A 71091-nucleotide genomic window follows, 5' to 3' on the forward strand; every position below is an offset into this window, starting at 1 on the left:
CTGGGGAAAACCCTACCCCTCAGTTTGGGTGTCAGCTGATCCTAACTAAAACATATGGCTCTTGGAGGGGGGAGACGGCACAAAGGAAAACAACAGATATGGAAACAATTCACAAGAGAAAGAGGATGAAGGTCAAAGGTTAAAAGTGCAAGAATAGGGATCCAGTAGGGGACATGGAGCAGAATACCACCATTTCTGCCCACCTCCCCCTACAAGCATACAAAGTGCAGGGAGAGGAATAGCTTGTGGTTTAAAAAAACTGTGGTCTCCTCTCTTCATCCTCCTCTCCTGGGGCTGCAGGTGGTCAGTCTCACCAGGGCAAATAGGAGGCTGCCAAGGTCCTGTGGCACAGTGGGCCTGGAGGTGGAGAAGGTGCTGGCACAAAAGCAGTGAGAAAAACACACAGCCCTTGGGGAAGATGGGAGGGGCACTGGGGCATGCCAGCTGCACGTGTGCCAGGTTCTGTCTCATGCTGCAGAAGGGATTTGTGTCCAGGAACCCCATAAACCATGCTGTGACCGTGCCTGTGCCTGCTGCTTCTGCAGGGTGTGGAGTTGGCCCATGGAACTATCAGTCCCACTGGTGTCCTTCAACATCTTCTGAGGGTGTTGGAAAAAGGAAGCGAGTGGAGACTAAGCACTTGTAGCTCAGAAAAGTGCCAGTTTTGGTGACATCTGTCAGGACTGTTCTCTGGAGAGCCTGGGTCTCTCTGCCACTTGTGCAGATATGGAAGATATACAATGGGGACTGATCAAGGGGCATTTCCCCTCTGCCCTTGAAAATATCTGTCATTGCCCCTGAAAATATCACCCAGTACTGGTGCTATATCCCAGTACAGCAGGTGCCTCTGGCTGGCCTTGCCAGACTGGGATTTCTGAACTGCCAGGGACCACTGCCTCTGTGTGCAGTGAGGAGACCTGGCTGCTCTGAGCTGGAAAGAAATTGGTAGCAGAGACAGTTCTGGGCACCCTGGTGTGCTGGGATAGCACAGAGCATAGGCAAAGGGACACTCATGGCTGGTGTTCTGAGCTGCACTGATGTGGGCATGGAGGCTGCCGTGGAGGTCTCCGCATGGCCCAGGTCTGCTCTTCAGCACATGCTGGGAGCAGCAGCTCCCAGCCCCCCTCTCCTCGCTGCACACAGAGGCAGTGGTCCCTGGCAATTCAGAAATCCCAGTCTGGCAAGGCCAGCCAGAGGCACTTGCTGTACTGGGATATAGCACCAGTACTGGGTGATATTTTCAGGGGCAATGACAGCTGTGTTCCCAGGCATTCAGACACAAGGTCAGTCTGACCCTGATACTCCTTCCTATTGCCCAGCCCCAGGCAGTTCCCCACACAGGCTTTCTGAATTGTTTACCGACCTCCAAAGAATCTAAAAAATCCCTAACAAGTCCCTAAAAATCTCCACTGTCTGCACACAGGGTCTTGGGAAGGAGGCAGGCCACCTGAATGACAGGACAGTGGTGGACTGACCATGACCAGCTGCCCACTCAGCCACTCTCACTCCCCCCACCTCAATAGGTCAGGGGGAGGAAAAAATCCTCTTGTGCTCAAGATCATTACAGTTTCAAAAGAAAAGCAAAAGCTGCACATGGAAGCAAAGCAAAACAAGAAATTCATTCACCACTTCCCTTTGGGAGGCAGATGCACTACACAAGCTGCTGTGAGAAAGTTACCTTCCTAACTCCATTCCTGACAGACCCAGCACAGACAGTAGACATGTCTTGTGTACTTTGAGTACACACCTCCAAGTGCTCACCTTTTTATTTTTCACACTCCTGCTATCTCACTTGGACCTGGGTCTGTCTACCAAGTGATACCCAGTTCTTAAATGCCATCAGTGTCAGCTCCATCATCTATACAAGGAATGAACCATCCTCAGATATCCTCAACAACCTGGGGAGTGCTCCCACCCACAAATGCCCATTTCCCCTGTGCACGTTACCACAGACACCTGCAAATGGGCCATTACACAGTTCTGTGCTCTTACACACCCATTTGTTCCTACCACAAATACAGCTCGGACATGAAGCTGGACCTCTGTGCTGGCAAGCTACTTAGCAACATGAGCTCTTAACATAAATTAGGCTGACTGCACTAGTGAGCAGCTTTTACAATAAAAATCACGTTACCTTCCTTTCTGGCTTCCCATGCAGACAGTGTGGCAGCCTGGGAGTCATGTTAGGTCAAGAGATGTAGAAGTCTGAACTAGCTGCAGCTGCCTCAAACAGCTCTGGAAGGATCTTTTCCTCTTTGTTCATTTTGATCCTGTTTTAATAGGCAAGAGTAACTGGTTTAAAGCAGCACACAGAGTCCCTGGGAAACCCACGGCTAGAGCAGACACTTGGCTTTGTCCGGTGCCTGGGCACCTCATGCAGAATGGGGACTTTGTATTTGCTTTTAGAAGATAACCAATTCATATAGGAGGTTCATGAATATTCAGCTTGTGCTTAGGGTTGGGGAGAACAATCCTTAAAACAAAGAGGCAAATTCTTTTACCCTTCATTTGGGGGAATGTGTTTTTCAGCCCAAGGACTGCAAGATCGCTTTCTGTGCAGGATCCATTAATGACCGGTGTTTTTCCAAGCCTGAGCGTGCATCGCTGCTGAAAAATAGATGCAGTCAGCGAGGGCTTGGGGTTAATGTTTCTGGATGAAGGAGAATTTGGAGGTGAGTCCAAGAGCATAAGGAGCCAGGCTGAAGTCAGTCAATCTTGTTGTTGTAGTGTCTCTGGCTTTGTCCCCTTTCTGTGGCTGTACCTGCCCTGGGAATCTCCAGCAGAGCAGTCTCCCAGCAGTGGGAAGACACGTCTTTTGCTGCATAGCTACTGCAGTTATTCCTCCATGCAATGAAAAACAACCAGCGAAGATTCCGTCTTCCCCAAAGAGGTCTGTCAGTTGCATGCTATTCCCAAAGCTGCATTTAGCCTCCCCCCTCATTTTCCATGCACAGCACACATTTTAGGGCTTAGAGACACTGTCTAGGCGTGGTAACAAAGTACCAATAAATAACGATTGTAGCTTGTTTGTCCATCTGCAATGACCCCGCATGTGTTGTGAACTCAGATGTTCCACTCCAGGCACCATGCAGCTGATGAGCAGGAGTTTGCCATATACAGTGACCTGGGTGCATTTCTCGGCTCTTGTATTCATACTTCTCCACACAAAACACTTGTTGGTGTTGTTTACAGGAATTTCCAAGTGAAATAGGCTTTCCTTGAAAAAGTGAAATAACCTTTCCTATTAAAAGTACACCTTTGCACTATAACTGTATCCATACTTGGGTTGTTGCTGTTCTGACTAAGTGTTGTCTTCCCTCCCCTTCCCAACCCCCTTCCAAAATGATTACACTGGTAACACTTTTAAATACAGCCTTGTTTTCCTTGTCTTCATCCTCATGGGAACTGTCCTGTAATTGTTCCGTGTTGTCCAACCAAAGCAGCAGAACAAGTTGGGTGACCCCTGTATGACTGCCAGAGGGAAGACAAACAGTCAGGGCTGGAGCTGGGCAAAGTGGGCACTGTTTGCACCAAATGAAGGGGATGGTACTTCTGTGGATCTCTGGCCTGGTCCCAGAACCGTTCCAGCAGTGCCAGGTGAAGCTGGTTGCTACCTGAGTGCATCAGCGCTACCAGGCACCTGCCTGGAGCTGTGTGTGCAGGGAAAGAGCCTCTGTGTGACCTCTCATCTTTTCTCACTGGCCAGGAAATGTGGGCAACACCAGCTCCGACTGACAGGCCCTCCTCCGTGCTTCCATCTGCTGCCTTTCTTTTGCAACCATGTCTGTGTGCTCCCTTCTCCCCTTCCAGCTTTTACCTCAGTACCTCCTTTTTTTTCCTTCTGTTCAGCTCCAGATTTTCCATCCCACCCCCTGCTGGAACCTTCCATTCCCCCTGCCTCCCTCCAGCCTTGTCCTTCCCTCTATGACCATTCCTCTTCTGATTTTCACAGGTGAGAGGCTGCTCAAGCTGTCCACCTGCTGACCAAGGGGGAGGAACAGGGATTAAGGAGAGACACGGCCGTGGGCAGCAGGTCCTGGTGCAGCAGAGCTCCTTTAGCCCCCAGCAGTGATGGAGAGTGCTGTCAACATTATTGTTGTGTTGGCATGGCAAAGGTGGGAGGAAGGAGGCAGAGGATGGGGTGGGGTGGGGGGGGGGGATTTGAAATTTCAACTGCCCCTTTGTGTTTTCACCTCCTCCAGTTTATCTGGTGCCCTGTGGAATTTATGATCCTCCCCCCTGCAAGGAGCTGTTGTATTTCAAGTCACAGAGTGCCTTCCAGCCGGGTGATAGACCAGCTAGCCTGCTCTTTAACAACCTCAAAGAGTGTAATGAGCAAAGCCAAACTTTCTCCCAGCAACAGTTTTAGGAAGACTGATTATCTTTCTTTTATGAGTGGGAAAACAGTGTCAATCCATTCCAAATCCCCGTGGTGGAGCTGAGCAATGGATACAGCCCATGATTTATATGCTATTCCAAGGCAACTAACAATCTCTTTTCTTTTCTCCCTCTCCATGCTCAGCTGGACATTTGCCTGACTTGGGGAGAATAAGGAGACTGAGCCTTGTCATTTGAAGAGTCAGAGAACAGGTAAAGCAGAGGAGAACAGGAACAAACACAGAAGTCAGACAAAACTCCCATCTCAGCAGCAGGAGTTTCCATCTGGGTACTGCTTTTCAGACACCCCAGATGAGGGACTTCAGGAGTCTCAGCTTTATCTGTTTCTCACCTCATTGCTTTGGTGTGCTGTGAAGGGGACAGGAGGCACATTTTGAGAGGATGCAGCCCATGTGATGGGCAATTGGAGAACCACAGCTCCCAGAGCAGCTCTGCCAGTGATGGATTATACAAACAGAGCAGCCCCTCACTCCATCACCCTGTGTCAGGTCACTGTTCAGGGTCCATCCTTCCCTCTCATCTGGCAAGTTCACTGTGGGATGGGCCCAGGTCAGCCCTGGCAGCAGACTCCTTCTGAGCACCTGTGGCTTTTTATTATTAAGGGGCACAGAGCTAAGAGGCACTGGGAATTTGAGATGAACTCCAGCACTGGGAGCATTTCTGACAGCCCTGTAGCCCAGCTGGAGAGACAGAGCAGTGCAGAGATGTGGATTTCATTAGCCCTGTGCTTGAGGCACACCCAGCTCTGGAGGATGGAGTTGAGCCCTGAGCACTGGGGATGTGGCAGGCTGGCCAGAAGCCCTCTGAGGAAGGAGCTGATGCAGCCACCTGCACACTGAGTGAAGCACCAAGTGCCCCAGCTCCTGGAGCAGTGCACAGTTGCAAGGTATCACGTGTTCCTGGTGGCTCCATGCCCTTTGCCAGCTCAGCCAGGGGTAGAAGGACACAGAGCTCAGACAAGCAGGATGCCTTGCAGATATTACTTTCTCCAAACATCACCAGCCCAGTCTGCTTTGCCTGCACACCTGGGGTGGCTTTTACTGCTGTGGTACAAATTGCAGCTGCACCAGTGCTGCTGTGTGCAGCCTGAGAGCCCTTTGCTTCCACAGGTCTCCCCAGACACCCTGCAAGCCTCCCTTTCTGTATGCAGCCTGAGGGCTCATCAATCCACCCCTCCTCTCTGCCCTGTGCCTTCAGGCAGGTGTAGGAAGCTACAAGACTTCTACTCCCTCCTCCCTGTCCCAAGAGATAAAGGCACAGATGCATTGGAGCCAGGCAAAGCCTCCTGGCAGTTGAGATCCACATTGGATGCTTGACAGGAGTGGCCTCCTCTGTGTATTACCTGGCACTCAGATGTGTGAGTCTTCCTCCTGGCTGTGAAACTTCAGAGGTCAAGCTGCTACCTGTGAGATTCAGCTCTTGCTGTCACTTACACATGGTTCTCAGTTACTATGACAGGGACACATAATATGGAAATTTATTTCATTTGCATTTATTTTTGTATTTATAAATATAAATCATGAAAGGCCCATTCTTCCATAATCTCTGGCAGAGCAGGACTGACATCCTCTCAGTGGGATTTGCAACAGGATAGGCTGGTGGACTGCACGTTTATTGGATCAATTTCAGCTTGCCTTCTTCACGCTCCGCCACGGCTTCTCCGGTTACCACAGGTAGATGTGCTGAAACCCAGAGCAGTAATGCACACCATGCCTTCTGCTGTCCTTGCTGGTGGGACAGGGAGAAGGAATGCCACCTGGAAAGGCTCCTCCACCTCTGCTGTCATATAGAAGTCACGCAGGCCTTGGTGCTGAGACCTGCAACTCAATCTGTGGACATGACCTTTTGGTAAATCAAGCTGAGTGTCCCAAGTTTCTAATTCTTGTGCATTATTAATGTCTTGCTCAGGAATTAATGTGGGTCAGGCTCTGCTTATGGGCCCATGTGTGCATTTCAAGTGTAAGTTTACCCAGAGTTCAGAAATGGATAAAGGCAGGATTTTGGCTCAGTCTTTTATAGAAAAAGACTCTATGAAGTGATGACCCAGTGACAAGTATCCTCTTTGATTTGGTTTCTATTCTCTCACCAGGGAAATTGTTCACTTAGGGCCACAGCAAGTCTTATGTAGTGGCCAGGATTCAGACTTATGTTTGCACTGTATCAGGATAAAGGCTTGGAGAGGTGAGCAAGAATTTTAAAAGAAATGAGCAGGCTGGGCAGAGGGCTCAGAAAACATGACCTCTGAGGAAGATGTGGTAGACTCCGTCATGTTTTTCCTCTAGGCACAACTGTAAAAGTGATGCATTATTCTCCATGTCCATGGATGCAAGGCAGGCCTGACTTGATTTATAATAAAGGTGATTTATGGTAGGCATAGGGGCAATATTTTCAAGTTTTTAAGGATTGCTAGTCTTCCAGTAAGTACCCACAGACCGTGCTGCTGGGCTACCACCCATCGGTCTTTAAAACCTGTCTCCACAGTCAGGGGAGGGTGAGGTATCCTGGATCCTGTCTCAGAGCAGCGGGAGGCTTAGATCACCATGAGCTAATCGGTGAGGCAATTGGGCATGGCCCACGGCCTTTTTGGAAGAAGGCTTTTAGGAATGCATTCAATCAGCATCCCCTTCATTCAGCTGGGTGGGGCTGGGCGACAACAGCCAGAGATCTCAGGGCTAAACTGCAGGAGAAAATGTGGAGGGCACCTTGTATAGGACTGCATGGTGCACTGGGGAACTAGTTTTCCACTTAGGATATCCCTGGAGTTTCCCAGGCTCTGTGATGAATCCTCCTCAATTGGTACATGGTGTTTGAGACTTAAGTATGGCTAGAAGCAGGGCAATGCCTGTGAAGTGAAGTTTACAGCTTGATCTCCTTCACAGCTCAGGCCTAAGCCCTACCCTTTGAATCAAACTTTGTTTTCACTTTCAGATGTTGGGTAGAAATATTAGTCTTTCAATCCAGCTGGTGTAAAGGTCTAGTAAGAGTGAGTAACATTGCAGTTACACAGTGCTAAGCACAAAATTAGGTGCAGTACTTGGATTACCATTTTTTATTACACTACAGTATTCCTTCAAGGCATTCCTTTTTATAGAGGCAAACCCAGTCCATACTCATTAACTCAGATGGACTGATGGCAAGGAGCTTGGCTTTCCTGTCCCAACCACATCAGACAAACAAAAAATAATCCTGCATCAACAGAGACACAAGCACTGTGTGCCAACAGGAACCAGTTCTTGTGCATCCACTTCCACAGTTGTTTTCCATCCCAGCCTTCCCTGACCATTACATTTCCTAATGGCATTCCATCTGCAAGAGACATTTTGCAATTGACTGCCCTGTTTCTGAGCAGAGAAATGAGGCTCCACATGGCATAACAGGAGTGTGGAAATTTAAAGAGTTAACAGCACAAGATTGAATACTAGTCATGGCGAGGTCCCTCTGCAGTCCCGAGGACATTCAGGTGAAGAAAGGGAGCTGCCATCTTTTCACTGTATTCTAGCTTGCCACACCTGCCTCATGGCACCCTGCCTGGTGGCACCCTCCCCATATCAGATCACACACCCTTCCTTGTCCTGTGACCTTTTTTTCTTCCTTGCCATATTATAGGGTGATTTCAGGATTGCTGGATGTCAACAGAGCACAAAGGCACCTGTGTTTTGCTGTCAAGGACTCTGGAAATGCTGCTAGAATCTAGCTGACTCCCCCACTGCTGCCTGTGTTGGCAATATTAACAAAAAGTTATTTCCAAAACTGAAGGGAAGAGACAACTCCCTGATTGGAAGAGCAATAAAAAAATAAATCTCAGTCTTCTTTTACCCTCACAATTTTTTCTCTTCTGCCCCCCCACCCCCCTTCCACTTCTCAGGGGGTTATGCCCTTTTCTCACCATGTCTGTTCTCTGTCTCCTGGGAGAGGTAAAAAACCCAGCATGACAAATCTGTCTTTCTTAGGGTGGAAGCTCTCCCAAAAGCCTTAGCACACTGGTGAAATCCTATACCTCAGAGAACCACCCACCTCACTCATGCTAAAATCATTGCTTGAAAGATCACATAAAACAATCTGTTACGCAACTCTCAGAACACCAAATAACCCCCTTATTTATAGTATATACACTCGCAACAATAAACCTCCCTTTTGAACTGCATTGGTCAATATAGATTTAAAAGGCTTTTCCTTTTTCAGCCAACATCTCAATTTGTTGTTTAAGCATTCAGTGCCTTGGTTTGAGAGGAGCTGGTTGAGTGACTTCCTTTAGGAGTAGGTGATTAGGTTTGCAAAAACTTCTCTAGTGTGATTCTCTGGGAGGTGGTACTGCTCCAATTTTTTTAATGTCAGCTTCTTCCTCTATACATTCAGCCTACATCAGGAAGCCTATGTTTTGAGTTTGTTAGTATACCTGGAAAATGTCACCTCAAAAGTTAAGGAAGAGGATAAAGGCTATTTCTTCAAGCTGCTAAGCAAGATTTTAAAAGCATCTGTAACATTTGGAAGGCCCTTTCTGCAATAGGTCCAGCCATAAAGGCCAGCAGCAGAGCACCAACCCCTTGCAAGCAATCCCCTCCATGCCCATCGCAGCTCCTTCGGTCAGTCAGCAGAAATAATGTTTTCCTGCAGTGCCCAGGGCACTATGTCAGCTGCCAGAAGCCACAGATTTCTCTAAGCTCCCTCCCTGATGGCCAGGAGAGCTGGACAAGCTCAAGCTGAGCAACGGATGCTGGGCAGGTGCAGTGCCCGAGCCATCCCAGTCCTGCCAGTCAGGAGCAGCCTGAGCTCCTCCAGGGGCCACCAAGAGCTCCTCCAAGGGAGGAGCCACCACAGCTGCTCAGCTCGGGGTGCACTCGGCCACGAGGGGAAGGAACCCTCTGCCCCATTGCCCAGTCCTGCTGGCCAGTGTGGAGGTTTTGGCTTCTCCATCACCCAGCTTCATGGAATCACATGATATGCTGAGTGGGAAGGGACCCACAAGGATCATGGAGCCCTGGTCCTGCACAGGACCATCCCCAAAAGTCACACCAAATGCCCAAGGGCATTATCCAAACAAACGCTTCTTGAACTCCATCACGTTTGGTGCTATAACCACTTCCCTGGGGAGCCTGTTCCAGTGCTCAGTCACCTGCAGGGTGAAGAACATTTTCCAAATATCCAGTCTAAACCTCCCCTGACTCAGTTTCAGGCCATTCCTTTGGGCCCTGTCTCTCCCACCACAGAGAAGAGATCAGTGTTCCTTTACTGAAGCGACCAAAAGTGCACACAATATTCCAGGCCAGAACCCTCTTATTTCAGCTAGAGAAGAGCTGGCCCCCTCTAGATCTTCCCCAGTCTCTTCCATCTCTTCATTGCTGTTGACTTCCTCGGGGCAAGGAAATACTTTCTTTTATGCTTCAGTTACAACACTCAGAGAATGATTTGCATATTTTTATGAGCCCTTGCCTGGAGATGCAGGAAAAGAGGATTGCATGGGTGTGACATGCATTAGCTGTTAAGAACATACCTCAGGGAGGCTGTCTGGTGAGTTAGGCAATACCCTTGGAGAGGTTTGTGTGCACACTGTAAGGAAATAAGCTTCAAAGAACGAAGGCAAGGCTGGCAGTGTTTGTTACTGTTGTCTTCCGACTCATTGGGGCATAAATAAGAGACAGGAAGCTCCCTCTGTTTATGTAGGAACTGGAAGCTTTCTCATCTGTCCATTGGGATAGATTACTGGAGATTACTCAGGCGATTTTCTTTACCACCTCTTTGCAATATATATATATATATATATATATATATATATATATATATATTTCTATGTGTTTACTTCAGTGATGTTAGTTTTAAATTTCCAGGTGTAGGTATTCTGGAAGAGCAATCCAAGCAAACATTTCTTGTGGGAGTATTGCTTTTGCTGTCACAAAAGTTCTCTTGGTTTAGCTGATTTCAATAAGTGAAACAAAAATGATTGCATATTGGCAAAAAGACTTTTAAGTGGATTCAACTGCATTGCACTAAGGTTCTTGTCATTATGGAAATTTCAACTTCTCTGCCAAGGGAAAAAAAAAAAGATGAAGTAAAAAAAGAGCTGTTCCTTAACGATATTGTTATTCTGGCACAAAAAAGCCTGTCACAGACATGGCTTAAAATTAATTTTCCCAGATATTCACTGAACTCATGATTATCCTCTCCCACTAAACATTTCCTATTTAAGTGGAGACCAAGCTTGAAACAAGATAATGCATCCAGCAGTCCATCTGATCATTCAGATATATATGAGGACAAGATCTGAACTCTGACACAGCCCTCAAACCAAAATAAATTCCTCAGGCTTTTTAGAAGTGAGAAAATTCAGCTTTGAAAATGATGGGTTTGGTTGGGGTTTTGGGTTGTTTGGATTTTTTTGTTTGTTTTTTTTTTTTTTCCCTTTTATCTGCAAGAGAGGAATCTGCTGGATTTGAGCACTAGATCAGAAGATCTTGAATCTTAAGGGTGAATCTCAATTATCCAGCCCAGGTCTATCACTAACCATAATGGGCTTTTTGCATCGTTTCTTGAGGACATGCCCATGCAGACAATAGCTATGTGCTGGCAAGCCAAGGTCTAAGTGTATCTAAATACCACATAATCATTAAAACAACCACACCGGGAGATGGGGAGCTGGGCTGCTGTACTGCATGTACTTGGCAGATACCTGTGCGCTGTGTGGTGTCATGGGGAGAGCAAAGCACGTCCTCCTGGGACATGCTCTTCCTCAGAGCTGCTCCCCCGCTCTGCCGTCTCCACTGTAATTGCCTCTTGGAGTGCTAGATGTTAACGCTGTGGCCCCAGGGAATGCTGCTTTTTCAGCAGCCTGTGGGAAAGAACAAAGCGGACAACAAGAGAGCGCCTGGAGCAAAGCACAGGGGTAGACATCTCGCACTTCATCAGGGGAAAACCCAAGCTCCAAGTCAGCAGATTTACCACAATTTCAGGTGCTCTTAACATAACAGTTAAGGTCCTGGTACACGTATGTGTATCATGAAAGGAAATCTGCACTTGCCCGAAAGCAGCCAGTGCCAGAAGGACATCGAAAAGAAGCATCAGCATTCTGGTGAAGAGCTGGTGATATCCAGCTAAACAGAGGCTGGGCTTTCAGGATTGCCTGGAACTCTGTGATCCCAATCAGAACATGGGCAGATCTTCCAAAGAGCTGAGCCAAGACAGGTTTTTGTGCAATTCACTGCCCATAACTTTAGCTTATTGAAAAGTTTAAGTCTTTGAACAGGGCCCAAGTTAGTGGGGAAACATGGGGTCTTCCAGAGTGACACCTCACTCTGGGATCAGTGGTGGATATCAATAGAATGAGTTGCTCTTGGAGAGGTGCTCTCGAGTGAGTTTGGAAATAGCACACACTCACCTCTGGCTCCTTTATGCTGTGTTTCTCTCTCCCTCCTGTACTATGTAGACAATGACATGATGGGGCTTTTAGCATGGGACTACACCTGGAGAGTCAGTTTGCCCGCTGGGTAAACCCACGAGTGGCTAATGCAGTGCATCAGAGCAGCCAGGAGAGCACAAGCAAGCTCTCAGACAGGTGTACCATGTGCACTTCTTCTTACTCACGGCAAATGGGCAGCACCCTGTCCTCAGCCTTGGGCAGCCACAGGAATGGATGCTTTATAACCCACAAGCTCTTCCCTGGCAATAACTTGTTCCCATGTGTGTGGTATGTGCCTCTATCAGCTGCCAGTTTGTATTTTGCTAATTTGACCAAACACAGGACCAATTTCTCCTAATCTGGGTGTAATTCCTCAGACAGAGCTATCACTGCCTCTAGTCTATGTGCAACTCTTATCTAGGGCAGACAGAGGAGTGTGACAGCTGCATGATAGTCTGCCTGGCACAATGGGTGGCCCCACAAGAAAGGACTTGCCTCCCCGTTCCCCTCAGATGTACAGAGGGAGCACTGAGGTGCCTTGATGGTGCAGGGGAGTGCCTGGAGCAGACTGAAAGTTATAACTCACCAGCATATCAGGATATGTCACTTGGAGTAGCCTTGTAGCCATCTCAGCACAGGGCTGTAAGTCCCCTTGGCCTGCAAAGACCCCCAAGGCTAGAGAGGGTGGAGGAAGCAATGGAGCAGCATCCTCCCCAGAGCTTGCCCTTGGCACTGGCTCTGCCCTGCCAACGTGGACTATGTCACCTGCATGCCCAGAGGAGATAATGCAGGTCCTTCTCTGGTTTTAGCCTGAGCCATCACTGCTCTGCAGGAACTTTTGGAAAGGCAATGAGCTCTGCTCTGCAGTCAGGCCATGGCTGTGCTCACCCTGGCCACAAAGGGGTGCTGGGCTGGCAATGTCCAGCCGTGCTCCTGGGAGTGTGTCATACACCAGTGCCCAGGGTCCACTGAAACCCTCTCTTTGCAACACATGCTGAAGCTGATTCAAGTGTGAGAGCCTCTGTGTCCTCTGGTCTTTATGCAAAGTAAGCAGCAATAGAGACAACACTTACTAGGACTTTGCTCTAATTTTTACAGATATAATGAACTTCATCCACAGCACAGGGGAAACTGCAGGTTTGTGCAGGTTCTTTCTCAATTACTGCTAGCTGAGGCTACTTTTTAAGGTCTCTTGTTTGGATTCTGAACATGTAGACAAAAAAATTTTTTAAATGACACCATTGTAAAAGCCAGTGACCTTGTAAACTATGCCTGTCATCTGAGTTCTCTCACTCAGCAATTCTCTTCTTCTAATTAATTTTCTTACTTTTTTCCATGGGGTAATATTACATTGTGTTGATAAGCAGCTCTTTTCTTTTGCCCCAGAACAGTGATGAGTGCAAAAGGGGAGATTTAAAAATCCTCGAGGAGAAAGATTTTCTGCAAACAGGACTTATTACAGAATTAAATTGTTACAGAATTAAAATTCTAAGGAGGACTTGAAGCAAAAAAATCTATAGCTGGTCAGTGTTTTGCTTGCTCATGCCTATTTGAGTTGCTCTGAGCCATAAGTACTGGGAATATAACACATCCTTGGGCTACAGCCCATCTTGACAGAACAATTTTGCTGCTGAATGTGCACTTCTTAATAAGGGTAACTGCTCATGTCAAGACTATAATGATACCAATGCACTCATGCCATGGACTGCAACCTAGTGTTCTGGCAGTTCTCTTGTTTTATTTTCCCACCGCAAGAGCTGGAATTAAATGTATTTGTTGGTGAGGTTTATTTTTGCTGGCTTTCCATCTCATGCGGTGGAAGATTTTATGGAGCTATCTTGTCCATTTCAAAGCCTTTTTTAAATCATCCTTTTCCCCAAGTTACATTGTCCTGAAGTAGCCCTGTATATTTAAATATCAATCATGCAAATGGGCTTCGTGTTTCCCAGGGTACAAAACTGCCTCTGCAAGCACAGTGTAGGAGAACTACTGTGAGCCTGCACCTACTAACCACCAAGCTGGCTGGCTCTGGCTGGTGTAGGTGACATTCTTGCTCTTTCCTGGATTCTTGTGCATCTCAGCGAAGATGACAACCAATTTATCTGCACATAAATACCAGGAGTAAGGAGTACTTCTGAGTGTCAGGGATTAGGACCATACTCAGAATGTCCCAAACCCACTGTGGGGTGAGACTTGTGTGACTTCCCCAACTCTGTCAGTTCTGCAGGACCCCAGGGGGATCCTACTTGGGGCCCTGCCTCTGTTCCTCAGGAAGACAAGAGCATTTCCTTAGTAATTCCAGGTGGGCAAGATGCTTTTCCTAACAGTGAAAGACTTGGCCATTATAAGCTATAGGAACTACAGCTGATTATCAGCAAATCTGGGGGCTCCTGTCTCCCACACTGTGGTGGCAATACCAGTCTATGACAACACTGCCTTGTGCTGGCAGTGCTGTTTGTGTGGGTCTGGTGTAAGAGCAGATCTCCAAATAAAAGACTCCATGGAAAAAAAAAAAAAAAAGGGGGTGATGCTTTCTGCATGTTTGTTTCAAGTGGGACCGGTTCTCCAACCTGTTTCAGTGTTTGTCCATAGCACTTGAGCCCAGGTAGCTGCTGGGAGAGATGGGAAGTGCCAGGGCAGCAACAGGAAAAGCCAGGAGATTGTGGTAGTGAGACAAAGCTTTTGCCCTGAGAATGTTGACGGATGTTTTGGGGACATCCATGCAGTCTAAGACTCCTGAATTATGAGATCACCTTCCCTCTTTCTTATTGAGACATGTACCTGGGGGATACACCTTTTAGCACTTTGGTTTCTTCTTACCACATGGTGCTTTGTAGACAATTACACTTCAGGCACTACTAAAATATCTGCTCTGCAGTATTTGCTTTATCACAATACTTGACTTTATTATTTCTGCAAAAATCTTAATGGGGGCTGGATTCTTATACAAGTGAACCTGCATAACAAGTGACTCCATTTCAGAGCCCAATACTATCAAACTTTTCTCTCTTATCCTGAGGCTGTACAGAAGAATTTCTCTGGTTAAGGGGAAGAAAACCTGCAACAAACCAGTGTTCAACAACCAGTGCCTTCCCAAACCTCAAGCACTGCCACGACAGTTTGATAACCAGCTGAAGAATGTGTCTGGTGGAAGATCCAGAGTGGGAGTCTGGACCTTAAAAACAGGATCCTAATCCATAACAAATTACTGTGTGCAACACTTGTCCAGAGAGCCCACACAGTGAGGTAAGGTTGCACCAGGCTCTCTCTCCTTCCTTGAATAAAAGTGCCTGCTCTAATGAGAGGCAGGTCCCTGATTCAGCAAAGCACTTAAGTGTTTTGATGAACTGGGGCCAAACTGAACATCTTGTGCAGAATTCAGTTGTCTAGTGAACAATATCAAATATTTTATTCATGGATACAGACTTAAATGAAAATTAAAGACATGGCTATTTAAGGCCTTAGGTGCCCAAACTCATATTGTTCATTTTTTATTATCTTAAAGTAATCATTTGTACGGGAAAAGAAGCAGCCACCTCCAGAAAATCCGTCCCTGTCATGCTGGGAAGAATATTCTTAGTTCTCCCCCAGCACCCTGTCAATTTGATGGCTTATGTAGCTTGATTAGAAACTTGTCACATTCAGGCTATTTCAGATCAACAAGTTCCAGCCAGTATCCTCTTTCCCTACCAGGAACACCAAGCTTTAGTACCCTTATTGGCTACAAAAAGTGTGGGCAAGAAAGGCACAGCCTCCAGTAGGCCAGATCAGGTATTAGAAGGGTTTTAATATTGTGCCATCACCCTTACTTGGCCCTCAGTCCCCAGAGAAGGCAGTGAGCTCCGGGCTGACCTCAGCCTCTGAGGCTGCAGCCAGCAAGGGTCCCAGTCAGGCTGCTCTCCTCACTCCAACACCTTGGGCTGTCCTGTCTCTCCAACCCAGAGAACACCAGCCTTGGAAAATGAAGCATTATGGCAGGTGAACACAAACCTCAGTCTATGAAAAGCTTTTGCTGAGCAGTGTTTCACCTGAAATGATGGATGCAGCAGCATGCCGTGGCTGAAGGCTGTACCACAGGCAGGTGGAGAGAGCAGAGCTTGGACTTGGGCACATCCTGACTTCAGGGTGTTTCTCCTTAGAAACATCATCTTTTTCTAATGAAAATTTTCAGTTGGACATTATCTACGCCTTTTGTATATTTGAAAATATTTCCATAGATAGTAAAATGCCAAAGAGAGCTGTTTCTAGTATGGCAACACATACTTTATTTTCTTCTCCTTGTCCACCCCACAGCAAGAATCTTCAACTCCCTTTTACTTATCAACACACCCACTTGTCCTCACAGTTAGGCAGAAAACAGTCAAAGTATGGATTGAAAAGAAAATCTGGCATTTTTCACCAGCTTGTCTATACTTAGATGCAACCACCTCCCTGTCATGGAATACAGGCAGATGCAAATGGGAAGAAAATGTTAAAAATTTTTAAAAAAAGAGTACATGCAGACATTTTTGGCTAAACCTTATGATCTCTTTGATTTATTCCCATACAGCTACTAGTGCTTAAATGATTTCCAGAGCAGGCATAAGTTACATGGCACTCAGTTTATCTGCTCTGGAATGGCAAAGTGCACACGCAGATATACACTGCGGTTCCAGGGAGTCTAGGGATTTCAAAGGTGCTTTATCTCCCAGATAACTCACTGGCAAAGAAGGGTGAATTAATAACAGTGTTGGTGACTAAAACCGGAATGATAGATTATGAGCATGGGCTTTAAAAAAAGAAGTGTCAGTTAAATGCATGTTACAGATTTGTTCAGAGCAAGATATTAATCCTTTGTTTTCTTTTTTTGATTTGTGGATTCCTAAGCATTTTTCTTGGAGAAGCACAAATCCTTGAATTGTGTATTTCAATCTACTGGCAATGGCTTTTTTCCCTGTGCTCTCACAGCATCCTCCCCCTCCAAGTAGTCTTTGGGGATCTGTGAACCAGAAGTAAAACCCCATCTCCTAGCAGTCAGACAGGAACCACGTTCCCCCAAATCCCACACATTGATCTGATTCACTGCATGACTCCTGTAAGCCTCCATCCACCTCCTCTCTGGGAAAACACAAAAGATCCACAGTTTTTATGTTCTCGGGCTGAGGGACTTTGAGCTTAGTACAGAGAAAGGCTGAGCAGCCAGAGTTCCCACTTACGGAAGTGCCAAGTGCACAGGAATTCTGTTCAGGCACAGCACTGAGGCACTTGAAATGACGGGAATGCTGTGTATTTGTGCCCTTTGCCTCTGCAGTCCTGACACCCTCGCTCTAAAGGAAGGTGAATCTATTTTTATGCAGTGGTAGAGGCTGGAGCCCTCGTTTTCAGTGGGCCTTTGAGGAGCCTTTCTCATGTTTTTGTGACACAACAATACTTGAATGACTTGGAAGGCTTCAGAAAAATAGTAAACACTGTCAAAAATGCAAAATGTTTGTATCCCTCAGCCAGGGGGAGGGAAAAAACATGCCAGAAGCTTTTCCAAGCCTGACAGGGTATAGTGGATCTTGATCTTTGCTCACCCAATAGTTAGATATTGTTCCCCCTGCCCTCCCCTTTTTAATGGAGTCACTGCCTTATCTCTTAAAATTATCTCATTAAAAGCAGGGGACAAGATAGCTGAGGGTAGGAGGCCTGTAATTACAGATGGAAGGTCGATAGAAATACTGCTTCATACACCTTGTCATCTCTGTTTCTGCTCTAAAGGGGAGTGGTCTTCAAAAAAGCATGAACCCCTTTTGACCACCTCTCTGAACCACACTGACAGAGAACTCGTGGTGCAGATGTCACACAAAGAAAAAACAGATGAGAGATGGTATTTTTTCCTATTCTGGAACTATACACTTCTGGGATCCTAGCTTTGCCAGCAAATGCAGCCCTAGGCTGCAGCAGGTGTGAAGGGGTAAAAAAGATTTCCCTCTCTGTGTCATGCTACACAGAGTCTATTACTGGAAGAAGGAATATGTTTGAGAGCAAGCTGTCATATCTAGCACCAGGAGCAAAGGGCTTTCAAACCCTTGGACTCTTAACTGGAACCTGCAAAAGCTTTTCTGCATGCCGGCCTTCCCTCACTGGGACTGTTCTCCTGTTCTGAAAATGGTCATAAAAAAACTCCCTGCTGTAAAACAATCCCTGCTTCTCAAAGTAAAAAATGTGGCAGGAGGGCCTTGTGATGTCCACAGCAGCAGACAATGCCCTGCACTGCTTAGCTAAGGCTCATCCTTCTCCTTTCAATGCATCCCATGCTACCTACCCTTGGAATTCGACTGCTGTGCAGCAGCCCACAGCCACACCACAGCTGCAGTCTGAGGGGAAAATGATGTATGGTTGCAGATCTGCAAAGTAATGATTCAAGATTACTCCTGGGATGACCTGGAGTGGGACACACAAGCCAAAGAGCAGGAATTTTCAGGTATCAAAGCCTGCCCAGGAGTGAAGTTCTCTGTATGTTATCTCTTCTTCTCTCCGTCACCCTGCCAAGGTCTCAAAGAGTTTGTAATTGCTTGTAGATACTGAAAACAGAGCTCTCCTGATTTTTCTTAAGCTAATCTCACTGATACCTATTACGGAAAGAGAACACAGGCATTTCCAATACAGAACATTACAATCCCTGCCTGGTTTATGTAATAAAATTTCATTTGATCCATATGGATTTGTTCTCCCTTTAAAACACTGACAGTGGCACTGGGATATTAATCCAGGTTTACAGCACCACAGCTGTATGCTACAGTTTCATATGATGCAGAAATGACAATGCATCAACTATCCCAAGGAAAACATGGGTCAAACCGATAGTGTGCCAAATCAACCACACTGGTTAGGTAGCACTTCAAGAGGCAATATAGTGCAGAAGTGGTCTGGAGGTCTTCTTCTAGTGTCCTATTGATGATGCTTCTTCACTGCCACACAGAAAGAAAGCCAAGTTTGGTACGGTGCATTGCTGTTCAGGAGTAAAATGCTGTTAAGGAGTGAAAATGAAACTAATAGGTGATTTCAGGCACTGGAATTTTGACCCAGTTCCTAAGGCTTATCCCCTTCCCCCCACCCACAGGCCTTTCATGGGAAATTCCAGAAGAAAATCTCAAGGGTGAGTAAGGAAAGCAATCTGAATGTCGCCTTAGGGTCGAGTAGGTGCAGCTTGGTAGGGAGACAGTTATCCAGGTATTTTCTAGGTAAACCAAAAGATTCAGCCTTCCAGCTGAGGAGGCTATCAACAGAGTGCCAGATCTAATAAGGACCATGACAGGCTCCAATGCTTACGCAGACAACTAAAAAGTGTCTCTGAAATGTTGGCCTGCTGTCTAAAATTGCATCTGATCTCGCTGCTGGTTTTTGCTTTCATGTTCAGTTTGCTCTGTTGCAGAAGCATCTCAGAACTGAGCGATCAAGATGCTTCTAAGTCCACCTCTAGACACAACGATGGAGCATCTCCCACATCTGCAAACAGCAGATCCATCAGAAACTCTAAAAGCTGGTCTGGGGAGCAGTGACAGGGCCAAGCCCCATCATCAGTGTGGTGCCTCTACACACGATTGTTTAAATAAACATGATGATTGCAGCAGCAGATACTCCCATTACAGACCGTGGTTCCGTGGGCAGTTTGAGGAGCAAGCTCTTTGTGCAGGATGTTTAAGGCTTGAATTCAGTTCTCTTCTTCTATGGAAGGGTTTCAAGGCATGCTAAGCAGGGAAGTGCTTTATGTTCCTCCTTCCCAAGAAAGTTCACAGCTATTTTTGGGACCCTCAGCAGGGGAAGCCTCCTGAAACACTTTCTCATTTCCATGTTTATACAGGGCTCCAGGGCTTCTACTAAGCCCTGGAGAATAAAAAAAAGCATCAGCTCATTTTCTTTGCCAGAAAATCTAGACAGAAGTAAAAAAAAAGTCGACAAACTTCTGCAAGAAAACCCCAAAACCAAACAAAGTGAACAAACACAAAGTCGTAATTTCTGCATCTGTCTCTCCCAGAATTTGAAGCATAAGGGAAGGATGACCATAACAAAACTTGGTCCCCTAGCCAGGCTCCCTGAGCAGCAGAGGGCACAGAAAGCTGCCCCCAAACTCTTCACCGAGTCCTGAATCACCAGAAGTAGTTTTCGGCAACAGCATCTCCCAGGGAACGGGAACGGAGCGCGCTGCGCCTCCGGCAGGTTGGCAGCACGGCAGGGACCATGCCCAGCAGGAAGCGCGGGGCTGGAAGGGGAGCACCGGGGCTCCTGAGCCTCTCAGCGAGAGGCGACAAAACCCGCGGGGAACCGGCACCTGGGGGCTCCGGGCGGCCACAGGGCCGAGCCCCCGCAGGGCCGGCGGGCAAGGCGCCCGGGGAGCCTCGGCCTGGCGGCGGCGCCGCGGAAGGAGCGCTCGCTCCAGCAAGGCGCGGCTGGGGCATCCCGGGCGAGCTCCTACGACGCACCCGGGACAGCAAAAGGGACAGCCAGCGCAGAGAAAGTGACCGCCGGCGCTGCCCCCTCCCCCAGCACCGCCCTGTTCACGCCCCCCTCAGCGCACGGGGGGTGGTGCCACAACGGGCTGGGCGTGGCGGCGGAGCGAGGCTTTTTATGCGGCGGGAACCCGGCGGCGGCCGGAGCTGCGCGCCGTTGCGGCGTCGGAGAGGAACGAGCCGGGCGGGGGCAGAGGGGGGCGAGGCGAAGGCGAGAAGCCGAGGAGGAGGAGAAAGAAGAGGAAGGAGCGCGCCGGCCGGGGTGCTCCTATTGTTCCGCACCTGCGCCGGCCGGGACACGTGGCGCCGCTGATCCCCGCTCCTCGCCCCCCGTCACTTGACCCGCACGCAGTCGCCCGGCACCATGGGCAAGGGGGTGAGCGGTGGGGCCGGGCCAGGGCGGGAAGTGGGAAATTCAAGGAACCGGACGGTGGCCGGTGCCTCTTTCCCTTCGGCGAGGCTGCGCTTTGTGTGTGCCGGGCCGGGGCGGCCGCGTCGGGCCGGGTGCGAGGGCGGCCGCGGCCGTTGGCGAGCGGCGCCGGTGCCGCCAGCCCAGCAACGTGCGAGGGCGGCCGCCGCCGCCCGCGGGAAGGAAGAGCCGGGCCGAGGGCGTGGCGGAGCCCGAGGCGAGGAGCCGGCGTCCCAAAGCCCCCGGCTCCTCCTGGAGGCCGTGTCTCCCCGACGAGGGGCCTCTCGTCCGCCCGCAGCCCCCGAGGCTGGTGTTATCTGGTGGCCTTGCGGAGCTGCGGAGAGAGCGCGGTTGCTCCCCGGGCTCCTGAGAGTACTTTAGACTTTCCTTGAGACACGAGGGCCCGGCGTGGGGGAGGGCGGGAGAAGGGGAGCCCTCAGCGTTCTTCGGGCTGATTTGCCTGTTGGTAGCAGTGAGGGTGTGATGGGAGATGGTGGCAGAAGGGAGGCGGACACGGCGGAGGTCTCCTGTTCTCTGGGGCGATAACTTGGCGCTGAAGGCTGTGCGGTTTCTGCCCTGGATCAGCACTGTTCGTACTTACAGCCCAACACAGAGCTTTAGGGAGGAGAAGTCCTTAATTCGGATCGTATCTTTTAACTAAAGGAAAGTGTACGTGAAGGCTGTTGGGCGATGTTGTGCTCAAGCACCCGTGTGTGGAGCGGAAACACCTCTTGGCTTGCTCTGATTTCATTTTATGTCAAAAAACTAGAGACCGGTTTCTGGGGTTTGTTGCTTGGATGTTTGTTTTTTTCCCTTCGAATGCTTCCCGGTATGTCTTGTGTAGTTGGAGGTGTGTAGATTGGTGTTTACTTTGGGTTTAGACACATTCCTGTAAAATTCCCTGATTTCTCTGCTTCCTAAGGAGAGGGTGACCGTGCAGGGCCATGGCAGCGGTGGTAGCACGTTCCCTGCCAACAGGTGTTCCGTGCTTCCCAAGCACTGTTCAAACATTGACTTGACTTTGTATTGTCCTCATCCGTGCAGTACAGCAGCAGCAATGTTGACATAACTGCATGAGTAGTAGGGAGCGCTGCAAGAGCATGGCTGAATGGAGAGTTGCTTGGAAAACGGCTTTTGTGGGGTGGGCTTTCGGCATTTGTTCTGTGTATGGGGTTTCTTTTCCTAAGAAAGTCCTGTTGCTTGGTAGCCCAGCCTGTTGTATTTAAGTCCTGTAGGCAACAGGCGGTGTGGACAGCAAAAGATCATCTAGGAGCTAAAACACTGAGGAGAGATCTGGCAGTGTGGACGGTATTCTGAATCTTGTTTAAATCATCAGAGCAGCCTTTGAGTTGTGTGTGTATGTAGGACTGCAGCACAAAAGGCTTCAGGGGCTTCGCCTGCATTAGTGGGACTAGTGAAAGGTACAAACGCCTTCCAGTGTAGAAAGCTGTCTTGCTCCACTTCAGATTCCGGAGGTTGCATGGATAATAAAGCAATTAGTCTGAAACTGAAGTGCTGCCACAAGGGATAATTCAGCAGGGATAATACGGCTGCCTCATGCTTTCTGGTAGCAAGTCACAAGATTTGCTTGTTCTGCGCTGAGAATGTGTGCGTATGACTGGGGACCCCCTGGAAAAGGGACATGTGAGACAGCGAGGCAGTGAAAAAGGCGGAGTGTGGGTGCAACACTGAGCAGCGTGTGCCTGCCCTGAGTTAGGGTGCCCAAAAAGGAAACTTCTTTCCCATGGGTGCATGGGATGGAAGAGAAAAAAAGAGCCTAAGTGTGAGAAAACAAAGTTTCTTCTCTCTGTGGCTGTGAGGAGAAGCTGAGTCTGTTTTACTTTAAATGGTAATGGGGAAAGGGGAGGGCCATCTGCTGCTACACAGCCCAAAAAGCAGATTATCCAACAAGGGGGGGTGTGTAGCAGAGGAAAGCACTCTGGATTTCATTCCTGTTCACAGCTGACTGGAAGCTGTTGGTAGGCAGCAGCATGTTTTACTCCATCTCCCTCATTGCATAGGCATTGCATGGAGTTGGTGGTGTGTGCTTTGGGTCACTTCTGGAGGTCAGCTTTGCCTTAAAGGCCATGAGGAGGAGATGTCCTTAATTCAGATCGTATATTCTAATTAAAGAAAAGTGTGTGTGAAGACTGTTGGAAACAGTAGTGAAGACTTTTTGAAGCTGAATGCTGTGATCAAGCACCCATGTGTGGAGCAGAAACACCTCTTAGCTTGCTTGGATTTCCTTCAACCCCAGTTAAGGGTTTTTTGCCCCTGTCAGAACCTAGGAAGGTTTATTGCATAATGGAACCAACTGAGAGAAAATAATGCAAATCAAAACAATCCTTATCTGGTGCAATTAAAAAGTCTTAATGTATTACCTTCCCCCATCTTCTTCATTCCTTTATTACTATGGCTATTTTATGACAGTTCACTTTATTATTATGGCTAGAGGATAGTGCTTTTTCCAAAGAAAACCCTGGGCCTAGTCAGTGTGTGTTTCTGGAAAAACAGGGGAAAAGGGGCCTCTGGCAAGTGAGGTGAGCTGTACAACCCATTCCAATCCTGACCTGCTGAAAACTGCAGCTCATCCTTCACCCAGGCCTTTCCAAGGGGTAGCCTTCACCAGCTTTTGTCTAGGGGAAAACTGGGTCCAGTCCACTCATCTTGATGTGTTTGTCAACTACTAGAGATGTGTGGAGTTATGGTGACTATTTATTACAGGCGAAAAAGTGAGGAAGGTGACTCTTTGTAGCTGGCACAGCACCAAAAAATCCAGGATGGGCTGCTCAGCTGTGCAGTGGTGACATTGGAAAGCCCTTTCTGCTCTTGGGTCTTCACACAACTCCAGAGCAGTAGAGTTGTTTGTCCTAATACCCAGACAGGGCTTAAGGTGTGTGGGTGGTCCTTGTTTTATCCTGTTGATTAAAAACCTGATGAGGTTTACATCTCTTCTTATGGGAGAAGAGCTTGTCCTTTCATAATTTGGGAAGCAGTAGACAATACACAATTAGCAATTACTAGCTGTTGAGTAAAAACTGCCTTGTACTGTCCTAGATGGTGAGAGTCTGATCAATTGATGCAGTGTATATTTGAGTCAAGATAAGAAATTGAAGACAGCTCATGGGAGGGAGCAAGAAGGATCCAAAGAAGCCGTTCCATCTCTTGCTAGGATTACATAGGGTCATGGAACAGAGTTTCCAGTCTAATAGGCGGAGTTACTTTTATGACTCATCTGGTTAATATATTTACTGTCTCATAAGGCAGCAGGACAGTAACTTTTCTGTTTTCGCTGCACAATTGATTATAATGACATAAGCAGTAAAACAGACCAGGCCTCCAGAGACTGCATAATTTGTTTTGGCTCTTACTTGACATTTCTTGTTGGATTAGGTGATCTTAGAACAGGGTACTTCTGAGCTTGTCTGCTGATTTGTACCCCTCCTGTTTCCTGGTCAATCATGGCTTGTATTGAGAACATCAGCCATGAATGGCTCAATTAGTCCAGAGCGGAAAATCATCAGCTGTAGCTGAAAGACAATAGGATTTTCTGGGGGATGTATAAAACTTCTTACGCTGGTGTGTACAAATGTTGTGCTTAAGCCAGTGGAAAAAAAATAAATCTTGCATGGAAAAAAAGAAGCTGCATTGTTTTTTTTTTTTTCCTCAGGCAGTTTTGATGAGTCAGTTCTTGGGCTAAGTCAAGGAACAGGGGTGACATTTTTGATGAGACAGACCTTCCTTTGTGTTCAGGCCATGTGATTAAATCGTTATAAGACGTGGATGTGGAGTACCACAGGCCTTCTTCTCTTTGTATAACAGGAAAAGAAGGGGAGAGCAGGGAAATCCTACAGCGCTGAGGTGGAATGAAAACCTCTTCCCCTGGCAGCCCAGCCAGCACAAGCCTTTGTTCAACTGATTGGGCTCATCTTGCAGGAAGGGAGGCAATGGCCCCAGAGGCACAGAACAGGGGCAGGACTTGGACTCTGATGTATGTGTCAAGTTCAGATTTGAATGATGGAGCAGGAAGTTCAGATTCTGCATGAAATGATCCTGTAACAAGAGCTGAAGCTGATTCTCCTGACTTTACCTACTTACCTTTTCAGTAAGGGTGGGATGTAGTAATAAAGCAAGAGGGAAAGTATTAAAATTATTGTGCTTTTTTTTTTTAAGCTGGGGAATTGCTGAGCTCCTCTGTAAGATAGACTCCATTAAGACCCAAATACTTGGGTGCTTAAAGAAACAAGTAACTCTATCCACTCTTTGTTCTGACTGGAGCTGATCACTGGGGTTTTTGGGTATGTTTTTTTTGGTTGCTGTTGTTTTTTTTTTAAAGCAAATCATGCTTGAACAAGGGCAGTGAGCCTTTTCATGTTTGCCCACTTGTAGATTGATTCAGCTGCAGCTGAAAAAGCCTAAGCACTCCTATATTTCTGGGTTATTCACTGCCCCCAATAAGTAACTGTATTTCTCACAGTAATTCCAAAAAACTGGGAGGTTTTTAGATCACCTGCAAGCAGTTGCCAAGCTTTTCTTGGGGAGAAGGGGTGAAGCTGGAAGGATGGAGTGGTAGTCAGACAAGGCACTAGCTCCTTCACCTTCTTTAGGAATCATTTCTCATCTCAAGCAGTAATCAAGAGGCATGTGTTTTGTGCAGGGCTGTGTTTGGACTTGTCTGCCATAGCTCCCACAGAAGTCAAAGTTATTTCCTTCTGAGACTGAAGGAGAGAGATGTTTCATGATGGCTTTTTGTGAATTGCCCTGTGGCAAATTCCTGTGATGCTGGTATGTGAGGACCTTGCTGGTTTAAGTACTGTGGCTTTCACTTTTTTAAGAAGGGAAATGGGAGTTTAGGTGCAGGGAAGAGAATGTCAGGAATGCTGACAGTCTGGAGTTCTGTGTCCTTTTCCTGGATCAGTGGAGGCAAATAGCTTTGCTCTGCCGTACTTGTTAAAAACTGTTTCCATTGCACAGCTCCACAGGGGCATGCAAAGCTTGCCTTTCCTGAGCAGGGCAAGGGGATACTTCTGTCCATGTGACTATGGCTGCAGAGTGTTGCCCACAGAGCTTTCTCAGCACAGTAAAAAAAAAAGCCCTTGTCTAGATGTGACTGACAGGTTCTTTTAGAAAAGTAATGGTCATCCTTCTTTTTCGTGCAGTTTCACTTTTGGTTTTGGTTTCTACTTTTCTCAAAATGCATAATTATTTCCTGTGCTAGCTGCTCATCAGGACAGGTCTTGAATGCAAGTGATAGCTCCTGTGTCCAGGTCACTAAGGAATCCAGCTCTCAGGAGTCCAGTTCATGGTTTGAGGTGTTCATGCAAAGAACGAGCAAAGCAATGCCTTTGAAACCTTTTCTTAATCTTGTTAAAGATTTGACTCTGGTGCCACTAAGTGCTGTTTCATCTTAAAGTTCTTCTCAGGAATCTTATTAGGTGAAAATCTCATCACAAAAGACTTTGCAGAGTGTGGGGGTGTAATTGGTCCCACACAGAAGGGAACAGAAGATTAAGTGATGTTTATGTGCACTAAGTCATCATTTGTTTGTCCTTAGATGCTTGTTTACCCTATTATGACTAGATCTAAATCTTTGCATGATTTCATGCAGAATTAACCATAATAAAAGTGAATAAAAATCCTACTGAATAAAGAGGCTTTAAGCAAATCATCTGCTCTGTGAAGTGTAAGCAGGACTAAGCACAGATTGAATTTGCAAAAGTGTACTGCTGTTTGTATACCATTCTTGCTGCTCAAACTGCCATAAATTGAAAGCAGATTTCTGTTGTGTAAACTGGCCAGCTACTTTGCCAAACTGCGAATGAAAGTGTTGGAACTTAGCCCCCAGAATAGACCAGCAGAGGTACCACCTCTTATTTATCTACAGTTGTTAGGCTGCTCCTCCTCACCAGAGGATGTGGAAGGCTGGGAAGGGGGAGGAGGAGTTAATGTCTTGAAGGAAACATACGTTTGCTCTCAGGAATTGGTTTCTTCTGCTCTTCATCACTTTTTCAGCTTGAGCCAGGGCTCACACGTCAAGACTGCCTGAATAGTGTGTAGCTTGCTTACCTCCTTGCTAGGCTTGCGCAGTGTCTGGGTCTAATCTGTGTATTGGGTATGATACCAAGCAGCCTTCTCTGTTCACTAGCTCATTTGTGTTATTTATTGCAGTGGCATAACTGTCATACAATCATGTAGGTTGGAAAAGACTATTAGAATAATTGAGTCCAACCACTAACCCAGCATTGCCAAGTCTACCACTACACCATCTCTCCAAGTGCCACATCTACACATCTTTTAAATACTGCTGGGGATGGTGACTCAACCAGTTTCCTGGGTATCCTGTTCCAGGGCTTTGACAGCCTTTTCCATGAAGAAATTTTTCCTAATAGCCAATCTAAACCTCTCCTGGCACAACTGGAGGTAATTTCCTCTTGGCCTGTCACTTCTTAGGAGAATAAACCAGCACCCACCTGGCTACAGCCTCTTTTCAGGGAGTTGCAGAGAGCTTCCTTTTCTTCAGGCTCAACAATCCCAGCTCCCTTAGGTCCTCATCAGACTTGTGCTCCAGACCCTTCCCCAGCTCTGTTGCCCTTCTCTGGGACCTCCCCAGCACCTCAGTGTCCTACTTGCAGTGAGGGGCCCAGAATTGGGCACAGCACTCAAGGTGCAGCTTCACGAGTGCCAAGCACAGGGGGACCATCACTGCCGTGGTCCTGCTGGGCACACTGTTGCTGATTCAGGTCAGGATGCCTTTGGCCTTCTGGATCACTTGGGCACATGTTGGCTCATGTATAGCAACTGTTGACCAGCACCTCCAGGTCCTTTTCCACTGGGCTGCTTTCCAGCCACTCTTCTCCCCACCTGTAGCTCTGCCTGGGGTTGTTGTGATGCAAGGGCAGGACTCAGCACTTTGCCTTATTAAACCTTGTATTGTTGGTCTCAGCCCATCAATCCAGCCTGTCCAGATCCCCATGCAGAGCCTTCCTGCCCTCCAGCAGATCAACCCTTCTGCCCAACTTAGTATTTTCTGCAGACTGACTAAGGATGCACTTGAACTGCTTGTCTAAATTACTGATAAAGATATTAAACAGGACTGGCCTCAATACTGAGGCCTGGAGAACCCCACTGGTGGCCAGATGCCAGCTGGATGTAACTCTGTTCACCACCACTTCCTTGGTCCAACACTCTAGCTGTTTTTTACCCAGCACACAGTGCACCTATCCAAGCCACAAGCTTGTCCAAACAGCCTGTTTGTCCAAGAGAATGCTGTAGGAAACAGTGTCAAAGGCTTTACTGAAGTTTAGGTAGACAGCTTTAATAAACTGTAATAATTTTGTCTGCCTGGCAGTGTGTGTGTATAGTTCATGTCTGCTGCTGTGGAATTTGACTGTGAGATGTTTCTAATAATGCTGTATCTTCCCTTGCAGGCTGGAAGAGACAAGTATGAGCCCACTGCTACATCAGAGCATGGCGGGAAGAAGAAGGGGAAGAAGGAGAGGAAGGAGAGGGACATGGATGAACTTAAAAAGGAAGTTGTGATGGTAAGACTGTAGGGCACAGAAAGAGCAGCTTTAAGGATGTTTGCTATGGCCAAAGTCTGTCCCTAATCTGACTAAAAGAGAAACAAGCTGGTGTGCTGACAGTGTGGTGTGACTGAAGATGCTGATCTCCCTTCTCCTCCCCTCTGTCTGCAAGTCAGATGTGCTGTAAGTGTTTCGGCATCAAGATGAGCACACAATAGATCCTGGCAACATCACTTCTCAAAAGGCACTTGACACAGAACCTAAGTCTGTGCTTGCCTGCATTACCCATAGCACAGTATGGATGTATTTCCTCTGCCAGGCGAGCGCTCTCTGTGTAGCAGCATTACAGGCTTTATTGTGCTGTCATCTGAGTGGGACTGCTGTTTTCATTCCAGCTGAGGAGTTGAGGCTGTACAGCTCCATTTACTGCTGGCCTCTGCTCAGACTGACCTCAGTGTTATTCCTTCTAATCATGTTTGAGGCTGTGGGGAGTGTCTCCCATCTCCATCTGTGAAAACTGGATGATGCTGTATCTGTCTGTGAGCATCATCTGGCTTAGATCTGCTGTCCTTAAAGGTGATGCAGATTTTGGTTCTGTTTGTGGATTTGAGACTGCGCTTTAAGGTTTTTGACCCCTCTGTTAGGAAGAGGGGGTTCTAAATATTGCTCAAAGATTACATTCTGTGTTCAGTAGAGATGTGTACTTAAAGCATCTGCTCCTCCTGTACAAGTTTTTAAGTGAGGCACTGCTCTGAACCAACTCAATCGAACTGAAAAATAAGCCAGGCTGTGAAAAGAAGCCTCTTTAGGGAAAGAAACACTTCCTCCAAAGTAGTGCGTAATATGGCAACACTACTTAAAAATGTGTGAAATTACAGGTTTAATCTTCTGCTGTGCATTCCTACCTTCCCAACTCCTTTTCTTCCATTCCTCTCTCAACCTCCCAAAAAAACCCACCCACTGAGGTTTAACAGAATCTGCTGGGGGTGTAAGGACTGCGCTGAAAGTCAGACTTTTCAAAAAAGCTTTCAGGTACCCAGATAATCACAAGAATGCTAAAGATTAGACTGTGCTGAATTCCAGAATGAGTTTGAGATTTCTCTTCTCAGAAAGGATGAACTAGAGTCTTGCTATCACACCATTAGAGATAGGAAACCTGGGGTTGGAGGTGGAATTCCTGAGCTCTTTTCTCAGATTCTTTCTCTTCCAACTATTTGTCTTTCAGGATGACCACAAGCTGAGCCTTGATGAACTTCATCGTAAATATGGAACAGACTTGAATCGGGTAGGTAAACATTGTATTCCTTCCTTCTTTGCCCAGATCTGAAAAGAAACAGCCACAGCTCAGAGCATTTCACAAAGGGAGATCTGGGTGGTCTGATTTTGGTTGTTTTTTTTTTTTTTTTCTTTTTGTGTTAAATCTCTCCTCCTCCAGTTATGTTTCTCAGGCTTTGGGAGAACTGTTGAATTCACAAATACTTCTCTTTACCCTCCCACTGTACAACTTGACTGCAATACTTTAGTGACTTTGCTTCTAACAAAGTCACTGTTATCTTCCTCTGAGTCGTTCAAGGTCAAGTTGATTCTTGGTGTTATTTCTTTCCGGAGGAGCACGTAATGACGACAAGTGTTTGTTATGTTGCAAATGTAGTCTAGAGACCTAGCACATGCCCAGATACTTCATGATGGCTAGTACCAGTTAAAATTCTGACTTTCTGCAGTAAGGGGTGTGCAACTAGGCTATCTTAGAGTCCAGTGCAGAAGCACTGCAGTGGTTTTACACTTCTGCTGTTGTTTGCTTTGCTTAATGCATTTCTTGCATGATCACATATAGCATCAAGCCTGATCTTTAAAACAGTACAGTGATTTGCATTTTTGTGTCCAAAATCTTGGCTTCTGAGAGCTGAACTTCCTGGAAAGTTGTTCCAACGTGTCATCACTTTTATGGCTTCCAGCTTTCACTTGTTCCATAATTTGATGGGGGTGGATGGCACTGTGCTGTTCCAAAGTCTGTGGCTGTAACCTTCTTGTCCTGCCCTTCTTCTGTGTTCATAGGCCCATGGCCTGCAGGCTCCTCAAGTAGCATTCAGCATCGTGTATCTCCTGTTTGGCATTCAGGTCTCACATCCTGCACTTGTGTTGTGGAACCCTGGCAGCTTTGGACATCTCTGTTTTCTGTTGGCAGCTCCTCGTTGCTGCGGTAGAACTTGAGCAAATTCAGACTTACTTGTGCAGTTAGTCTTGCCACAACGCCTAAAAAGGAACCTCTCTTGCAGGGTTTGACTCCTGCACGTGCAGCTGAAATCCTGGCTCGAGATGGCCCAAATGCCCTCACCCCACCACCCACCACTCCTGAATGGGTAAAGTTCTGTCGGCAGCTCTTCGGAGGATTCTCACTCCTGCTGTGGATCGGTGCTATTCTGTGTTTTCTGGCTTATGGCATACAGAGCTTGATGGAGGAGGAGCCCAACAATGATAACGTAAGTAAAAATGTCTGGCTTACCTCAAAGGCAGGCTGAGCAGCCTTTTGGGCTCAAGGCAGATTAACTTCCTTTAAGCATTCAGTCCAGAAGCTTTTCCCATAAGCACGGGAAATTCAGTGTGTGAGCTTAACATGTTTTGGAGTGCTTCCACATAATGAAATTAACAGGCAACTTCCTTTGTGTTGTGTTAAGAACACTAGCTTGTGGACAGCCTTTGTGTTCAAAATGTTCAGAGACTGCAAGTACCTTCATGTTTGTGATGGGGCACTTAAATGTCAGGCAATTAATTTGGACAAACTGGCAACCTTTCAGGCAGATTGTCCTCTGACTCAGTTTCTCTGCTCTTTGTAGCTGTACCTGGGTATTGTGTTGGCAGCTGTGGTTATCATTACTGGCTGTTTCTCTTATTACCAAGAAGCAAAAAGTTCCAAGATCATGGAGTCCTTCAAGAACTTGGTGCCTCAGGTATGGAATAAATAATTTCCTTGATGTCTGGCATGCCACAGCTTGTTCAAAGGTATTAATTGTTCTAAACATCATCTGCAATTGCAAGGGCCTGGCTGTTAATGTGGATTACTAGGTCTTAATTTTGAGGGATTTGTGAGACTGCTCCAAGTAGCTATGCTAATGGGCCAAGGTGGTTCCTGAAAACCTGTGGGTTCCACCAGCTTGTTAACAATCTCAGGACACTTTCTCTGTAGCCTGGGGAGTTCAATAACTGGTGTGATAAGCGCTAAAATTTGAATTCCTTCATGGACAGTCTGGATCATAACTATGACACTGTCATGTTGGTAATAAGGAGCTTTAATATCAAGAAAAAAAACCAACTTATTTTTCTTAAATAACATGTAAATATATATGTTGTTTTTTCTTAAATAACATATATATCAGATATAAGCATCTTAGTAGATGCTTATATCTGATATATACTTGTGGAAGTACAGCAAAACTATTTTAAGATTCTCGGATCTTTCGAGCCTTTTCTCAAGAGTTGCTTTTGACACGGATTGTTTTTTCACTGTCTTTCAGCAAGCACTTGTAGTCAGAAACGGTGAGAAGATGAGCATAAATGCTGAAGGTGTTGTAGTTGGAGATCTAGTGGAGGTAAAAGGAGGAGACAGAATTCCAGCTGACCTTCGGATCATATCTGCACATGGTTGCAAGGTACAGTAGTCACAGGCTGTTGGGAAACTTCATTCTGAAGGAGGATGAATTAGTCTTCTATGCTGTGAATGGGGGCTGGAGTGGAGGAGAAGGATGGGGAGAGTACTTAGCAGGCATCTGTCTGCTTAAGTATGACAAAGTACTCTCTTTCATGCAGGTGGATAACTCCTCACTTACTGGTGAATCAGAGCCTCAAACCAGGTCTCCAGACTTCTCCCATGAGAATCCACTGGAGACCAGGAACATTGCCTTCTTTTCCACCAACTGTGTGGAAGGTATGTGTGTCTCCTACTTCCCTCAAGTATGAGCAATGATACTGAGTTGTATAGATAAGCAGTGTGAATGTAAAAGCAGGGTGGAAGTTCCCATCAAAGTCCTTGCCCATTCCAACTGCACTACTCTAGAATGGGTAAAGACTCCACAGCACTACTGGGTGTTTTCTTCTTGCTTCTTTCAGAGGAACAGCTATGTGGTGTGTCTTCTAGCCTGTTCTATTGCAAGTAAAAAGTTGAAGTGCAGATAACATAGTGTGAACCATGAGATAGATCTGTATGAAGTGCTGTAGCTGCTGCAGAAAGCAGGAATGTCAGGCATGTCTGGCAGGACTTCTGCTGCAGCTCTGAATATGGGGTCTTTGTGCTGAAGCCCACCCAGGACATCTCTTCCACACCTACAGGATAATTAAGCTGTGGTTGTTTTTGTTTTCTTAAACCCATCTCTCTTCCAGGCACTGCCCGTGGCATTGTCATTAGCACTGGGGATCGCACTGTGATGGGCCGTATTGCCAGTTTGGCTTCTGGACTGGAAGGGGGGAAAACTCCAATTGCCATGGAGATCGAGCACTTTATCCATCTCATCACTGGAGTGGCTGTGTTCCTGGGTGTCTCCTTCTTCATCCTGTCTCTCATCCTTGAGTACACCTGGCTGGAGGCTGTTATCTTCCTCATCGGGATCATTGTTGCCAATGTCCCTGAAGGGCTGCTTGCAACGGTTACGGTGAGTGAAGTTGGAAAAAAGATGGAATTTGGTCCTTAAGGAAGTGGAGTGCTTTATCTCAGTGTGCATTCAGAGAGGTGAACACTGAAGTAGTGGAAGGTGAGCTTGTAGGATTGGGCTTTATAAGTTCAGTGTATTTTAATTGCCTGAATCAACATCAAGTTCTGCAGCAATTTATCTTGTAAGGATGGGTCCCTAAGTTAGACCTGCACAGAGGCTTGGCATCATACAGCTGAAATGAGCAAGACTAGGAGTTGTAAGTCCTGCCTTTTTCAAGGCAATATGGGGTTTTCCTGATATAGCCATCAGGGTTTCTACACCCACATGCACACCAACCCTTCCAGTCCTTAAGAGCTGGCAGAGGATCCAGCAGGTTTCACTCCAGCTCCAGATTTTGGTCTGGGATCTGTCAGAGGTTTTTGTAAGTTTGGTTTCCTTAAGAGGTTGTGAGAATATCTGGATGTTCTTAGGTGTATGGAGAGTGGTGGTAGGCAGGAGAAAATGCTTCCATGCTGCCTTAGGAAGCAGAGTAGCCACCAAGCCAGGAAATGAACGGTTGGGAACTGGAACCAGTTAACAGCTTTTAGCAAGAAAGTGAGCTGGAGCTGCTTGCTTTTTAACTCCAGCAACTTGCAAGCCTTATCACCAGAGCTAATTTGGGCCTTCTCATATGTGGCTTGCCTTCACCTATTTTGAGAACTCTTATCGTTAGAAGGTGGCAACTTTGAGTGAAATGTTAGTCTGAGGCATGTTATTTCCTTCCTAATACTGAGAAGGAGGAGGCTGAAGTCTGTTCTGGAGGTTTTGTAATGAGGAAAATGTCATTTAAACCTAGCACCTGAGCTGAAGTGTTGCTGTTTATTTTGCACTGTCAGGGTGAGCAAGGAGTTAGGGAATCATTGCAGGGCATGGAAGCTGGTTGTCATTCCATGTGCACATTGAGTTGGATAGCAGTGTTATTACTGCTCAAGGGCACCTAACCTGCCATCTTCTTTCTTGTCCCCAGGTATGCCTGACACTAACAGCCAAGCGTATGGCTCGGAAGAACTGCTTGGTGAAGAACCTCGAGGCCGTGGAGACCCTGGGTTCCACATCCACCATCTGTTCTGACAAAACAGGCACTCTGACACAGAATCGGATGACAGTTGCCCACATGTGGTTTGACAATCAGATCCACGAGGCTGACACTACAGAGAACCAGAGTGGTAAGACAGCCTCTCAGTGCTTGAGGCATTTCATTAAAAAATGGCTTTTTCTGAGCCTGCCTGGACACTGGTACTTCTAAGAACCTGTATTTGTACCTCTTCAGTCCAAGTGATGTTCACAATGCAGGGATTTCTAATGTACAGTCTAGAATGAGCATAAAAAAATTGAAATGACACATAGAAGGCTTTGCACTGTACCGTGATCTCTTTAATCCTTAAACTGTTTAGCCTGCCTTTTGTGCAGAATTACTCCATTGGAATTTGAGCCTCTTGAGTGTTCAGCACCATGTGTTTGTCCTGTACATAGAAATATTCACAAAGTACCTGATTATCTTTGCTAAAATGTATCTTTATGAAATTGCTCAATCTCAAGTCTGTTGAAAGTATGGACAGCAGAAGTGTTGGCCCTGGTAATAATGACTTGAGGCTGGACATAGATGGCAAGTTCCCACGTGGAACTACATGGTTGCCTTTGGACAGGGGTTTTCCCAGAACATCCAGGTTGTGTTTACATAGTGCCAGCAATGAATGTAAGACTTTAGCAGGAAGTTTCTCCTAGTTGATAAGAATCTGAAGTCTGTGTGCTGTACAACTGAGAGAAATGCTTATCTCTCCAGAACTGTTCAGTACAACCAAACTCAAGAGTTTCCTAGCTGTTGTCTACCTTGTGAAATGCTGTACTTACAACACATTATTAGCATAAATATTTTCCAGTGGTGCTGCTGCACTCTGCCCTGAACCAGTCCAAAACATTGTGCTTGTCTGCACTGCTTAAAAATGCTACATTATTTAACAGTAATGCAAAGTAATGAGCTATAAATAGATCTTTTGGAAGCCCTAGGCCTGGCAATGATTGGCTTGGCTGCAGTGGAAGTAAACCTAGAGGATTTCACTTCATGGAAAGTATGTTAGGTTATCGGTTAACTGTCTCTTCAATTCACCTCCTTTAAAGCCAGCTTAAGAGCCATAATGAGAGAGTATCTTTATTTAAGCATTGTTCCTTTGGGAGCTATTTCGTCCATTTCTTGAGTTGATGGATAAAGTGAGACAACCTGGAGGTAGAACCCAGCATCCCTTACTCAAGCCCTCTGAATGAGTGTTATCTGTCCAGAATTCCTTGGCTTTGTCAGTGTGTCCCTCTGTTGCTGCTGGATATAGCCATTACTGGAATCTTGAAAGCAAAGGTGTTCTCTTGCACTGCTGCTGTCTTAAAATAATCAGCTCCTCATCAAGTATCTGGGAAGGGAGGAGGAATGAAAGACATGCAGTGATGCTCTGTTTCCTGTTTGAGATAAAGGTTTCTTGGTCTTAAACCTCTGGGATTTTGAGCTTATGTGACTTTCTTGAGGGGTGGGTTTTTGACACTCTTCCTCTGCTTTCAGGTGCTTCCTTTGACAAGAGCTCAGCCACTTGGACTGCTTTGTCCAGAATTGCAGGTCTCTGTAACCGTGCTGTGTTTCAGGCTGGCCAGGAAAATGTACCAATTCTCAAGGTGAGTTCCCAAAAAAGTGTTGGTCTTGTTCCTCACCACCATCCTCTCATAATGGTAGCAAGATTACATCCTGTGGGTCACATGAACCTGCAGAGCAGAGGTAGCTGCCACTCTTAATCTTTTCTGTGTGCTGTGGGCAGGCGAGATGGGATTGAAAAGGCATTTTTCCCACAGCAGAATCCCTGCCATCCACTGCCATATACACTCAGTTTGGGAGGCCAGATATTTCAGACAGGGCTAGAAATGACCAGATAGTTTTCTTAGGCATTTCCCAGTATTTGGCTGTTCCAGAAATTGCTCTCTCTGGCATTTGTACACTTCAAAGCTACAAACACCTGGTGGTGGGAGAAGTAAACATCAGAGCAGGGCTAGAGACAGTCTGCTCTCACTGGCAAATCTCCTTAAACTTTCACTAGTTCAGTGCTGGTGCAAATGCTGGCATAGCACCAGTTCACATTCCTCCTTCTGAACTGTGACCCAGCCAGGGCTGAAATTAACTGTACAGTGCTTATAATCTGTCAAGTATTAGTCATGTTGCTTAGTAAACTTATTCCCAAGGGGGTTCTGATGCAGTGGTAGTAGAGATGATGGAACAAACTATTTTTCCCCAGCTCTCCTCTGACTGTATCTTAAGTCTACAAAATGTGACCTGAAGTTAAATATCTGGAGTTCTTCCTTTTTAAGGGAGGGTTGGGAGAGGGAAGTTTTGAGAAATCTTTAGATACCAAAAAGTAGTACAGAAATAAAAAAAAAAAAACCCAAAACAATTGCTCACAAAGACAGAGACCAGAAGGGCAGGAAGTACTTGGTTTTAATTGCAGCAAAGGAAGCTCCACCAGGACATTGAGCACATACAGATCTCCTGGGCTGAGAGCCCCCATCTCTACCAGCGCCAACCTTTATGGGGAAGGGACAGATCAAATTTCTCCCAGTGGCTTGATAAGCTGGTGTTATCTTGGAGTGGTGGGGGTGAGGGGCACATGGAAGTGTTTCTGTGTGCATGTAGTCAGTCTTCATCTCACATTAGCTGTTCTTCATGGCAAGCAGCTTACAGCAGTTCTTTTCAAAGTTTACCCTCCAGCCTCACTTGGTCTGACTGTACCTGGTTATGTGATTTTCCCTAACCCTTTTAAAGGCCTTCTTGACTTTGTCACAAGGAGACTGCTGCTCTCTTAAGATGGGAGGCCTGGCTTTCTGAAATGCAGTACTTGTTGGTACTAGATAATAGAATTATTTATTCTTTGCTTTCATATAATCTTATGTAGAAGCTGGGACTGGGCTGTGATGAATTCACTCTTAAAATCTATTTTAAATATCCAGTCTTCTGTGGTTGTATGTTTTGATAGTTGTCTTTTTTCCTCAGCGAGCTGTGGCAGGAGATGCCTCTGAGTCTGCACTTCTGAAATGCATTGAATTGTGCTGTGGTTCTGTCAAGCAGATGAGAGAAAGGTATCCCAAAGTGGTGGAAATACCATTTAACTCTACTAACAAGTACCAGGTAAGCAGGTGTGCTCTTGAAAGGAGAGCTGCTGTGTGAAATACTTGTGTGAATTTGCACATAGTGTGCCCCAAAACATGTTCTGGCACCCAAATTTTGTCTAGCCATTACTTGCTTGAAGACTGTTCTATAAATCTAAGAGACCATAGTTACAGGAGCTGCACTGACACTAAGGTGTTAGCTGCTAACAAAGGATCAGACATGTTCTCAACCTGTGTAGCAGTAGTGCACAGAGCATGGAGTAACTCAAATCTGGGAACAGGAGTGAACTGCTGGGAAGTGACCTTAGCTGGTGGCACTTGAGTACAGAAATGGTCATTACAACACCTGCAGTTACACAATAATGCTAAAGAATGCACAGATTCCTTAGTTCGTAAACCTCTTTAAAGTGTGGGTGAATGAGAGCTAGAGCAGAATATCACAAATGGCCCTGAGCTGCCAGAGTTGCAGAACACTGATGTTGATTACTCGTGTCCTTCACAGTCCATGTTTATAGAGCAGATTCATTTTTTCCACCCCTAGCTGTCTATCCACAAAAACGCTAATCCATCAGAATCCCGTTACTTGCTGGTGATGAAGGGAGCTCCAGAGAGGATCCTGGATCGCTGCAGCACTATTCTTATCCATGGCAAAGAGCAACCACTGGATGAGGAAATGAAAGATGCTTTTCAGAATGCCTACCTTGAGTTGGGAGGCCTCGGGGAGAGAGTGTTAGGTAAGGAAAAACAGCCTGATTACATTGGAAAAGATTTGTCCTTCATGTTCCTGTTCAGTCCTCACAGATTAAGTGAAGGGTCACTCTGTTCTTGCAGTGTAACCATAGTATTAAGGTCACTTCAGCAATCCATGTAGGGACAGTCCTGGCTTTAATCTAAAAGGCAGCCTGCCTGCAGGGTCTGGTCTCTCTCAGCAGCGAAGTCACGTAGATTAAAAAGGCAGCAAAGCATTTGGGACCTTCCGTGGGACCACACGGTGTTGTTGGGTTTATTCCACTGCACAAGAACCAGGCTGTGTCTGGGCACCTAGCCACAGCTGGTAGTTATCAGAACAGGAGCATGACTCCTGTCTCAACAGCCTTGGCTAAACCTCTGACTAAGCTGCGCTGTTATTCTTGTGTGGCTGTTTGCAGAAGCAGTAAGTGTTCACTCTCTCTGCCTCCTGATGTGTAGGAGCAGAGTAAATGTGGGTTTGATGTGTTACAGGATTCTGCCACTTGGCTCTGCCTGATGATCAGTTCCCTGATGGCTTCCAGTTTGATACGGACGACCTGAACTTCCCTGTAGAGAAACTCTGCTTTGTAGGACTGATGTCTATGATTGACCCACCTCGTGCTGCTGTGCCAGATGCTGTTGGCAAATGCAGAAGTGCTGGGATCAAGGTAATTTATTCCTGGGTTGAAAATCACCTCACTTCATACCTGTGGAAATAAAGGGCTTCCTTGACCTCCTGTATGACTGTAATGTGAGTGGATGAAATAATTGATCAGGTTTTAACTACTGATACTTGAGGCTTTATTTCTAAGTTAAATACAAATGGTTGTGTGTTCATGAACTGAAAAATCAGTGAAACTCCAAGCTGCTAGGGCCCTGGCAGGTGCTCTGAGCATGGTGTCCCGAAGCACATGATTTGGCTCAGGGTGCCACAGTACTGACTAAAATGAGAGGGAAGCACAGGCTGGAGACAAAACTGGCTCCATTAACTCAACATGAACAATTTCTTGTCTTCCACCCACCTCAATCCATCACATACTGGTAGCAGGTTACTGCCTGTACCTCAGACTTGCTCTGTGATAGCACTCGCAAGGAGACGTGTGGCCTTTTCAGTGCAAGGGACCTGCCTTTTGGGCAGTGCTGCTCTGCAGTGCAGGCAAGGCTTCCATGGCAGTCTGTTTGCATTTCAGGTTATCATGGTTACTGGAGACCACCCCATCACAGCCAAAGCAATTGCCAAGGGTGTCGGCATCATCTCCGAGGGCAACGAAACAGTAGAAGATATTGCTGCTCGTCTCAACATTCCTGTCAGCCAGGTCAACCCTAGGTAATGTCTGCTGGGAAAGGCCAGAGCTGTTCAAAGAATTCTGCATTTGCCTCTCTCCTTGCCTTGGGTAATCCCTCAGCATCTCCCCTCTGGACACGGAAAGATTAGCATTTGCTTAGCTCAGCATATTGTGGCTTTCCAATGTGTATCACGAGTTATGTGAAGAATGCACAAGATTGTATTAAATGTGCATGTCCTGTGTCTGGGAAGTACTTAAGAGTAAGACTGTAGGAGGGCAAAGGGAGCAGAACTTGTGCCAGGTAGAGGAGTTGACACTAGTGCATAGCTACAAGCAGAATAAATGTAAGAAGGGAACTCCTTCCTCTTAAGGGTTAATGCTTGCCTTCATAACCTAGCTGGGACTGAGGCATCCTCAGAAAATGTGCTTTGGCATAAGCAGGCTGTTTGCAGAATGGCTGGGCCGTCTGCATTGCTTAGCTTGACCCAGCCTGTGTTTGGGCTGGAGGACAGCCATGCAGCTTATGAACTGTGAATAGAGACACCCTGTGAAATGAAATTGCTTGGGTTTTTTTTTTTTTTGGTTGGTGTTTTTTTTTTTTTATATATTTTGAGGGCAACTTCAAAACTCAGCAGTGCAGGCTGGGGTTGGCTGGGCTCTATGACTGAGCAGGTCAGCAGCTGGCTCTAAGGGTGGGGAAGGAATTTCCCTGTCTAAACTGGGTGATGTCAAGAGCTGAGTGGACAGTCTCCTAGACCTATAAGGGATGGTATGCTGGGCTGGAGAGATGGTATTTTGCTGCAGCATGTAGGGTACCAAACCAGTCTAAATATAACATTGCATACTTTTGTGGCTGAAGGGTGTAAATTAGTTGGAAGTTGCATGGTGTGAACACTCTCTGTGAAGAACCATATATCACCAGTCACATGGTCATCAGTCCAGTGCAAAAAAGATTGCCCGCAGAAGACAGCAGCATCTCTTGAAACCTTGGAAGCTAACTACCTGAGCCAGGAGTTCCTTTTTTTCAGAGAGGCTAAGATTTGTGGGAACAGCTAGTATTTCCTTGATGCCTTTTAGAAAGCTATGGAAAGAATTAATTTGCTTATAAGGTTTTTTTGTCTGTTGCTTGGTTCTGCTTTGTTGTCTTTTTCTTGGTGTTTCCCATCTGCCTCTCAAAATTTTGAGCATCAAACCTCTGTGCAGAGGCTGCCTGGATTAGTATTTAGTCATAGCAGAAGTTGGTCTTTCCTCCAAGCACTGAAGAACCTTATTTTTATGGGGCAAGTACAGCTAATGAGAAACTTACTGCAAAGTGAAGCGTAACTTTCCTTGTTTTTCAGGGATGCCAAAGCTTGTGTGGTTCATGGCTCAGATTTGAAGGACATGACTAGCGAGCAACTGGATGACATCCTGCTTCACCACACAGAAATTGTCTTTGCCAGGACATCTCCTCAGCAGAAGCTTATCATTGTGGAAGGCTGCCAGCGACAGGTAAAGAGAGGGAGAGTAAGGATGCCATATTAGAGAAATGCCTAGACTATATGTAAACTAACAGGCAGTTCTGCTGTTGAAGTGCTAGGGCTCATTAGTGCCCTCATGTAAAGAGCCAGATTAAATCTGTCTGTCAGCAGCCTTCAGCTACTGATGTCAGGCTGCTCTACAATACATAAATATAAGGGTCTGACAGGAAGACATCTTCAGTTTGTACTGAGGCTTTCTTCTGATCCTAGAATGTGATTAGTAAACTCAATTTCTAAATTCTCTGCATGTGCTTGGGAGAGGAGGATCCAACATGCCCATGTGTTGTCCAGTATCTCCTTTTCGAGAGAGCAGCGTGGTTCCCTTGATGAGCCTGATCAGAACAGGGAAGGGGTGAGGGGAGGGCAAGGAGCAACTGAGGTCTTTTTACAGCAAGGTGAAATAGTTTTTTGTGCTTTATCTGTAAGGTAGGAGAAAGCTTTTCTGCCAAAAACGTCTCTTACATGATGATTTCAGTCTTGCTGTTCCTCTTTGTGACTAGGGTGCCATTGTAGCAGTCACAGGTGATGGTGTGAATGATTCCCCAGCTCTGAAGAAGGCTGACATTGGTGTTGCTATGGGTATTGCTGGCTCAGATGTCTCCAAGCAGGCAGCTGACATGATTCTGCTGGATGACAACTTTGCCTCCATTGTCACTGGGGTTGAAGAAGGTGAGTCTATAACTTGTGTGCAGTGGTGGTAAAGTAACATGGTTCAGCATCTCCTCTGAAATAGAGGCACCTAGGTGGCTCTTCTTTGAGCTTGCCTCCATGACAATAGTTTTTGAGGAGAGCAGCACTTTTCTTCCTCCCTTCAAAGTTTTATTTCTTTCCATGGGTGTTCTGCATGACCCTTTGGGGATGGGTAAGAGTAGGAAGCAGCTGAGTAACAAAAGCTGCTTTGTGCCGTTGCCTAACACGTGACCTTACAGTCATCTTTGCCAGCTGAGTGTGACGTTTTCCTCCCTGATGGACAAGTAGCTCTCAAACAGGAGCAGAACAGAGGGTCCCTCCAGGGGCTCTTGATGATGTCCAGAAACCAAGGCTTAGTGTCCTACTGCTGTATGCAGTGAGCCCTGATTGCTGTGACCAGAAGTGTCACTCTTCACAGGTGTTGCTGTGTGTGGAGCAGTCTCACCCTTACAAAGGAGAGAACCCTTTCATTTGCTGCACTAGCGTTTTGCCATTTGGTGCTAGCACTGAGGCTGCCTGTGAGCTGCTTGGCTGCCTTCTGCTGACAAGTGAGAGTTACCCTGCTCTCTCTTCTTGCCCCAGGTCGTCTGATCTTTGATAACCTGAAGAAGTCTATTGCCTACACCCTGACCAGTAACATTCCTGAAATCACACCGTTCCTGATCTTCATCATTGCAAACATACCCCTTCCTCTGGGAACAGTCACCATCCTCTGCATTGACTTGGGCACTGACATGGTGAATGTGGTTTTTTTGTCTCAAGAAAAAGTGTGGATGTTCTTAGGTACCCTAAAGAAAGGACAGGTGGAAGGAAAATGCTTAAATAGTTTTCTCTAGTGTTCTGATTTAAAGTAAGGGACTCTCTGATACTCCTTTTATTCACATTCATCTCATGCCTCTTGAGTGAGGATCTTTCAGCTCCCGTAAGGACAGACTGGGGAAAGGGAGGGGGTAAGGTCCTTTTGGAGTATCCCTTTTGGGGAGTGCTGTTTCTGGCACTGAATACATGGGGCAGGGAAGACTCTATACAGTGGAGAATTGAAACTCTCCTAAGAGCAGTCCTGCCACCCTCAGGTCCCTGCTATCTCCCTGGCATATGAGCAAGCAGAGAGTGACATCATGAAGAGGCAGCCCAGAAATCCCAAAACAGACAAGCTGGTGAATGAACGGCTGATCAGCATGGCCTATGGGCAGATTGGTAAGCTGCTCTGTTTTCTCTGGCACCAGTTTGAACTTGGTGGTAGCAGGGTTGTACACAGTCTTGAGTCAGTGACTGCTCTGCTTATTTTGGTAGGGTTGAGGTTTGGGGTGTGTAAACCAGAACCTCAGGCTGTAAAGAACTTGCAATGATTCTTCCCCCATGGCTTATAGCGGTGGCTTGTGCAGCTTGATCCATTGAATCGCTTTCACTGTAATTTTGTTTAATTGCACAGCACTGTAAAGGAACTGGCTGACAACCAGCTCTCCTCTGGTTCAGACTTGTTCAGCAAGAACATAGATCCCATTGTTAGTTTAATTAGAAGTAAAGGATTCTCTCCAGCGTATCCCTAAAAACACAGCATTAGGAGCTTTGATTAAAGGCAGCTACAGAGAAGTGCCCAGTTCACAGGATGGGAGCTCATGCTTAATTGCAGCAGACCTTGGGAACCTTCTTGACTGTATTTTGCAAGGGTTGGGGTGGGCAAGGCATAGTAAGAATACAAAGGGAGTTTTATCTTGTGTCCTTGAGTATGGTGCCATCACAGCACAGGGCCAGAACAGAAGTAACTCTGTACAAAGTTGGGGGCAGAAGCTGCTCAGCAAAAGGATTGCAGCTGAGTTTGATGTTAGTTTGAACTATTTCTACAGCTGCTGCTTGGGACATTGAGCCCTGCAAGGAGTAATTTTTAAGGTGGTTAGGGTTTACTGCAAACTGTTGTCCTATTGTAATTGTTCTGCACAGTTTCATCAGCTTCTTCAGTTTTATCATGCTTTCTTACCTGTTTAGGTATGATCCAGGCCCTCGGAGGTTTCTTCACCTATTTTGTAATCATGGCAGAGAATGGGTTCTGGCCTTCTGGCTTGCTAGGGCTCAGAGTTCAGTGGGATGACAGATGGATTAACGATGTGGAAGACAGCTATGGGCAGCAATGGGTGAGTTTTGAGGCACAGCCTAGACGCTGCCAGCCAAAATATCAATGCTTGCTGAACTTGGTGTGAGCACCAGAGAGCAAAGGCAGTGTGTCTGAACAAATGCTCTCTGCTTTGTTTCTTCCTAGACCTACGAACAGAGGAAAATAGTGGAGTTCACTTGCCATACAGCCTTCTTTGTCAGCATCGTGGTCGTGCAGTGGGCAGACTTGATCATCTGTAAGACCCGAAGAAACTCTGTCTTCCAGCAGGGGATGAAGTAAGTCAGCATGTCCATGGAGGAGATTTAGACTTGAACTCTGTGTGTTCTCCAGCACACAGCACTCTAGTCCTTCATCCCAGTAGTGTCTGGGTGTTTTGGCAAAAGTCTTGAGCAGACTGCCTTGGTGTAGTGGATAAAAGACTGGGTGCTCTCTTCCTTGTAGTACTTGGCAGTTGTCAGGCTGAGACAAAGAATTAGTGGCTTCTGTTGGCATTGTCTGTGGGAGCTAGCCCACAGACACTCCAGCACGCAGCGTTGATCTCCTGATCTTGTACATCAAGAGATCTCATGGCATGAGCTCCAGCTGCCTCCTGAATTTGTGATGAAAGCAATTGCTGGTTGATTTGATAATGAGCTGTCTCTGAAGAGACTTAAAATACCATCATGGCAACTCTGCAGTTGCCTTGGATGGATGGCCTGGTGGTCCCCACCTCATGACCCTCTGGGTTGGACTGAAATGTTTGTTTCCATTCGCTCCCATGTGGCAGGTTGTTTTTTAGGAGGTCATCTCTGAAAGTACTTTGTTCTTGACTTCTTTCTTGCCTCTTCTAGGAACAAGATCTTAATATTTGGTCTCTTTGAGGAGACTGCTCTGGCTGCCTTCCTGTCCTACTGCCCTGGGATGGATGTTGCTCTAAGGATGTATCCTCTGAAGTAAGTTGCATCATGCTTTTTGTGTAACAGATTGTACCACAGAACAATAGTGCTTGGGTGGGGAGATGGATAAAAGTAGTTGTGAACCAGTGGAACATCAAACCTAGTCTTAAAAGTTCAGGTTAGAGGGTGTCAGTGATCCTTTGCTGTCCTGTGGCACACAGGGGTTTTCTTCACTGTGTGTGGAATGTTTATGAGGAGCCTCCTGTTTAGTGCCTCACTAAAAATCTAAAAATCAGCAATCCAGCTTCAGTACCAGTGTGCTCTAGTGCAGCTGCCTCTTGGACTTATTTAATGGAATATTTTTATGGGTAGGGTACTGCACCTCCAAAGAAAGCCCATTGCATTGTGTAATTCATAGGCCAGATGACTCTTGGGTACTGAAGAACTGCTGATGATGTCTTGGGCTTTTTTCCTACATCCACTGGGAAGAGAACAAGCAGTAAAATCTTTTAAAAGCTGCTACGTAGATGCAGATGACCGGTTGATGCACACTAACTTTCCTAATGGTTGGGAAGGTGCCAACATTTTAAGTGTTGCTCAACAGCATTGCAACACTTCATGGCAGGGTTTAGTCTTAAGCCAGAGGACTGTTCAAAGTTTGAGTGTCATGAAATCTTCATGGGAAAAAAAAAAATCCTGGTACATCTTGCATTCCAAGAGTTGGGTGCTGAAGTGTGAGTGTTTCCTAACAAGAAAGCTGGCCTCTGCCCAGTGCCTGCAGCAGCTGGATGTTAGTGTGTGTAAATCACGAGGGGAAACAATACAGTTCCAGCAAGCAAGGCTCTGGGCACAAAGGTTGTGTACTTAGAGGAAATACTGCTTGATTGGTAGGTGGGGAGGTGCTGGTGCAGAGATGACACACCTTGTGTTGGAATTATTACCCAAAAGTGAATTAATCTATTGCAGCAGAAAACCTGGTAGTAATTCTTGGCTTGGAGGACTCTTGATTGAACTGGCAAGCTGGGTCATGCCAGCCTTCTTGCACTTGAGTGTGCCAGGCAAAGAGCATCTCCACAGCCCGTGTTCTCACTGTCTCCTCTCCCAAACAGGCCGACCTGGTGGTTCTGTGCTTTCCCATACTCCCTCCTCATATTTGTGTATGATGAAGTCAGAAAGCTCATTATCAGGCGCAACCCTGGCGGTAAGGATCTGCTGCTCATCTCTGTGTTTCCTTCCCCACCTCTTCATGCTGCTGAGTTTTCCAGAAACCCCAGCAAAGCTCGGGGACCCCTAAGTACTGTTTGGGGCTGTATTTTGTTGTGTTTTCCCCTTCCTCAACATTAATTGTGCAGTTAATTCAAATTAAGGCCCTCTTGCTGTCCCTACATTCTCTCCCATTATATAAAAGTACAGATGCACTGGAGTAGATGGAAAAGACTGTTTAATGCTTGGATAGTTCTAGAAAGCTGGAAGAGGTGCTGAAAGCTGGAGAACATTGATTTGGCTAGATTTTCGCATTGTGTCATGTCACTTATTAGCTCAGGTCCTTCAGTGCAAGTTTTTAAGAACCTAAAAGGGAGCTCTCATGAGCCTCATACTTGGTTTGCCTTGAGACTAACTCTCTTTCTCCCTCCTTTTCCTTCAGGCTGGGTGGAAAAAGAGACCTACTACTAAAAAGTACCTGTAAAACATTCCACGCACAGCCCATGCCACTTCTCCACCATCTCCCCTGTGTGCATACTTCATCTTTGCAAGAGCAGAACTGTGTCTGAGCAGGAGTGAGCTGAAAACTAAAGGAAACATGAAGAAACGTGGACTGGAGGAGAAAGCAAGGGGGAGGTTGGGGTGGGGGGAGTGTCCGACCATCAGTCCAGGGGGATGAGAGTTTGAGTAGTTTTATGTGCCTTTGTTTTTGTAAAAGGAAACTGAAGATTTTATATGTGGATTTTTACAAATAAAGATGGATTATAAGAGGATGCCCCCACATGGTCTTAGGTGGATGTTTTTCTCAAGGCAAAAACTGGTTCAGGGCAGCCTCCCCACCCTGGCTTTTAGGGTGTGGTGGTGAGTGCAAGGGTTAGTCCCTGGCTTCCTGTTTTTGTGATAGGGAAGCAGAGCTGCTTGACCCACAGACAACAGCATGTGTAAAAGCCCCGGTGCGCCTTACACCAGCTCAGTGCTTAATGTGACAAACTGTTTGCCAGCACTTTGATCTCACAGCTCAAGAAGCTTCCTTGGCTGTGCATCTTGGCTTCTTTGAGCAAATGGAGCATTGAGTGAAGAGCTGGCCTGCCTTAAGGGGCTCTTTGCTGGGTTCTGAGTGAGAACAGACTTCCACTGACTGGCACTTGGATCCAAGCAGCCTTGTTCTCAAAATCGACACTGGTTTTCTTGCTTGCTTAGCCAAGCAAGGGATAGTGTTTCATGGTGACCTCTGTGCATGTCACTTGCCCTGTCCTGATACTGGCTCGTGCCTCCTGTGGAATGAGGGCAGGGGCTGATCATGGATTCTGCATCCTCCACTTTTGAGGAAGGCGTTGCTGTTGTCTGGGGTCTGAGCTGTCTCTGTGAGCTGAAGTGAGTCATGCTGCTTCCCTCTGAGTATCTAACCTTTTTCTGTATGCTTGGATTTACTGTTAATGCCTGTATGGCACTCTTTTGTGAGAACTCTGTGAGAGAGCTGGCCATTTGCATGTGGGCAGTCACCATGAAGTCCTAACTATACATTGCTCCTAGTGCTGTTATGCTAAAGCAAGCTGGAGATGCTTCAAGCCCTGTTCCTGAACTACTGGCCTGTGCCCCTCTTCAGATATGTGTCTATCTCTGCAAAGGATCTCTAAACCACAGCACTGAAAGGCTCTGCAATTAAAACTCCATGTTGTCATCCCTCTTTCCTCATAACATCTTGGTTTTTTTAAGGTGGTGTTTGAAAGCCGGGTTGCTTACCTCATGTACGGAACAATATAAACTCAGAAAGCTCTAGGGAGGGGAAAAAAATGAGAAGTTGAGGGTGGCAACTGTTTCACTTTGTCTTGGACACTCTACTGTGGAACAGCCAGTTGGAGATGATTAAAAATAATAATAAAGTCTTCCAATTGTTGGAGTCTGCCCATGCTAACAGTTGAATTGATGCAACTGGGCGTGAGGTGATCGCAGTTGGGAAGGGGAGATGATGAGTTGCACTAAGGGAGGAAGAAAAAAAGGTGGGATGTGTGTTACTGGATCTGATGATGACTGAGAAGCGATGCAGAAATGACACAGTGAACCCAGGCGTGACACTTCCCTGACTCGGGCATTACACTTCCTTAAACAGTTGGGTCAGTGCTTGAGGCCCACTGCAGTGAAGTTGCAAAATCAGTGTTGGTTGTCAGATGCTGACAAAGGAAGAAAAAAAAGTCCTGTTACTCTCCCTGACATTTCAGCTTTAAACAGCCTTAGCACTAGGCTTCTCACTAAGACTCAAAGGTGAGGAGGGACCCCTGAAGGTCCAGCTGGCCAGAGCTGACCCCCTCCCCAGTGGCTCCCAGGGCTCCTTGTTGGGCTGTCCTTGTGCTGCACTGTAGTTGAGGCTCCTTTCCTGACATGTCCAACAGCATCTTGCAGGAATGCTTTTTTGGCTACAGTTGCTGCTCAGGAGTTCCACCTCACCTGGACATCTCACACTAGTCCAGGAGCATTTCTTGCACTTCTTGCTGTGCTTCACCAGTTTAGTTGTCATCTTCCAAAAGAAAACTATGCTGAAGCCAAGTCTGGACAAGCAGTGACTCATGTTAGAAGAAAGCTTCGCCCCACCGTGCTCTGACATCCTTTCCTGGGTAAGGGGCTGAGGGAGCTGTGACTGGGGTGGATGGGGCTCCAATGCCTGGGGAAGGGAGCAGGTAGCCAGGACCAGGGTGTGGTAGAGAAGGCAACGGAGGATGTTCTATATTGGTTCTTGGTGCTGGTCAATATTCACAAGCTAAGTAATGAGTATCAATTAGAGATGGCATTTACAGCAGCTTCCCTGTAGCACAGTGAGCACTCATCACATGGCCGAGCTCACCCTGACTTTTTTCCCACCCTCAAAGGGCAGGATGTGCTTGTGATGGCAACACCATCTCCTTTAGCCTGAAGTGACATGGAAGATTTTGCATGAGATGCCCGTGACTCACCACCCAGCAAAGGAACCTGAAATAGCATCAGTGCCTGAGTGGATGAACACCAGATGTCTGTGCCAGAATCATGCATATCCTTGCTGGAGGTGGGGGCCTGAGGCAGAAGGATGAGGGCAGGGCATGGGGCCAGCTGGGAATAGTTACCCCCCAGGATGTGGGAGCCTCAGCAGACCTCTAGCGAGCAGTTATCTCGCTCAGTGCTGGGCTCTTGCAGAGGAGTTTTTTCCCTAGTAATCTTTCATTTTCACAAGATCTGCCAATTAGCAAGAAGAAAGGCACTAGTCCCTCCTGGGGTCCTGCTCCACAGCACCATTCCTGAAGGGATAAAGCACTTTTCTACCAGACTTGACAGCGGCCAGCTCTGAGCCCCTCTACAGTGCTCGCTTGCCCCAGACTCCGTGGCCTTGAAAACAGGAGGAGAGCAAAACATCCCCCTCCAACCTATTAGGCTCCTGAATCAGCTGATTAGCCAAAGTAGAAAGCAGATTAACCCCAATTAGGTGAAAATGTATAAACAATTATATTCAGTAAAGCTCTGTGGATAGGCTTCCCAGGAGTCTGGCTTTGAACATGCATCCCAGGGACCTTCCACAGGTCCTTACACTTGCAGCTTCTTACTCCATCACCTCCTAAATTCTACCAATGCCTAGAGTCCCTTCTGTGCTCTCCCACAGCTCACTGCGGCAGGCTTGCTCAGATCCTGCCTGCACTTGCTTCAGATGTTGCTTTTTTTCCCCTGCCTCTCCTCTCCTCCAGCCTCTGCAGCCCTTCTTCTCTTTCCCCGTCACTCCGTGTGCCATCCCAAGGGCCTCTGGACTCCTGGGCTTTGCTGATGAAAAGTATGGCAGAAGGTCTGTGCCTGTGGAAAGTTTTTACTCCCTCTATGGAAGGATAGAAACCCCTCTCATCACACTCATCTTTGCTCCTATGAGATCATCTACTTCCCTGCTTCTTCATCTGGCTTTCCAAGCACAGTAACTTCACTTGTGTGAACCTTTAAGCTCTCTGACTCTTCAGGAGGCTGGAAAGAAAATATGGCTGATTTGCCCAGCTCTGATAACAGCAGCTGTACAATCTTGCATTTATGTGCTTCCTTGCACTTTAGGAGGCCCCACACTTTCCTGCATGGTACACAAAACTTTCCCTCTGCCTCTGGGAGGCTTATGCTGCTGTCCGGCAAAGAGCCAGTTCAAACAGCCCGGCGGGGAGATCTGATCAGGAAGGAGATACTGAAAACCTTCTAGTGAAATGCCACCAGAACTTTCCAACTATAGCTGGAAAACAGCTGTGATTCCTAAGCATGCCTGGGAAGGTTGGTGTCACCTCCCAGAGGTTTGCCTAGCCAGCACCCCCATATCTTATATGCTCACTTAACTGGATCCCTGATGCGCTGGAATAAGCCAGAAAATCGGGGATGGTTAGAAAATCGTCAGCCATGGGGAATGGGAAACCTCTGCACAGGCACAGCAGCTCAGCTTTTCCCTTTACTATGGCAGAGTACACTGAACAGCCAGCAGAAGAAAGCCCCACCTCTGTTTTTTAAGTGTTAAAGGGTAAAAAAAAGGGATTCTTGACAGCGTGTCACATTCATGGACTGGGACCTACAGCTGACAGGAATCAGGGCTAAAAATAGACATCAGTGCTAATGGGCTCGGAGCAGCCTTCTGCAAACGAGTCCCAAGGTGAATTATGAAATCTAACACGCGTTCTGTCCCTAACAAGTGTGGTTTCTATTGAGGCTTATTTACTTTGGTCTTCATACCTGCTGGACATAGGATATGAGGGTTGGGTTTCACAACTAAACAGAGCCGGGCCTGATGGGGAGACAGCCAAGAAGTCAACAGGAACACTGTTGTGGAAGATGCAGCTCCACACAGCTCAGCAACAGCACTGGCCAAAGGAGTTCTGGTGGTGACCCTTGCCCAGACAAACAGTCCCAGCTCAGTTGTGACTCCCCTTGGTGACTTGGCTTTCACACAACCTCCTGAAAACCTTTATTCATACAACACCTGCTGTTCTATCCACACGTATTTTTGGTGACAGGTATTCTGTGGTGACAATCTGATAGTTTTCATCCAGCCAATGCCCTCCTGCATTACCCATCCCTATAAATCCAGTCTGGCTGAGGCACAGTGAACAGGGCTCCTTTCTGTTGAATAAACATTGTGTGGTGCTCTTCACGGCTTCATCCCATGTGTGGGACAATGAGCAGCCCCTGACCCAGAGAAAAAACAGCAGCACAGGCATGAAGCTTGGCTATGCAAGAACTATTGTCTCAAAAACTCAGAAAGTATTTTGAACCAACAAGTTTATACTTATCTGCCCTGTGTATGGCATGGCTAGGTGTATTTGATCTGATGGCAGGAGGTTTACCACATCATAAAGCTACAACCTGAAATGGCTGAGAATAATCTCCCCACAGCTCCATGGTGCCCCAGCAGACAAAGCTGGGCCCATCGGGCAGAGGAGAAGAGAAAGGGAGTGCTCAGCAGTCAGCTGGGCTTTTTCTTTCCAGTTAGAGTATTTTCTGCTGGTTTTAAAAGTTGTGTCTACAGCTAATCATGCAGGGATGTTTTTCTGTTCCTTTTTAATGTTTTTTCCCTTTTACAAAATACTTTCTAAAAGCAGGGCTGTACAACAGGCAGTCTGGAACATGGCTGTCCCCAGCCTATCCTTATCACACGTGCTTGCCTGCATGCTCTTACTTCTCTGCTCTTCCAGGTTTTTTTTTTAGGAGGAAATTAATCCCCAGAGAGATTAAAATAGAAATGAAGGGAGTTTTTCCTTGGAGCAAACATTTCCGAGTGACCTTCCTTCTCCTCCACAGTGAAAATTGACCATCTTGGAGAAATCACTCCCAAAGCAACAGATACCACTTGAAGGCTCCCAGCAAAGCCTTCTAATTACCAGAGACCAGGGGTCAGGAACAGCTCAGCTGCACTGCTGGCAGTTGGAGCAAGCTACTGGGAACAGTGTGATCACCTGGAAATAATGAAAGTATGATAGGAAAGAAAACTTAATACTGAGATGACCACCCTCAGGATCTGTTGGGGAAGGTCTATTTTGGTCACAGACAGAGCAGTCAGGGCAGAGTCCTCACTCCCCCCTCTGGAAGCAGTCACATAGCTACAGTTTGCCCAAGCCTTCCTCTTTTTCATTCTGGATTTCAGTGTGTTTTTGTAATCAGCTGCCTGAACTCATCCTCATCTTTAAACCCCCACACATCATTTCTGGAATCAAGGAACTTGCACTGGTGTCAGTAGGGTCATGCCATGGGTGAGGTCCCCAAATTACAACCAAATTTGGAAGAAGCACCCAGAATCTCTTCCTGCCTTTGGTGCCTTATCCACGAGCTACCCCCCACATGAAGCTCTCCAGCCAGTGCTGCATGCAGGTGGTTGCTGGATTCTCAGCCAACATCCATGAGCCCCTCTCCCCAGAACACACACACCTGGTGTGTAACAGCCATGTCAGGAGTTTTCTGTTCGTGTTGTCCTGAAGGACTGTCCTATATTCACTCATATCAGTGGAATATTAGCACCTGAACACTCAGGCAAGATCTAGCTGTTTAAATACATGCCCACAGATGTCTTACAGCTACAGCTGTATAAATACAGCAGCTACATAAATACTCTTTTGCCTGACCACCTTTCAGGCTTGATTAGTCTTGTCCTGCTGTCTAGGGAGAGCTCAGCAATGCTATTGCTTCCAAGGTGTCACTGGGGATTGAGCCCCAGCACCTCAGCATCCCAGCTGTGTCCTAAGGGAGATCAGGGAGCTGGCTCTGGATACCCTCCAGCAACAGTCTGGGAAGGGTGCAGCAGTCCCCAGGGACAGGGATTGCATTGTATGTCCAACAACACAGGGAGAGACAAGTGTTCTACCCAGGGTTCCACAGAAATGGACTGAACTGCCAGCAGATCTGAGCAGCAGTTTAGGACATGCCTTGTTGGGCCATAAGTATGTGATGGTTCACAAGGGGTGGGGAAGCAAAGCCTCCCAAGCCAATCTTGAGAAAGACACCCTGCTACAGTCAAGCTTGAGAAAGGAAGGAGTAAATAAAAGCCTTTTCTTTCACAGCTTCATGCCTATCAGATCTTGAGCATGAAAAGGGAGGTCAGTCCCTCTTTGAATTTCAGGCTAACGTTAGTGATTCCACCCTAACAAGGCCTGTCCCACTTTATGGAGGAACAGAAGTGTCTTCAGATGTCATGTGTGTGTGACTGTTAGAAAAACAGCTCTTCACACATCTGTGGGACGAGCTTCTTCACCCACTGAGTGTGCTGGTGACACAACTCTCCAGTCCTGCAGAAGTGAGGGGCAGGTTTGATGGAAGGAGATGTGGCATGGGCAGGAGAAGAAAAGCCCTTGAGCTCCTGTGCAGTGTCCACCTCAATCCATTGGTTCTCCTTGAACCTGTTCCTCTCCCTGGTGCCTGTTCCTGACATCTCCTCTCTACCCTGGACAGTCATGGCGTAGGCTGAGGCTGTTCAGCAACCCACAGCTCATATCCCCTTTCTTGCCAAAATAAGTGAGGAGGGGGATTTTTGCTTTGCTTCACTGTGAAGCACTTGGGAGCAGATAGATTTTGCCATAAATGGCAACCATTTTCTGCTCTGTGGGAAAAGCTTGGCACAGGAGTACAAAGCCAGCCAAATTAGAGATATTCCTCTGTACTCACATCATTCCCAGCTCCCCAGAACTCCCATCAGCAGCCAAGGCCATGCATTAGGGAACACAGGTCAGGAGGTGAGAGGCAGGAGGGGAAGGGGTTCTTAGAAGAAGATCAAATCTCAGAACATCATATTTGCATTCATTAGGAGGCAGTAAAGAAGCTAGGCAAGCGGGGCAATTAGAGATAAGGGTGAGCAACACACTGTTCCCAGACCAACGTCCTGCCTGCTGGTAAAAGTGGGGGTGCAGTGTGATGCATTCTTGACATTTTGTTCTCCCAGCTGATGCCAGCCCAGTTCTTATCAGATATCTCCACGGCCAATGATTTTTCATAGTGGATAATACAACTGAGCTGCATAGAAAATAATCATAAACCTCTGTCCAGGCATCTGAGCAGAATGTTCCCTTCCTGGCCTTAAAATATTTGTGGCTTTACCTTTTCCACTCTTCCTCACTTAATCTCTCTCCTGCCCTGCACATTCAAGGCTCTGACCCACACCCTGAGTTACATGAAGGTAATGAACTTCAGATGAGATCTTTCCTCCACTCCTTGCATCCAGTCGGATCTCTTCTTCCACAAACACAGTCTTGTCTTTATCTTGAACGCACTCTTTGGTGGTTCCCTGCTGGTCAAACAAACCTTAAATTGCTGGGACAGTACAGCCAGCATGCAGACTTGGAGCTGGGGCAGAAGGGCACAGCCAGAGCAAGGCTGCCATTAGTGACCAGCATGGCCACAGGAGAGGCCATGTTTTCCTCCTGGCTCCCCAACTCTCCACAGCAAAAGAATGCCTCCATCCACCCTCTCTAGTGAGGAAAGCTATCTCCATGCTCAAGGATGCTCCCAGCTTGATAATTTCCATGAGAAAAAATTCCTCAGTCTTGGCAGTGCTGGACGAGGTGGATGTGCCCACCACCAGCATTTCAGACTCAGAGTGGAGATCTTGCAGCCAGCAGAGCCTCCTCTGACAGGAATCTGACCTTGAGCACACTGGCCTGACCTCCCAGCAGCAGTGGCACCTGAAGTTCCCTCTAGGGCGGATTTTGGCAGAGGCTCAAAGATGCTTTAGCTGCTATTCTTCCTTTATGCTGAACCTCGTGAAGCTGGGCTCGGTGTCACGGCACTGTGCAAGAGACACCCTCCTTGCTCTGCCCTGTGTCCAGCTCTCAGCTGAGGCAATATTTGGGGAGGTCAGTTATGTGTGCCAAAGCCAGGGGAGCTGAGAATGCAATCCAACTGCTTCCCTTTAGATTCTGCACTCCAGGGTAAGGAAGCTTTCCAGTAAGCACTCACACCCTGGTGATAACAGAAGCACACTCCTGCCCAGGTTAACACGTGATGGTACTGTTAACTCGAGCAAGGTACTGCTCTGCCCTCCACATGCGCATACCACAGCTCGAGTCTCTTTCAGAACTCCCTGGGATGAGTCCTACAGATTAGACAACAACGAGCATGTTAATTTTGGCCAGGAAGGGCTGGCTTCAACTTACCCTGGGCTGCTCTGTCCTTGGCTATGTGCCCCAGGGGCTCCCCTTTTGCAGTGCCCTCACTGCCAGGGCACAGAGCACACCCCGCTGGGGCTGCCAGTGATTCTGGGGCTGTTCAGAGCCCAGAGCTCTTTGAAAGAGATTTCTGTGTGCCATACACACATGCAAACATACACATTTATACAGACATACATATATCTCTGTAATCTGTGTCTGTATTTTCACACATGACGTTACTCTGTCACATCATAGTTGCCCTGCACTTCTTGACGCTGTGATAGCAGGGTTTCTGGGACATGAGCTGTGTAGCAAGTTTCTCAGCTAGCTTAGGCCCTTTTTGGGATCTTTTTCAGAATGAGCAGGATAATTTCCCATTTTGTCCATTCCTCCATTTTACTGGCAATGATAGGCATCAGCAGCCATCACACCGGATCTCTTCCATGCTGCGTGCTCTACCACAGCCCCGCTGAACCGGAGCCAGTCTCATGCACTATCATATTATGGCATCAGCTCTATCCAGCCATGTTCAGATTTTTGTGGCTTGCGTGGCTTGTGCAGGGCCCACAGGTCTGCGCGCAGACATCCTTTGTCCACACACTCTGCTCTGCGGGTCCTAGCTCCCTTTCTTGCAGTGCTGTGGATTCCCAGCTCTGCAAACAGTTTCAGGACACTGTTCACCCAGGCACAGCCATGTTTTTAGGGGGGATGCACTGTGTTGCTTGGCACAGCCAGGGTTAGTTCTGGCTCTCCAGCAGTCCTTGTTTTCAGTTCCAGCCATGGGCTGGTCTCTTCTAAAGGAGCTGGCTATGCTCCTCTTTTCCTTTCTCCTCCCCTAAAACTACCAAACCTAACAAGCACATCAGAGCCAGACAGTGTAAAAAATAGGACTATTTCTCGAGATCTTTTTATTTGCTCACATTTCATGCAGGCACTGACTAAAGCAGTCTTTGACCTTCCTCTGCTGCTTCCCATTGCCCCAGAGCTCCTCTGGAGCTTCAAGACCTCCAACCTTCTGCTCTGACGTTTTCTCGGTATGTCTGGCACTGTGTGACCACCAGAGATTACTCAATATTGCTATTAATTTGCAGGACAGAGGCTTGCCTGTGGTCAGTAAGGAGGCACCTTTGTGTTTATTACATGCAAACTCTGCCCATTCTCTGTCCCAAGAATTCCTTCCCAGCACCTCTAACTGATGGGAACTTTTCCAAACAAAAGCCTGTAAGCACAGGAGAGCCAGTTCCCAGCCCCTTGCAATAGCAGGACTGTATCTGCCAAATGAAATCCTGGGCAACCAAGTCACATTTCGCACAATTCTTCCCTACCTGAACCAGAGCAAAGATTTTTTTTTTCCTGTCTTCAGTCTGGATACTTGTTTACCCTTGAATCACAAACAAGAGAGATCCTTGAGAGGTTTCCCAGCTCAAGCTGTATACATCTCAGCTCGTCTCTCTATCTGTGGCCATTCTCTAGAACTTCAGAGAGTCAGCCAGAACTGCCCTGATTTTACAGGAATATTCACCAATGGGAAGCAGTTAAGCAAGTGGTTTACAGACAAAGAGGAAATCTAGGCCAACAGCCTGCCTTCCTCTGGACTATGCAGACAGTAGGCACATCTGTGATGGAAAGGAAACTTCAGAGAGTGATCTTCACCCCTGGATAGCAGCTCAAGAGAAAAGGGACGCTTGCAGCTCAGCAGCTGCTCCTGTGCTACAGGTGCCACAAGGACACTGCCAGTCACTGTGACCCTGTGACCTGTCCCCTCTGCCTCCCTCCACCCGCTGCCTGGGGCCCTGCGAGTGGGAGCCATAGGATCAGGACTGCATTTTACAGCAGGCAGGGGAAGGCACACTTTTGCCCAGCGTGGATGGGTGGCAAGGGCAGGGACAGCTCACCTCAGCGAGCTCCTGCACACGGAGCTCCTGGCCGGCTCTTGTTCCGGGGTTATCTAATGGCAACACAAGGTCACCAGCTCGCAACCAAGTGTCACTCACAGCCTGGCTTCCTTGCTTGTGCTCCCTGCCAAGACCAGCCCCCAGCAGGGATTGGCTGTGGCCTCTCTCCCAACCCCAGAGGAGACTTACTGGAAGACCCTGATCCAGTGTCTACCCAAGATCCTGGCAGCCTGCAGGAGCGAGGTGCACTGTCCCACTCATTTGGGTGGACACAACACAGCTGATGCACATCAGTGGTGGTTTCAGTGGTTAACATTGTTTGTTTCTCTGAGAGCTGTGTTGGAAAAACATTTGATCTCTCTAGCAAGATAAATACGCAGCTGTTTCCTCCAAAATGGGAGCTAAATAGAAGGGAGAGGAGTGAAAGTGTGCCTGTGTGCATTTGTGGTGCTTGTGCTACAGAGAAAAAGGGAGAGGAAATGAGGCTTAGAGCAAAATACAGGAAGTGGAAGAAAAACAGCACAAAGCAAACGTTGCATCCATTGAATGGGACTTGAATTGGTATCTTGGCTGCTGTTTGACTAACTTATGGTATCACTAAATCCCATTCTCCTCACAGGGAGAGAAGCCCTGCAACTGTGCATTGTCAGCGTGACGGAAGAAACAGAGGCAGCTGATGCTGGTTGGGTCAGTATTACCCTGGGGCTCACAGACCAGCCTTTGTTCCCAGGCACTGACAAAGGGCTCCCTTCTTTCCTTCGCCTCCCGCAAGTTGTTCATAGGCGTGTTGGAACAGGGCATGTTTTAAGACTCTGTCAGCTATGGCTGACATGCCTTGGCCAGCTCCCATCAGGACCTCGGCCACCCCTGCCCCATGGGAGGTGTGCCTCTGGTGCACCGGAGCCCTCCATGGAGGGAGCAGCCAAAGGCTCATTTCCTTATCACTTGGTGGAGCTGTGTCCTCCCAAGAGTCTGTTGGTACTAAGCATGACCACAAGCCCTGAGCCAGCAGGTCCACAGGACACCAGGAGCAAACACGGTGCTCCTATCACTTCCTTCCTGACCTCTCTGGTTACCCTCACCACGCCTAGACTTGTCCCTTGGGCACTCTGCTCCCCCATCGTTCTTGGCAGATGAGCACTGGGGAAAGGGAGCTGGTGTTGGTGAGTTTCAGCTGGTGTTCATCAGGGTGACCTCCTTCTCCCTCTACCTGGAAGAAGAGACGTTGGAAGGTTTTGCCAGTGCCTGAAAAGGGGCAAGTTCTGACTGTTAGTGTAACCCCAGCCCGTGCTGCATCCTTTTTCTAGACAAGGTAGCCTCTCAGCCCAGTGATTTTTTGGCAAGTGGCTGTGCCCAACATCTGGCAGAAAGGAAGGATGCAAGGCATTGTGCTGGGTGGCAGAGCTCTCCCAGACAAGGAACTCAGCTGGAAAACACACTTCCCACATTCAGCCACCCTCTGACTGGTGGGCTCTCTGCCACCTCACTGCCAGGGTGTGAAGGTCTCCCTTCCCAGCATCTCTCTGTGGAGAGCATGCACAGTGGTGCAGTATCTGAAGACCTGAGGTGTGGTATTGCACTTGCAAGACCATTTGATGTGATCCCTGCATTCCCCATCTGTGTACTCTGAACAGTTCTAGTTTGGGTTATTAGAATGGCAGGATTATTATTATTATTATTATTATTATTATTATTATTATTATTATTATTATTATTATTATTATTATTATTCACATTTCTCTTTAACTTGACAGCACAAGGATTTTGCCCTCATTACCTTTCTCAGGTCCTTGGTACAGAGGGTTGAACCTGACAGAGGCACACAGAGACACAAAATAGGACCCATGCCCTGATGCACACAGGTCCTGACATGCAAAAAGACATATTTAGAGGCAGAGACACAGACACCCACTTGCAAAGTGATTCTGTGATCTTGCATGGACCTGCAGAATAGTACATGGAGATAATGACACAGGCAGACATCTCCGAGTGCTCTGCAAGAAATCAGAAGTGTCCTTGTCCCCTAAGGGAACCTGGAAAAGGCAGTATAGTACGTTAGTTTAGAAGCTGATGTTTCAGTGTCTCCCTTTCAGAAAACAGGGAAATAATTTTCAACTTCTGAGAGTATCAAGAAGCAGCGTATGGAGAAGTCAACATAGGAGCCACTGTTTCAACTGGAGGTCTGGTGCAAGAAAAGGCCTCAGCAGGAGCACCACATGCTGGCCACCATGCCTGCACACAGGCCACACCACTGGGATGGCTGCAGTCAGATGATTCCAAATCTTTTTTTGGAAGTTGTGTTTCCAGGTCATGTTTGTACAAGCTAGCACAAACCACAAGGAGTGGTTCCTTGAACAAAAGAAGAACATTTCTGAGTGGCAGCTGAACAGGTGGAGTTGACCATATCAGTCACGGGTTCAAGGGGTTTGTGACCAATGTTCTCCTCTAATCTTATGCTTCCTGAGAGCTTATTTTTGCCCTTAGGGCTTTGTCTGATGCCAAGCAACACAACTCTATCATGAGGCCTCCACAGGCAGCCCAGAAACAGCTCAGACTCTCCTCTGGGGTTTGGATCATGGAGTGTTGATTTTTGACATTAGGAATGAGCCAGGTGACCCTGTATATAAGTAATGTAAGTTCAGGAGAAAAATGAAAAGGGAAGATAAAAGTTGTTTAGGGATGCAAGACATGCTGCTTAACCCATATGTGTTTGTTTCCCTTACCCCATGTAATACTGTCTGGAGGAGCTGTGGTAACATCCCCACCTGTGTCAGGGACTGCGCAGTGGTGAAAGCTGTGCCAAATATGCCCATTTTTGGGGAAGTCAGCACAGAAGCTTCTTCTGTATGCTAACAGGAGCCACCTATGCATTCAAATCCCAGGAGCAATGAGACCAGGGATTGTACTTCATAGCTCATGTAAAGCTGGGCAACAAACCATGACCTTGAATCCATGATGTTTAAAGAGGAGGTGGGGATTGACCTGCAGCAGGAATTACGAGTTGCCTACAGCTTGGCTTCGCTAACATTTCCCACAACGGAGCAGAGGGAAGGGCTTGAGCTTGTTTGAGATTGTTAGAGGGGGAGAGAGAGCTTGTCTCCAGAGCTGATTTTTATGGCATACGTATGGAAACAGTTTACACGTGGCTAGAAGGAAGCCTCTTTGTTATTGTGGTTCAAATGACCTCCTAGTATCTAGCCTCTATTTTAAGCAGGTGATGCGTGTATGTTCTCATGCCAGTACTCTTCAGCCTTTTAGCTGAAATAGCAGCTCCCCTTCATTGGGATTTACCCATCTGATGTATTAATAGGCAGAAATCATATGCCCTCTTAACATTCCTTTTGCTAGGCTAAAAAAAGCAAAGACCATTTAGACTTCTACCATCACCTCTCTTTTTATTCAGAACACTCTAGTGCCATTCTTTCCACTTGTCAGAAATTTCTCTCTCCTTTTCCAACTCTTTTGGAAGGCAATTTTCCCTTTCTCTGTATCAGTGATACTTCTTTGTTTTGTCTCTTCAGCTAATATTTACATTTCTTCTCCAAGGTCATCAGTGTAGATATGAAATTAGCTCATGCCAAAACCAGTCCCTAAGGAATTTCATCAGCCCACAACTTTATGTTTCAGGATCTCTCCACTAAGCAATTTGTTACCCTCTTTTGAATTAGTGTGTATCCCTGCATTCCCCTGCTTTCACAACTTCTCAGCCCCTCTCTGTGAAACCCAGATATCTTTCATACACCACATAACAAGTGCTTTAAAAATTATTTATTCTCCTATCCAAATATAAAATTAATAAAAAATACTCTACCTTTCATACAGCCACATCAGTTTTTTTCTGATTGTCTGTGCACCTCCATATCTCTAATTATTCCTGTTTTGTTCTAGGATGAAAAGAAAAGCTGGGGTCTGTAAGTAACCAACTCCCTTTTTTTGTTCCTTAATTAAATTCAGGTAAAATTGTTGATACTAGGCAACTGTCGGGCCCCCATCCAACCTCCACACAATCAGCACAGGCTGATTGTATATCAGTGCTATAGGATTTACCACTTGATCTGTCTCCAGGAACCTTCTTATCTGAACAAACCTTGCAAATTTTGCCTTGACCTCCGATAAGATTCTTTGTGTGTCCAGAGACTTTTAACCATCAACTTGTAATCCCCTTCTTCTGCACCATCTTTCCAGCAAAACAAAGCAAAACTTCTGCCTTCTGAAGCATGCCTTGATCTTATCTGCTCTTCACAGAGGTCTGATGCCTTCCTTGTTCTTTTTACCTCTACAAAGAACTTAATTCAGCGGCTCTGCCAGCTACATCTCACCTGGATTTCTGCTGACTGACGTGTCTCCTTCTCTAAACTTTGTGACCTCTGCAACATAGATTTCTTTGCTGACCACTCCCATTTTTCACTGAGGAATTTTTTCCCCCAGTCAGCCACATTTTCTATACAGTCTCCTCCCGCTCTTTGTTTGGGAAAGTAAGCTAGCTATTGCCATAGGGAGCCTGAATACCTTCCACATACAAATACTTATGATTTTTTAACTCAAATTGCTTCATCACTTCAGTCTTATAACTTCTTTGACCATTAATGTTTAGAGGCTGAAAAATCTTAGCTGTGGCCCCAGGATATTTACTCTTCCATTTAATTGAAACCGAATCAGCCTGTGCACAGTCAAGGTTAAAAGTTATCTTCTGCCACATTGTTCTGCAATGTCTCACTGGCTGTCAAGACCAGGTCAAACACAACAGCAGCTGTGGTTTGTTTGCTGCCTCTTTAGTGAAGGAATGTCTGACAGTGCATCCTAGAAATCCAAGGCCCAACCAATGTTACTAGCAGTTTTTCCTCCATGTATGAAGTTAAGACTTGTAGTAATGGCAATCCCTTGTGCTGCAAAACATTCTAAAAACATAAGGGGCCGTCATCAATATCCAGACACATCCTTGGATAACAGCAGCAGAACTGCAGCTGTCTTTCCTCAAGGTGATTTGATCCCAAATAAAATCTGTTTTATCACTTCTGCTCCTGCTTTTGCCTTCACAATCAACAATATAATGCACAGACAATTCTACCACATGCTCCACTGGTCTTTGCTCCTCTGAGCAGCACAAATCTTTCAGTCTCAGAGGTCCAGCCATGCCAATTGTCTATCCAGCCCATGAAAGTCCTGGCATACACAGTCTGAATATTGCTCATGAAGCCCTTGTTTTAGCAGTCAGGTACTTCCATTGTTTCTCCTAGTTTCCCATTTACATTGGTTATATAATCTTTGAGTATTGGTATTGGTTTCCTGCTCAAATTAGTATTACACTCCTGCTCTCATATGTTCCTTTATCCTAATATATATGCTCTTCCTTCAACTAAACATGAAAAGCCAGGATGGAAACCACAATGTCCCACCTAAAAAGCCCAGACAAAATCCCAAGCACTCCTCCTTCTTAGTCCAAAGCGTGTCTCGGGTGTCTCGCTCTCGGCAGGCTGTGTTCTGCCACATGCACACTCGAGCTGCCAAGGAGGGTCCTCTTTCTCTAGATGACTTCAAAGAGAAAACACACTGCTGGCAGGAGTTCCCAAAGAATCTGTAGTGTCTGGGCCATGGATTTGCCCTTCTTCTCTTAGGACATGGTTTACTGAGATATGTAAAGTGCCTTGAGCAGCATTGGCAGTCATCCTTCTTCCATTTCAGTGGGAATCTATCTCCCTCATTTGTCTCAACATGAAAGGAATCACTGGATTATTCTTTTTCCTGACAAGCACCTTTTCAATTCCAGATCCCCTTTGTTACAGGAAGTGTTCCCACTCACATAGGCTGTTTTTCCTGGTGCTCCTCCTGGTCTCTATAGCTTTGTTTAGTCTCTTCCTCTTGCCCTTTGCAGTGCTTCCTGCAGCCTCTTCTTCTTTCCAGGTTTATGGACTCATGCTTCCCTGGCATCTGACCTCAAGCCATCCCTATCTCTTCTTTTCATTTTCTTCTAGGTTCAGTTTTTCTCTCCTTCTTGTTGCTATTCCACAAGCTTTTTCTTGAACTCCAAATGAAAAAGCTGCTGGGAAGAACTTTCATATGCCTGATAAACTCTGCTCTGTTTTCTCAGAAGGTATGTAGAGATGACCTGAGTGCCTTCCTGTCTACACTGAAAACCTGAAATCTTGAAAAGAGATCTCAGATTTCAGCAGCACAGAAGTTGTAATCCTAATTTAGATTTACCCAGATCCTAGCTCTGAAGTGGCCTGCTGATTAAAGTAGAAAAGCAGGCTGTAGCAGCACAAGGCCAGAACATACAACAGCCTTTGCTTCAAGGCAGCAATTACAAGTTTGAATGGAGAAACTCATTTCTTCAGGAGGCGGGCAGCTACTACTACTTGCATTGTACATCATGGTGGCAGGGGTTAAATAACCTGCATGTTGTTGTTGATCAAAGCCAGCCCCGACACCTCTATTGTCTGCTCCTTGGCACCAGGTGAGAGCTGCCAGGAAGGTGGAGAGTGCAGTGTGCCTCCTTTTTAGATATCTCAACCCAACTGTGCTGCCTTGACAACACAGGTGGAGGCAGAAATGATGGACATATCTTCAGCACTGTCATCCAAGTGTTTGAGCCTCCCATCAGAACCACAGTCCTGCCCACAGCTTGGGTACAGCACTGTTCAGCACAGCACCATTGGGTAGCATTCCTTAGGCGGAAAATGTGTGTTTCCTCCACAAAGTTTCCATCCCAGACAGATAGGGTTGTGCTGTCTAAGGTGAGTGACATGATGCTCCCTCTTGCTGGGCTGAGGAGCAAATTGTCATAGCACAGCAAAGGACATTCCTGTCATGGGCCCATCTCCTCTCGCCTCCCGTCAGCCTTGCTCAAGGTCATGCTGCATGGCAGCAACAGGAATAGAGCTTGTGAATTCTAACTCCTTATCCCACTTGACCCAGAGCCAGGCTCAGCTGGGAAAAAGCAATATCCCTCCAAGCGCAGCGGCGGTGCCCGGGTGTTGTTGTGCAGCTCGGGAACAGGTTAACACTCGTGCTGAAACCCCCGCCGTGCACACAATAGGCAGTGAGAGGTGCCAGCTCTGGAAGCTGGAGACCTGGGGACACGCTGTGCTGGAAGCGCTGGGGCCCCATCCAGCTGCACCAGCACTCCCTTGCCCGTGGGACTGCGAGTTCCTCCCTGGGAAAGCAGCAACGCCCAGCTGACTGCACTCCAGCCCTGGCAGGAAAACGCTGATTTTATGGACAGTGCCAAGCTAGGGTGATTAAGGATGTTCAGCAGTCATGGTCCCACGGGTGAGAACTGTGCACACCTCGGAGCACACTTGCACTCTGGGATGCTTTTTGTGCTGCTTTTTCATCAAGTTCTGTGTGTTAGGGATGCTTTTTCCTAGAGAGGCATGGGAGTAGCAGAGTGTGCTACCCCATAGCCCACCAGGCAGCTTCAGCTCTGCCCCAGAGGCCTCCTGGAGGAAGATGTGGAGTTGTTTACCCTCAATGAGAGCTATCAAATCTGTTAGCATGGACCTTGGAGAGCCTGAGGAATTTGGGCACCCAACCACTAGGGAGTAAAATGTGCTGCTTTGACTTCGGTGGAAAAGGTCAAGCATCACAGGCTACTGCCAGCTAATGAGAAATGAGTCTGGACAATTAATCAATACACAATCTCCTCCGCTAATCATATTGATGGAAGATGAGCTCCATCCCCCAGGAAGGGCAAAGGCCATTGAGCTAAGCCATTTAGCAGCATTTATTTATATCCTTGGTGGTTCAATAATTTGAGTCTTGCCCAATAGCATCAGGCCCCTGAGGGCTGGGTAATATTGTCCAGCTGGAAAAAAACCCACAACACAACAGGTATTACTTAGCAGAAAAATAGCCTTTTAATGGAAATGAACACCTTTAAGGGAAAATACATCCCTTTTATTAACATTTCAACCACACACATAGGTACAAAAGAAATCGTGAAATATTTCATGTAAATGGTCAAAAAATCTTTTCTGGGGGGAATACTTTAAAGAGTTCTCAAGGTCTCAGGACATATATTACTCTCAGTTGCACCAGAATGCCTTTCTGTAGAAGACTACATATTCTATTAAAATAGAATTTGTCCCCCACTCATCCATCCTAAAACCATGCCTTTCTTCTGGCAGGCACAACCCATTTTGTAAGAATGCTGTCCCTGTAGGTAAGGTGAGTGCACACTTGTGTAACTAAAGCCTATGTTGAAACACACACACACCGAGGGACAAAGATGATGTCATGGCACAGCTGTTTCTGTGACACAGCTGGTTTCCCAGCTTCCCAATACAAATCCCGCTCTTCCTGAGCTGCAGCGAAGGGGGTGGTAAAACTGTCAATTGGAAGCTGCAGCTTGTCCCTGCCTGGTGTGTGGTGCTTGGGTTGTCCCTGCAAAAGCTGACAGAGCCCTTCCGCTGCACTACGTAAACTGTGGAGAAAGGCACTGGTGCTCCCAAAGAAGCTGTTTACTTACACAGTTGCCTGCTGGTACTTATTTACAGAGTACTACTGACAGCCACCAAATCTGCTTGTATAGCTCTGGAGACAGTTCAAACTCTCTGTTCCCAGGCAAGTGATTAATGGTGTATGGAGAGAAGTTGGGACTGAGGATAAAACTGAGCTTTCAAAACAAGAGCCTCTGATCTCAAACTGAACAAACATTTCCCCTTGCCTGTGTCAGCTAGTTTGATTTCCAACAAAAGAGCAGATTGCTTGGGAAACCACAGTCATGCCAATGAATTACTTTCCTACATGCCAGAGAGAGTTCTCTTAAGCACCCTCTCTGGCTGTCTCAAATCAGGTTGTAGGCAGAGCTCCCTCTGCAAGCAGCTAGAGCAAATGACGCTCAGAGGGAGGTGTCCCAGCTCAGACCTTGTAGGGAACAAGACAAAACTCTTCAGAGCCCCACCTCCTTATTAACCCTTAACTTAAAAATAGCCATAGGGCCAACTTGTGCTCGGAAGATGCACCCAATCCTGACAGCAGCAGATCCAAACATGAAGGCATCAAGGGAACAGTTAACTCACCCTTTGAAAGGACTACAGAAGCCAGAACAGTATTTTCTCACCGTTAGAAAACATCTCTGAACAGGAAAGAATTAATGTCATTGGCAAAGAGGTGCTCCATGCAAACAGGTCTGTGGCAGCAGCACATACAGCGCTGTGATAGCAGGAGCCCAAGGCACAGTGTCTGGATGGCATGGTCAGACAAGGCCAGCCTTCCCCTGTGCCCCATCCACAGAACGTATGAAATGTGCTGGGTGATTAATAACAGCTCTGAAAGCCCGTGGGTTTTAGCCTGCATTAACAGAGCACACATGCAATATAGACTCACCTATGTGCCCGCACACACACACACACACACACACACACACCATTGTTCACATATTCATGCTGTGGAAAGTGCATCCAGCCTGAAGCTGTTGCCTCAGGCTCTGCCAATAACTGATGGGATCTTGCTGAAAAGTGCTCTAAGCACAGGTTTAACTCTGTGTGAGCCTCTTCCAGCTGAGCCCACAGGGAACGCTGCTATTGTGAGGGCCAGAGCCTTGCTGCCATGCCAGCACACGCAGAGGCTGACGTTTCATAAGCCGCCTGCCATCGGGAGGACAAAGTCCTGTTGAGTGGGCATTGGCTCTGCCTCCCCTTGCAGATAGCAAGGGATCAGCTGAACTCCAGCTTGGCAGCCTGCCATGGTATGGCACAAAGCTAGCCAAGCATGTGAGGCAGAGCCATTATCAGTGCCCTGTTCCTAACAAAGCGAAGACATTCTCTTTCATCTCAAAGTAATATTTGTCCCTGTTCTTCCCAAGTAGAAGAAGAAAGACGGATGCTGTGCCAGATCCCCTGCTGTGATACATATCTCCTAATCTCTGGCTTGTATGGTTACAGGGAGGCTGCAGGCATGGGAAAACACTTAAACATCCGAATCCAAGATAACATCCTGAAATCAAGGTGTACAGTAGAAACAATAAATAAAGGTTCTTTGGGAAGGAGGGAAGGCAAAATCACTTAATTCCATGTGTTTTCCCAACACAATGGCTAAGGAAGCTAAGGTTTACAAAGGCAAGAGAAGAAGGCTGGTCCAGTCCCTTTTAGGAGAAAGAAGGTGCTGACTGCCCAGATTCCATATCCTGCTATCTCCTCAGTTGCCTTTATCACCAGAGGCAGGAAAGATGAAGTTCTAGGACTCTTCTCAGCACTTTAGTCATGATTTAGGGCACAGACAAGTCAGCCTCATGAGTTAGCCAAGATACTGAGCACTGAAGGAACTTCTTTCTACAGAGAGTAATCCTAATTCTGCATGACCATTGTGTATTTTCTTTATAGCTTGAACCTATCCATGAACTAGATTCACTTGAATTTCTACTTAAAAATAATCCACCTGTAAACACTGACTTAGAGCTAAGCTGAACCTGAGTGATGTGACATGTACTAGAGACACCCTGTTCCTGCTAGAATGCTGATTATTTTACACAGAGAGGTTCAGGGAAGCTGCTTGCATGTTTATTGGCCATGATGCAGTGGAGGTGCTGAGAGCCCACAAAGCACTGAGCTGCAAGGCCCTGGTTCTAGGCAGGCAAAGCAGGATGCCTGGTTACAGAGGGGTGTCTGTTCCTCTGCAAAGATTAAACCAAGACCTCTAACAAGCAGGGAGGCAGGAGAGAATCACAGCTTGAAGGGTCACTGGGAACTAGTTCAGAATGACCTGAGGATGCCCAGATTGCCCTTATATCTTCAACCATGTGAGCTCTCAAGAAATACCATTGGAGAAAGGCACTAGAGAAGATTTTGCTCTGTGTGACTGCAGCTCCCTGAGTCAGCCAGTTGTGGAAATAGAGGACTCACATTCATTTAACACATTTTGCAGTTAGCTCTTGTCCAGTTGATGACACACGGCCTCTGAAGTGCTCAGAGAGGCAGAGAGGAAAAAGAGAGGAAAGTTCCTGTATGGCTCATGGCAGCAGTAAACATACAGAAGTGGAAAGATACCAAGAACCTAACCACCAAAGTGGACTATAGATACCAAGAGACAGGTTTCAAATCAGTCTCAGGTCTCCTCTGAACTGGACCCATTTCACATCCAGCTAACTCAGAGCACAGACAAGGAGGTGGGATTTGCCCCCACTCCCTGTGGAAGGATGTGCCCTTGCTTGCTTCAGGAAGGAATGAAAAAGTGCAGTGATCCTGAAGCAGGTCAGGCTTTCAGCTGTGCCTTTTATTCATGTCCAGGCTTTCCCCAGTCTTTGCAGATATAGGCCCCTTCAAACCATCTCCCTTTGATGCTTTCTGGAGGAGGGGACAGGGAACAGAGTGAAGGAGAGCTGCTGACAAAACGGACTGCGCAGCCCTGGAGTGCCAGGTGCCCTTTACTCACCAGCTTTCCTTTCCCTTAGCAGCCTGCTAAACTTTGATCTTTGCAGGATACCACAGACCTCTGACACAGCACCTGCACCCCTGAAGCAGAAGCAGTGTTGGTTGTGTGACTCTGGAGGTGGGAGCCTCAGAGTCACACAAAGTATCGTCAAAGGGATACGTCAGGAATGCTGAGATACCCAGTGCCACACAGAGGGTGGAGCCCAACATCCCAGCCAAGAGGTTACAGGGCAGGCTGGGCAGCTGTGTGCAGCCCGTGGGGTCACCACAGGAGGTGACCACAGCACAGCACTGCTGTGGTGTGTGATACATGACAGGGAGTGGGACAGGCCCTCATCACACGTCTCACATCCAGCTGTGTTTGGGCATCAGCAGGCCTGTAAAACACAGCTAGCCAGCCTTGGAGCATGCACATTTCTTGACTCCTCAGTCCATTCCAGGCACTTCTGCATCCAGTGGACAAGGGTCACTGCAGTCCTTTCACAGGGTGCCAATGAAGCAGTAGGGAAAGAGCCAAGGTAAACTCTTGAAGAAAAGCAAAAGCCACCACAAACACAACTGACTGAGCCCAGCAGGAGCAGGCGTGTGCTCTCTGTTGTCCCTTTAAACAACATTCAGAAAAGTAGTATTTCGAGCCAGTGGCTGCCTCCCAGGAGTCAGGAGACCTGGCTGCCACAGCCAGCCTTGCCAGTCCCTTTGCTTTTTGGCTTTGCCTAGGCCACATGACCTCTATGTTTCTCTTTCCCTGCTATTACAGCATGTGGCAAAGCGGAGGGACTCCTTCCAAAACCTTTGCCCTCTTTGAGAGGGCAGCAAAGGACCAACTCAGCTTGGCACTGGCAGGCAAAGACAGGGACAGCGAAACACCAGTGTCAAGTACTCAGGCTGCCTGCAGAAGTGCTTGGAGCATAGCTCCTCCGGAATTAAATCCCCAGGGAAACAACCACTGTTGCCCATCTATTTACTTCTAGCCACAGAGCTCTGTCTCCACAGGGCCACTGTGCTGAGTGGTGAAAGGCTGAGACTTGGGCATCTGTCTCCACGTGGTAGCTGGGCATGATGGACGCAAGCCAAATATTTAATATAGCCTGAGACCCATGGCCTGACCCACCCTCTGCCAGTATCTCAGCTTCTACCCCTCAGCCAGGGCACTTCTGCAGCTGGTGGACCCCCATCTGCTGGGGTCTCAGCCCATGAACCCTTTTTACCGCAGTACCTGCCCTTATGGGCCCCCATGTCTGCCAGGCTGAGCAGCCACAGAGGAGAGACCCTTTCACCTCTGCGTAAGAGTAAAAGCTTCAGAAAGCTTCACAGCAGAGAAACCAGACAGGCTCTCTTCTGTCCCCTCCCAGAGCTGAGATGACCAGCTATTTCAGCTAAGGGGACCCTTCCCTGGGTGACTGGCATCTGGGGATCTCACCTGTAAGTCTTCATTTTTTCCTGTATGTCAGTCAAGTGAAACTTATCACAGATGCTTTTTAAAGTACTGGATGCTGTCCCACCAGAGACTGTCTTCTTAATTGTGTTCCTAGTTGACAGCCTGCCAGGGCCTCTACACCATGTCCAGGAGTCAATATTTTATCTAGAAGTTCAAGGGAAGCTCAGTGGAAATTGTGCTAGCCTTGAAATGCCAAAGGTAACTCGTAAATATTTCCTTCCTTTCCTTCCTGAAATGTTGCTAGTACAAATGCATTTTCTGAAAGGAAATGGCTCCAGACCTAGGCTAACAGCTGGGGAGATTATTAATGGAAATCAGTACCCTCAGGCTCTGTATCACTTTCATCTGTCTTTCCAAAATCCCCCACCTTTATGGAGACCAAATGCATCACTCTTCCAGGGAGGTGAAGAGAGAGCAGCTCTCCAGCAGAGGAAAATGCGCTCATCCTGAGAAGGTTTCTTTGTTCTCATTGCACGGGATCGTTTTTCTACTGTGCAGCAGATTTATGTGAGGAACAGCAGTGGCACAGGGCATAATGATTCCATTTTGTTTAATAATTAACTCACATGGTCTCCGGGTGCCATGCGTTCCAGCAGACGCTGCAAGGCTGTGCCAGTGAGAGAGCCAAGCAGCAGGTAGGCAATAAGGAAAAACCCATTTCTCCTCCTGTTCACTGATGTTATGCCCTGCACAATTCTGGGGTCCTGTTACCCAAAGTGTGCTGTCCCAACAGCTCTTAGAACTCTGCAGGCTCAGAATATTTTACCAAAAGAACTGTGGTGATACTGCGGTGAATTTTTTCAGTGGGGAGCAACTATTTCAAAGAGCAAAGCCAAACTACACAGCAAGAGTGAATGGAAGCCAAAATTAATCTCATTGCATTTTCCAGCTGCCATCAAGAAGCTCTGTCTTTCAGCCCATCACTGCTTGGCTTGCAAATGGCCAGGAAGTGCTTTACAGTGAAAACACATGCTTCAGGAGAATTTGCTGGAAACTTTTCATCAAACTTTTTATCAGAACCAGATCATTTTTGGAGAAAAGGTGTTTTGAAAGAACTTGTCAGCTTAAAATACTGCTGAGGGAATCCCTTTTCTAGGTTCTATGATAACATTTAGATTTTTTTTAAGAAAAAATTACTGCAGATATACAATACTTGATTGTTAATACAATACTTAGTTATTAAAAGCCAAAAGGCTAGATATAGTAAGATATTCTAAAAAGACCATTTTAAGGTTACTGAAATGAAATATTTCAAAAAGGGCTTCCTTTCCCCTAGAAAAATATCAATTATTTGGAAGGTTAGGGATCTAAACTTTTTCTCCAAATATAAGGTAGACCTCTTTCCACAATATCTCAAACATTTGGGAAAGGGGAAATCTATTTCAGCTCAGCTTGGCTTTTAGAAAACCAGAAGACAATAAAGTAGAATGGAATTTGGCTGGAAAAAACCAAAAATCTCAACCAGAATCCTTTCCTTGAGTGAAAGCAGCCCTAAGGTTATCAGCCACACTTGCAGTCAAGCCTGAGGCAGCTGTAGTTTCAGCAGCACTTCCCTTCCTGACCAAACGCCTGAGATGCCATTGAGTCCACATTGCCTGGGACCTGAATTCTGTTCCTCCATCTCTGCCTATTTTAAGGCATATCCCATACACGGTCCTTTCAGCTCCTCACAGTCAGGAATGTGGCTCTTCCTGGAAGCCACCTGCTCAGGGAGACAGCTGGGCTTTTCCTGAGGGCCGGATCTAGGCTGCAGCCCCTCCTGGGTGGGTTAGGGTGCCCTCCTCACAGGGTTTCACAGACTCAGCACTCGGGGCAGACCAGAACAAGTGGGAAGCACTTTGGTTTGCACAGTG

At 46.9% G+C, this 71091-nt stretch overlaps 1 protein-coding gene across 1 annotated transcript; it reads left to right on the plus strand.

Moving 5' to 3' along the window:
* The first annotated feature begins 20370 nt into the window (after nt 1–20370).
* Nucleotides 20371–46207, plus strand: ATP1A1 (ATPase Na+/K+ transporting subunit alpha 1). The gene is made up of 23 exons (XM_030234151.2): nt 20371–20635; nt 28096–28209; nt 29417–29476; nt 30468–30671; nt 31026–31139; nt 31704–31838; nt 31996–32113; nt 32566–32834; nt 33841–34039; nt 35422–35531; nt 36895–37029; nt 37552–37744; nt 38232–38407; nt 38930–39066; nt 40366–40516; nt 41046–41214; nt 41818–41972; nt 42309–42432; nt 43222–43367; nt 43493–43623; nt 44179–44280; nt 45333–45424; nt 45869–46207. The coding sequence occupies exons 1-23, from the start codon at nt 20624–20626 to the stop codon at nt 45895–45897; spliced, it is 3075 nt and encodes a 1024-aa protein (XP_030090011.1). The 5' UTR covers nt 20371–20623; the 3' UTR covers nt 45898–46207.
* The last annotated feature ends 24884 nt before the right edge of the window (nt 46208–71091 follow it).

The sequence above is a fragment of the Serinus canaria genome, chromosome 1, assembly GCF_022539315.1.
Source record: "Serinus canaria isolate serCan28SL12 chromosome 1, serCan2020, whole genome shotgun sequence".
In the NCBI taxonomy this organism is placed as follows: Eukaryota; Metazoa; Chordata; class Aves; order Passeriformes; family Fringillidae; genus Serinus; species Serinus canaria.

Excerpts from the sequence above, each read along its gene's own strand:
- ATP1A1 (XM_030234151.2), top strand. Across the intron at positions 29,477-30,467 it reads ATGGAACAGACTTGAATCGG|GGTTTGACTCCTGCACGTGC; the intron begins GTAGGTAAACAT and ends CCTCTCTTGCAG. Across the intron at positions 41,973-42,308 it reads TTGACTTGGGCACTGACATG|GTCCCTGCTATCTCCCTGGC; the intron begins GTGAATGTGGTT and ends TGCCACCCTCAG.